A 72089-nucleotide genomic window follows, 5' to 3' on the forward strand; every position below is an offset into this window, starting at 1 on the left:
CTGGACCCTCATAATATCTGGGACATTACAGTCTGGCTAAACTTATTAAAAGCGCTATCTGGAGGACAGTAACATTCTCGGGTTGTTCCTTTCCTTTAGTGAGATATAGCCTGGACCTTTAAACACAGTTAAGAGTCTTTAGGATTCAGCTACCTCAAACTTCAGTTGAAAGTGAACATCTGAGAAATACGCCTGATCCAGGAGAGCCACAAAGGGGCTAGGACTAGTAACTATCCCTTCAATCTGACTGTGAAATGAAAAAGATGCCAGATGTGTTCCAATCATTTGCTTAGTAATATTAATGCTTTTTTCTCTTAAATGTGCAGGGAGCTGCAGGAATGGCAGCCCCAAAAACTAAGGCTGCACCCAGGTTCAATTAAAACTCTCTCCATGCTCTTGTTGAGGGAGTTAAAGGATGTCAGGAGCTCCTCTTCACTGGAAACGGAAGGAGGAGGCCTCCTCAGCAAACCAAGGCAGCTTGGCTGCAAATTGCTGAGGAGTGAGATCGAGGTCTGCCTGCAGATGCACATGGGTGTAGTGTCAAAAAAAGGTTTAATGATCTGCTGAGATCACCTAAAGTGTGGCCTTTGTGTTCTGGGAAATGGAAGTTCAAAAGTGAGGGATCGGGATGATTTCCATGTAGAATGATGGTGGTGATACTGAGTTCAAGCCACCGTTTATTGGACAGATGATATCTGGGGTTTGAGAATGTCAGACTTATATTCATCTCCATGTGCCAGCCACCTGTGGTTGAAGCGTTAGCTTATGCAAATCTGGTATGGATGTGTGCATCCCTTGCCTGACGGCCATTAATGTGGTTGCCTGCTACTGGATTGGCCACATCCGATCCTGCAAGGCTTCACTCCCCGTCCTCCTCCTCATCCTCCTCCTCATCCTCTTCCTTGTCCTCTTCATCTTCCTCCAAGGAGGCTGTGTGCTGAGCCACTTTTTTATCCGGCAGCACTAAGCCACGCTGCTCTTCCTCCGAATCTGACAACCAGGATTAGAGGATGTAAATGGTTCCCATCCCGTTGTTCTAGATCTCAGTTGAGGCAAGAAGCTTGCAAGTGCACACACAAAGTGGCCTGAAATTATTCCAATTATTTCACACAGCAGATGGGTGTCAGCTTGACCAGTCACTAGGTCAGTAGATTTGCAAAATCTTATCCCAAACCTCCAACAACAAAGTTGTTGCATTTGAATGCCAGCCATGTTACAGGAGCGCTTTTAAAGTTCTGCACCAATAATGACTACAAATCATGTCCTCCACCAACTCGTCTCCTTGCAGCTGGCTTGTTTCTGACAAGATGGGAAACAGGAGCCAGAGGCACACAAATGGGAAACCTCTGTCAAAATAGGATTATCAAGGCAGTTAAAAGGCTCCTAACTGCCTTAACTACCTGTCCCACCGGTTACCGTTGGATCAGTTTGGGAGCAACTGAAAAGACACTCACGAAAATCGGGTGGGGGCGGGATGGAGGCGGGTTGGGTGTCTGAAGCCAGTTTTTCCGATTTTCGTAGCTGACCCACCTCCAAACCCAGCTCCTCGAGTCTATTAAAATTGAGCCCCCAGAGTCTGCAAAGGGATATAGTTAGGTTAAGTGAATGGGCAAAAATTTGGCAGATGGAGTATAATGTGGGAAAATGTGAGATTATCCACTTTGATATGAAGAATAAAAAAGCAAAATATTATTTAAATGGAGAGAGACTACAGAATGCTGCAGTACAGAGGGATCTGGGGGTCCTCGTACATGAAACACAAAAAGTTAGCATGCAGGTACAGCAAGTAATTAGGAAGGCAAATGGAATGTTGGCCTTTATTGCGAAGCCCGGTATCCTGGCAAAGCCACGTGCACACTCCTCCTGCTTCTCTCTAGTCAGAGAGAAGACAATGAACTCCCCTCTCCTGGCATAAATAGCGTCTGTCACCTCTCTTATGCAGCAGTGGACGGTGAACTGGGAGATGTTACAGATGTTGCCTGCTCCAGCCTGGAAGGATCCCAGTGCGAGGAAATTCAGGGCACAGTCACTTTCATAGCCACTGGCAGCACAATCCTTGCCCTGGTGTGAGGCTGCAGGTCTGGTTGCAAGACGTGGCAGAGTTCTGTTAGCAGCTACGTCCTAAAGCGCAGACACCTCACTCACTGCTCCTGACTCAGGCTGAGGCAAGAGAATTGCTCTTGGAAGACCCTAGGTGGGTAAGACCTCCTACTGAGAGCCCTTCTCCCCCTCCTCCTCTCTCTGTGAGCAGCTTGTCCTCTTCTTTGATGCCTCTGCGCCATCTCCCTGTCATGCTGCAGGCCAAAGGGGATTTGTAGTGTCCGTGTGTAGATAAAGACACTGAAGACAGGAGTTGGTTCATAGGTATTTACTAAGCAAGTCTGGGGGGGGGGGGTTCTAAAGGATATACACAATACACAGGCTTATATAGCCCAAGTGGCAATTACCGGCATTACACACACCTGGGGCTCTTAAAGGCACATACACCACAATTGCTCTTAAAGGCACATACACCACAATTCCTCCCCTTCTAGCCAACTAGTACATCATATTTTAAGTAATTATTAATTACATGTTATATGCAAAATAATATACATTGCTGTATTAATTAATTATAAGTTAGTCTCTCAGGAGGCTTCCTGACTCGGTCCGGATAACGCCTCGGGGGTGTAGTAGTTTCTGGTGGTGTAGTAGGTTCTTCTGGAAAGGCTGATTCAGCTTGAATGCCAGTGTCGAGTTCATCGGGTTCCAGTCTCATCGGATCGGAGGTAGATATGGGTATCTCTACTTCATCGTTAGATGTATAGAGTGGTGGTGTAGGTTGTCCCTTTTCGGATGACTTGATGATTTGGTCAGCATGGCGCCTTATTATGCTTTCTCCGATGTCCATGGTATACATCAGTGGTCCTAGTCGTGTGCAGATAGTTCCAGGCTGCCATTTCTCGGTACGGTAGTCCCGGGCCAAAACCGGTTGGCCTATCTGGAAGGTCCTAGTTGGCCTTTCATTCATACCTTGAAACTGCCGGTTCTCTACGTCCCTTCGGTTGTTGGGCTTGACCAAGTCCAGCCGGCATCTTAGGTTTCTATTGTAGAACATCATGGCGGGAGTTTGGTTGGTAACCATATGTGTTGCATTCCTATATGCAAATAAGAAGTTATCCACCTTGTGCTGAAGTTTTATGTCTTCATTACCCATGGCCTTTATGGCCTTCTTGAAGGTCTGGACAAACCTTTCAGCCAATCCATTGGTGGCGGGATGGTATGGGGCGGACGTGTAGTGCTTTACCCCATTGTTCTTTAAGAACTTTCTGAATTCTTCGGACACAAATTGCGGTCCATTATCAGAACATATCTGCTCCGGCAGCCCATTCCTGGCAAATATGGTCCTTAATACTGTGATGGTTTTTTCCGTGGTGGTGAAGGACATCTTTATTACCTCCGGCCACTTGGAGTGTGCATCAACTGCGATTAAGAACATTGAGTCCATAAATGGACCAGCAAAGTCGATGTGCACCCTTTGCCAGGGAGATGAGGGCCACTCCCATGGATGTAGAGGGGCCTGTGGCGGAGCATTTTGGACCTTCTGGCATCCTAGGCAGCTCTTGGTCATGTCTTCGATGTCTCCATCGATACCTGGCCACCATACAAACGCCCTAGCTAGGTTCTTCATTTTCACTCCACCCAAATGCCCCTCGTGAAGCTCCTTTAGCACTTTATCCTGGAGTTTGGGTGGAATCACCACTCTGGATCCACACATCAAGGTTCCTCGGCACACTGACAGCTGTTCTCTTCTTTGCGAGAATGCTGGCAACAGTGGTTCGCCATGTGCTGGCCATCCCTTCACTGTTAAATCGTAGACCTGTGAGAGAGTAGGGTCATTTCTTGTCTCCCTTTCAATGGCAGAATTTGTCACCGGTAGACATTCCACTATGGTAGAGTGGAATATCTCTACTGGGTCTACTGTAGGTGCCTCTTCTATCGTTGGCAACGGTAGGCACGATAAACCGTCAGCATTTCCATGCTGTTTTGACCCTTTGTATTCAATATTGTATTGGTGTGCCCCTAGAAAAAGGGACCACCTCTGTAGTCTTTGTGCCGTCATAATGGGGACACCTTTTTTAGGGTTGAATATGGAGATGAGGGGTTGATGGTCAGTCAGCAAGGTAAATTTTTGTCCGTGTAGGTAATGGTTGAATTTCTTCACTCCCCATACCAGGCTGAGTGCTTCCCTGTCTATTTGGGCATAGTTACGCTCAGCTGAGTTTAATGAGCGTGACACAAAAGCTATCGGCCGTTCTGAGCCATCAGGGAATTTATGGGATAATACTGCTCCTATGCCATAAGGGGATGCATCGCATGCCAGTCTGATTGGTAGTGATGTGTTGTAATGAGCCAAAACTTTCTCGGATGTGATTAAGTCTTTACATTTATGGAAGGCACGTTTACAGTCTTCGTTCCATTTCCAAATCACTCCTGTCTGTAGAAGATCATTAAGAGGGTGTAGAATAGTTGATAAGTTCGGTAAAAATTTATGATAGTAATTTATTAATCCCAGGAATGACCTTAATTGTGAAACATTTTCAGGTGCTGGGGCTTTTATAACTGCTTCAATTTTTTCAGGTGACTTATGCAACCCTTCCTTATTAATTATGTGACCACAATATGATATCTGATTTTGGAAAAATTCGCACTTGGGGCGATTTGCTCATAGGCCCCGTCCTTTCAGCCTAGTGAGCACCTGCTCCAAATTGGCAAGGTGTTCGTTGTCATTTTCTCCTGTTATAAGGATGTCGTCTAGGTAGCATTGAGTCCCCGGAATCCCTTGCAGGACTTGCTCCATAGCTCTTTGCCAGATAGCTGGAGCTGATGCTACTCCAAAAACCAGTCGATTGTACTGGTACAGGCCTTTGTGTGTGTTTATTGTGAGATACTTTTTAGAGGTCTCCTCAACCTCCATCTGTAGATATGCCTGTGCCAAGTCAATTTTTGTGAAACGTTTCCCTCCGGATAGTGAGGCGAAAATATCTTCTATCCTCGGAAGAGGATACTGTACCGTGTCAAGGACCGGGTTTACAGTCAGCTTAAAGTCCCCACAGGTGCGAATTTTTCTCTGTTCCTCAGAGTTATTTTTCAATGCTTTTTTTATGACTGGAACGATGGGTGTTGCCCATTCGCTCCAATCTATTTTGGATAATACGCCTGCCTTTTCCAAATTCTCCAGCTCTGCCTCGACTGCCGGACGTATTGCGTATGGCACCGGTCTTGCCTTAAAAAATTTGGGAATTGCTGCATCGTCCACTTTTATTGAGGCGGTGATGCCTTTCAAGGTTCCTAGTTTCTCTTGAAACACTTCTTTGGCGTTGGCCAAGATGTCTTTTAATCGTTCAGGTATGATGTCATCATTGTTTTTTTCCTTACTGGTCACCGTCAGTGCCTGAATGGAGTGCCAGTCTAAACGTATCTTCCTTATCCATTCACGTCCCAACAACGGTGGACCACCATCTTGTAGAATGTATAAATACAACTTTTGTATTTCTTTGCCGTTGTATACCACAGGCACCTTTATTTTTCCTTTGGGGTAGACTTTCTGCCCCGTATATGTTTTTAAGATAATGGATGTGTCTTTTAGAGGTATATGCGAAAATAGCCTCTCGTAATCTCGTCGATTTATTACGGTTAGAGCTGATCCTGTATCTAGCTCCATTTTAACTGGGGACCCTGCTATTGTGAGGGTAACCCAAATGGTTTGGTACTCCTCTTTGGCAAGTACATTATGTAATTTGAGACAGCTTAGTCTCTTGTTTCCGGAGTCGCTATCGCTATTCTGGTCTTCGGAGCTATTGTCCGTCATCATTTGTACCTTCCTGTACTTTTCTTTATTGATTCTTTGTTTTCTGTCAGTGGATTTATTTTGTCCAGATTGACATACCCGTGCAATGTGTCCAATCTTACCGCATTGCCTGCATGCTTTGCCCTTGAACCAGCAGTCCCTCTGGTTATGGGTGGATCTGCCGCAGCGATAACATCTTCCGAACTCCTGTGTCATTTCATGGGTGCCGAAGTCCTGTGTCTCTCATTGTATCTCTGCAGCTCCTTATGCTGCTGCTTCGTATGATACAGCCATACTGAAAGCTTTGTCCAATGTTAAATCTTTTCCAGAAAGCAGTCTTATTTGTGTTCCTTCACTTAAGAGACCGCAAACAAATTTGTCTCGAAGATAATCCGATAGTCCTGCTCCGAATTGGCAGTACTTTGATAGCTTTCTTAATTCGGTTAGGTAATCAGCGTTACTTTCATTCTTGTGTTGATTTCTCTTGAAGAACTTGAATCGTTCCGCTATCAGCAGCAGTGTTGGGCTTAAATGCTCCTGCAGGGTATCAACAATTTCTTTAAAATTCTTGTCCTTTGGTTTGGCTGGAGTGATTAAGTTTCGTAACAGCCCGTATGTCTTTGCGCCCATTAAGTTCAGAAGTACTGAAGCTTTTTTTTCATCTGCTATTCCATTTGCAGTGCAATAAACCTCTACTCTTTCCACGTATGTGGTCCACTCTTCTATTTCGCCATCAAAAGCCTCAATATTACCAGATTTAGGCATTTCAGAAAAGATATGGCGCTTCCCGCGCTTTCTTTTTCTCTGTAGCAACGATATGGCGCTTCCGCGCTTTCCCGCCGCTGCTACCGATAACAACGCTGTTTTACTGTGGTTTCCGTTTATTCACTGTTGTAGGCTCATTCCTGACGGAGGTCTAAACGCTGACCTGCTTGCCGCGCCGGCCATCTCCCGAGTGCACCCTCCCAGTCCGTTATTGCTTGCCTCCGATTTCGCTGCCTGTCTCAGCTGTAGAGCCCGCCGCTGGAGCTCCAGCCTGACGCCCAGGAAGGATTAGCGCAGTACCTGCCACCAGCTTGGCCAGCTGGTGAAACCACAGTTTCTCTTACTTTCTTGAGTCTTCTGGACGCTGGAGGAATCGATGTCCTTGAGGTGCTGCCGAATTGCAGGTAAGTCCGTTTCCATCCTCATCGCCACTGTAGTGTCCGTGTGTAGATAAAGACACTGAAGACAGGAGTTGGTTCATAGGTATTTACTAAGCAAGTCTGGGGGGGGGGGGTTCTAAAGGATATACACAATACACAGGCTTATATAGCCCAAGTGGCAATTACCGGCATTACGCACACCTGGGGCTCTTAAAGGCACATACACCACAATTGCTCTTAAAGGCACATACACCACAGGATTGACAACTAAAGTCCCCATGACTGGGAGCAAGTGATCTGACCAGAAACCTTGAAGTCAGAACCAAGGCCTTCTCAAACTTGCAGCATCACTCCCTGTCACCTCACCAACTTTAAACAACTCTAGGAAGCACCAAACACTTCCACAAACTTACACAGAGCCAGTAGAAATTAGTCAGCAACTAACCAAGAGAGTGGTTGCTGATCCCTTTAAATATCACTGGTGGGGGGTCCTTGCTGCTGCTGAACACATGTTCAACTGTGCGAGGCTAAGTCAGGGCATTAGCTCCAGCATTGAGGACGAAAGTCGCAGCGCTGGCGTCAAAGCAGTGTTGCATGCGGTTTGACTTCACGATCAGCCGCCTCTGCATACTTCAAGTGCATGCTCCCAGTGCCAATGTTAACGCCCTCACCAAGATAGCATCTGGTGCAGCACGCACCAGAAATGTGTGCGTGTGGGTGCGAAAGCCATTTTTGTCATAAAACGGCACCCGTAGTGCCAAAAAATCAGCTGTACGGAGCCGAATTTTTTGCCCCCATAAGTCTTTAAAGGTTTTCAGCATTATTTTAAACAACTTACGCTTTTGTTAGACAAAAACAAATTCAGGTGTCCTTTGTTTGCCTCCACCCATGCAGCAGTACAGTAAAGAAAACATTCTGGAAAGAATCTCCTAGAAATCTGTCTCAAGCCACACACTGCGAGCAGCCGAGGAGGAGCGGACCTAGCTGGGAACTGAAGCAGAGAGGAAAATAATCCAGGAGTCCAAAAAAGGGTGTGACATCACAGGGCAGCAGGTGATTGGTTGGTAAGTACTAAGGTTGTTTTTCTTTCTAACCTAGGACAGTGGTTTAAACTAGGATTGGGAAACTATAACATACAGTGTTAAATTTATAGCTTAACTAGTTAAACTAATTAATATAATTACAAATAATCGTTGATTAAAGACTTTAACTAATTAAATAAATAAAGTAAGTTTAAACTTATTTGGGAGGAGGCAGCGGACCTGGGCGAGACCAGAGCGGGAGCGGGAGCAGAGCGACAGAGGCAGCAACTCAACAGAGGCAGAATCCGAAAGTGTGACATCAGAGTATAAAAAGTGATGTCGGCACAAGGGAAGGAGCTGATGGTGAGTGTTTTTTTTTAAGTTTTAAGTTTATTTCTGCTAAGTTAGATCTTACTCTATTAAATAAAGGCATGGCAGGGTAGCTCAGTCCCGTGGAGTGCACATCCTGTGCCATGTGGGAAGTCCTGGATCTCCGCATAGCCTGGACAACCACATGTGTGGGTGTGAAGGAATAAGCAATAAGCCAGATTCAGAAAAATACACCATTCTATGAAAGAATTTTGACTTTATTAAAACATGACATACTAGGTTTGAAAATCTGGAAGCCTCAACAATCTAAAGCTGTGAACAGCATACAGGCCGTTGAGATAAGATAAGTTGTTGACACTGAATCAATAGCCGTATTGAAGTAGAAGGTTGGAGGTTCCTAAAAGTCTGAAGCCTTGGAAAGAACACAATACCATACCCTGTGTAGGCGTCTTAAAGCAACACTTCGGAAAGAATCACATAAAATTAAAGAAACATATGCCTTCGTAGAAATGACATCAAATGAAACACAGAGACACGATTATGTGTTGCAACCAACTGGGGTAATTAAGAAGACAATGGTGCAACTGGTTGAGGTGTTCTAAATGCAAAAGATACAAACAGAAGACCTTCGTAAGAATGACAGCAAATAGATGTACCAGCTTCACACCATTTGTTATGATAAGCTTTGAACACCTAAAGGTAGAGACACAAGTCTGCTTGCTACAAGCTGATCTAACTGTAAAAATAGCAGGGGTCAGCAGAAAAAAGACTAGGGATAATTAGCTTACATCAGCAGAAAACTCAAAGGCTATACCACTGAGAAAGGGTATAAAAATTGAACTTTCAAATGGGAAGACAGATGCGCTTGAAGGGGCAAAGTGATTCTCAGGCTTCAGAGGCAAGCTCTGTAAGTCTTCAACTCTTTGAGTCTCGGGGATCAAAAAGGTACTTTTATTTGATTTTGGTGGATATCCTGGAATAAGACTAAGAAATGTAAAAATGTAACACAGTTAAGATTTGAGAATAAGGATCTCTGATAATAAGATTGTAAAAGCTTTTTGTATTTGGAACTGTTAATGTTGTGATTGAAATACCTACTGTAATTACATGTCGGATCTTTAATAAATCTATATATTTTTTAGAATTGTCTCACATAGTACTTCTGTATCAAACTCGCAAACTCAATCTCTGTACACTCTTTGGTGAGGAGTAGCAGAATTCTAGGGGAGTTTTCCGGACCCTCATAATATTAGAAAGAAAGGCTACAGTCTAGTTAAACTCATTAAAACTGCTATCTGGAGGATGGTAACATCTTCAGGTCATTCCTTTCCTTTAGGGAGAGATAGTCTGGACCTTTAGACCCAATTAAGCGTCTTTTTAGGATTCGGCTACCTCTAACTTTAGTTGAAGGTGAACATCTGGGGAATACACCTGATCTGGGGTAGCCCGAAAGGGGCTAGGACTAGTAATAATTCTTTCAGTTGGCGCCCAACGTGTGTGTTAATGAGTTGATACAGAACCTATACTTATATTTATATCTATATCCATCTTGTAGATTGTTAAGTATAGAAGGAGTGTTTTACTGACAGTGGTACTAAGACCCAGATTTAAGTCTCTAGAGATGACAAGTCCTTGATCAGGCCTTGTAGAACTTTAATCAGAACTCCCTCAATATACCATTGAGGTCTAGAAATGTCTTATAAAGTTCATATTAAACCCTAACCGAGGTTAGGCCCTGACGAAATGGCATACCCTGTCGGAATTGGCCAAGTCTTTTTATTAGGTAATTCAAACGATTGCTTTATTAGGGGAAATCATCCTATCCCTGTACCTCCACAAAACCAAGTGATAATTTTTGAAATAGAAGGCTTTGATGCCGAAGGAGCTGTTAGAACTCATGGCATGGTTGATGTTGATCCCCAGAACCAGGGGATACAGAATATCCAGTGGGATAATCATACAAATACTCCAAATCCACTAAATTCCTTAATGATAAGGTGCACACCTGCACAATTGGGAGGCCTAATGAACGGTGCCCAACAAGGTGATGGCAACCATGGCTGAATAGCAGGACCCAGAGCAGCCTTCCGGCTAAGGTGGCAAGCTCATGATGAAATAAATGATCAGTATCTTCGAGAAAACTATAGACAGCTTAGAATCCATTATAATCAATGCCGACAGGCACTAGCTCAATCTTATCTAAATGCTGGTGGCGCAATGATTACTGTTCCGGTAAGCCAACCCCAGCTACCACACATTGCGCCCCTAGGTCAAGTAAACCTGAGCTCTATCTACACAATGTGTGGTAGACCGGGAAACACCAGCTAGGAAAAAACCTGCTGGATTCTAACTAACCATGATACATTGGAAATCTGTTGCCAAGAGTGGAATGCCCAACACCTGAGGCAACTACTACAAATGATACTAAGCTCAGACTTAATTCCCCCATTAAACCAGTGCAACAACTGGGTTCAAATATACGCTTATGTTCTCATGGCAACTCAGGGAGGGCATGTAATGGGTTCCATCAAGGAAATACTCATTAATAAAGCCACAACTAAAGGGCTGGTAGCTGCCTACAGATTAGGCAAAGTACTTACACAGGATAACTGGGACATTGTCCATGGTTGCCTGGCCAATCAATACCAAAATACAGCCCTCAAACTTGCCTGTGAGGGTGCTCTAAACGATTATTGAGATAACCAACAAAGATGGGATAATGTCAATCGCATTATCCAATTAAATCATGACCTCTTATGTCTACCCCAAACTAAACCTATAATGAGATCAGAAGCTAGGGATAACAAAACCGGAGAAGGTACCTTTGGTACTCAGGAACAAGGAGTGTATAGAACCAAGTCTCAAGTCCACCCTGCCCAGAAACAAACTCGTGGCTCAGAACCCCCAAGAGGGTATTCCAGAAGGTTTACACCCCCAACTCGTCCACAATACGAGAAAGATTTCTCCCCGGAAAGATGGGATAGACGAGGGGCTGGACCTCGAAAGGAAAGCAAAGGACAGTGGACTCCCTATGGGGACAGCTTTTACACTGGCCAAAACTATCAGAGAGCCATGGGAGTATAGCAGGAAAACCGAAATGAGGATCAAAATGATTCCCGGCAGAACCAACGTCCACCCCAACAGGAGGATCGTCAAGATAATAAATGGTCCGACAAACCCCCTAAGGGATCTGGAAAACATGATACCCACAAGAGGGAGGATCAAGAATTAGTTAAAATAATTAAAGACAAAGCAGCAAATGAAACTCAGGATCCTGAGGATGAACAATCCCAGGATTGAAGGCCTGGCACCCAGCCAGGGCCTCTTGAATTCCCCTATGCCCTGGCAACCTTGGCCACAAACACACAAGTGAAGGCCCTGTTTGATACGGGAGCTGATTACACTGTAATAGATCCTGCAATTATAAAAACTAAGTGGACAGATTTGGGGAGCCCATTTTGTAAAAGACCATTAGGGGGATTCACACAAGACAAAATCCAAAAAATTAATTTTTACAAAATACCTATTACTATATATGGAATCACGGTGACCCTAGATATAGGACTGCTACCACAATTGGCCTGTTCTCTCATTATAGGACAACCAGACATGAAACATTACCTTAAAATCTAAACCAGACCTGTAGAAGCATCCACAGACCAGGATGACAGGGAAAAACATGTTCGGACACAGCTTGATTGAACTTGCCTAGGGTGGGGGGGGGGGCAAAGACCTCCTTGAGCAACTCATTAATAGATACTACCCTTATCTACAATGCCATCCAAATCAATGTGGAAAGATAGACATCAAACCCCACCCACTTGATGCTGGCTGGAACAAACCTAAAAAACAGTGGCCTATTCAAGACCACAAAGGAAAAATAGATCTCCTACCAATGCTCAAAGAACTAACAGAACAGGGTGTCTTAATCAAAATGGCATCTAGAACTAATTCACCATTGTTTGGTGTTGCTAAACCAGATGGGAGGTGAAGATTAGTGGTTGGTTATACAGCCTTAAATAAGGTAACGGCCACACATACTGCACAACAGCAAAACTCCACAGCCCTTCTCTCTGGAATCATGAGGGGAAAATATAAATCTTGTATTGATCTAGCAAACAGCTTCTGGTCACATCCAATCGATAAAGCTGATTGGCCAAAAACAGCGATGACTGGACCTGATGGTTATCAGTATTGCTGGACCAGATTGCCCCAGGGATTTCAAAACAGTCCCGTTCTCTTTTCAGCCCACATCATTGACCTTTTAAAAGACCTACCTAACGTCAATTCTTATGTGGACGATATATATCTGTCACATGACAATCTCCAAGAGCAATTGAAAGCCATTGATAGTGTTTTATCCAGAATTACAACTGCTGGGTACTTAACCCCTCTACCGTGGTTGACACGGCCCTCGACCATGTCCATTCTATCTCCCGCACTTCTGCCCTCACCCCTGCCCCTCCCTCCCGGAACAACTATAGGGTTCTCCTTGTCCTCACCTTTCACCTCACCAGCCTCCACATTCAACGGATCATCCTCTGCCATTTCCACTACCTCCAAAGTGATCCCACCACCAAACGCATCTTCCCCTCCCCTCCCCTTTCAGCATTCCGTAGGGACCGCTCCCTCCGAGACACCCTAGTCCACTCCTCTATCACCCCAAACAGCCCTTCCCCTTTGCATGACACCTTCCCATGCAAGCGCAGGAGATGTAACACCTGCCCCTATACCTCCCACCTTCCCACTGTCCAGGGCCCCAAACACCCCTTCCAGGTGAAACAGCGATTTACTTGTACTTCTTGCAATCTAGTATACTGTATTTGCTGCTCACGATGCGGTCTCCTCTACATTGGGGAGACCAAACGCAGATTGGGTGACCGCTTTGCGGAACACCTCTGTTCAGTCCGTAAGGGTGACCCCGAGCTTCTGGTCACCTATCATTTTAATTCACTGCTCCATTCCCACTCGGACCTCACCGTCCTTGGCCTCTTGTATTATTCCACGGAAGCTCAACGTAAACTCGAGGAACAGCACCTCATCTTTCGATTAGGCACTTTGCAGCCTTCCAGACTTAATATCGAGTTCAACAATTTCAGATCATAACCTCGGCCCCTATTACTTTTTTACTTATAATTTTTTCCACCCCTCTGTTTTGGGTCTTCCTTCCCCCGCCCCCCCCCTTTCCTTTTGTTTCTCTCTCCCACCTGGCAGCTGTCTCCTATCCTGCCAGCACACTTCACACCTAATCTCAGCTGTCTTTTGTCTCCACTGGCCTATTACCATCTCGTCTGGTTTCGAATACCTTTTATTGTCTCCTTTACTTCTTTTGTTCGATCGCAGCCTTGCCTTTGATCTATTTTATTTTCTTTCCAGTTTTGAAGAAGGGTTTCGACCCGAAACGTCAACTCAAATTTCTCTCCAGGGATGTTGCCTGACCTGCTGAGTTTTTCCAGCAATTTCTGTTGTTATTTAGATTTCCAGCATCTGCAGTATTTTGCTATCATAAAAAAGAGTAAACTAGTTAGGGAAGAGGTAAATTTTCTAGGCCTGCGAATTGTAAGGTTCACAAAATTTCGGCAGCCCCCAAAGATTATTTGATTAAAGAAAACCTGGTTGGAATGTACTTTAAAAACCCAGGACATCAAAGATGGCTGTAGCCGGCCCCGTGGCAAAAGAGAAAGACAGCCTGTATGAATATGAAAGGGAGGATCTCCCAGCACTGGCTGATGAAAGGATTGGGAAAAAAAACAGCTTCTGATTACTTAAGTACTTGAAGCTATCAATCAACTGCGGTTAGGAAGTTTCAACATGGAACAAAGGACTCTGTTTACACAAGCCCTCAGCAGTGTTGACTCAAGGGCTTAAGTGGTTGCTGTCAAACAAGTTGCGGTTGGGCGGTAACCACAGGACAAAGGATTGTTTACCTAGCACTCAAGAAACCAGCAGGACATTTCAAACTGGGACAGCTCCTTTCACAAACCAGTTAAACGAATGGGAAACGCATTATAGCCGCATTCAAACCCATTACGGTCAATGGGGCCAGATCAGTCCCTTTTGTGTAACCCAGATACGTCCAGATTTGGGTGCGAAGATAAGGGCTCCCAATGGGGTATAAAGGTAGCCCCTCAGGAAGCCATTCTCTCTCTCTCCAGTGCCCTGCCTTCAAGAGGGTCGTCACAGCCCACCCAAAGAAGTGGAATACCCACAGTTACTTTTGAATTACTGGGGTATCTCTACTTCGGGCAGTGAAAAATCCAAGGCAGACCGCAGGGCACGGAGCAGGCGTTTCAACATCGTAGACTGGTGAGCATAAACTTTCTGGCCCATTACAAGGCAACCTAGATAGGGATAAGGGGTGGGAACTAAAGGGGAATTTTGTTAAATTGTCATTTTAGTCAATTTTCCCTCGATGTGTCCGTCTTTTCTCCTCCCCATTAAGTAAAAGTGTGCTGTATTCATAATTATTTTCACTGAATAGCAATTCATTCTTTATTTCAATAAAACATTGGTTTTCTTTGCACCAAACCACTGGTCTCATTTTGTCTATATCGCTACTGAAATAAGTCCGGCGGTCAGAACCAAAGGGGAAGCGATTCGAACCGCACGGGGCTGGAACAGCTCAGACACACAGCTGACTGACCAAGCAAAAACCCCAAACCAAAACCCCTTACAGAATAACTGGAAACGGTAGAGGATTAACGCAATCCTATAAAGAAAAATTAGCCAACATTCAATATCCTAAAACTCTGAAAAAATCTGCAAGCAAGTTTAGGGCTCCTGAATTTTGCTCGATCCTTTACACCAACCTTTGCCGAGCTCCCAGCACCCCTGCATGCTAGAGTGGGCGAAGCAGCAAAAGGAACATTCATATTTTCACCAGACGATTACTCAAAATTGCAACAATTATGCCGAGAGGTACAAAAAGCTATAGACCTGGAACAGAGGGAACTACAAGTTCCCTTCAATATTCATCTCAGGTCATCACCTAAAGTGGCAGTTGCAGTTTTTTATAATGAAAAGAGCATAGTGCCCATTCAGTACCATTCTTATAACTTTTCCAATGTCGAAAGGAGGTACATTAAAAAAGAAAGGGTCATGACTATGGTATTCCAATGCCTCATCAAGGCGCGAACTCTTTAAGGGAAATACCCCATTACCACCTATACTGAGATTTCTGATTTAAGATCAGTATTGAGGATGGCCTCCGATGAAAAAAGAGCCACCCAGGTTCGATATGATAAATGGGCATCATTCTTGAATGGTCCTACACTCATTTTTAAATTCCTCTCCCCGGAAATGGACTTACAGCATCTCCCCATCATGGAGGATGATGATACGGAGGAGGGAATCAGGCAAATACCTATGAGACCACTTACAGAATACCATCAAGTCATTTACTGTGATGGATCTTCGATGACGATTAACAAAGGGACATCCCAACAATCCTCAGCTGGGATGGGGATAGTAGTAGGGACTTTTCAAGATTCCTATTCTTTTTATCCAGAAGAATTACTGTCTATATCCTTTGGCCATAAGACAGTGCAACATGCTGAAGCCGCAGCATTACGGTATGCTTTAGAAAAGGCAGACCCTATTAAACCCACACTAATCTGTACGGATAGTGACTACTGTAAAAGAGGATATAACCAAGATCTAGTTTTCTGAGAACAAACAAATTTTACCAATCGTAAGGGTAAACCCATAAAACATAAGTCATTGTGGGAAGACATTCTCCGTTCGAGAATGGAGAAACAGAATTGTCAGGGATTCATGTAAACGGAAATACCATTGGAACAGTACACTCAAAAGGAAGCAGCCCTGCAGACGAACAAGCAAAACGTTTGGTCTGCATGACACCCCCTCGAGAGGGGCCTGCCAATGTTAGTGTAATCACTAGGACAGAACGGGCAGCTAATCAGGATGAGGAACTAATTCAGCTATTAGACCCAACAAAAGAGAATCCACCAGGATATCCACCAAAGTACTTTTACTCGGAAACCCCTACGGGTATTGTGCTAGTTAAGTTGCCCAAGGGAAAGCGAGAAGTGCCCCCGAGATGCAAACTGTTGAGTCTGTGCTTTCAAATGTAGTTATGCTGAATAACTGGACACAGACAACAGAATACTTAAACAGGTCTTTAGTAACTGAGGGTCAGGGCTGAACTGAAATACACTTTGCTCCACAGGGTTTATATACCGGTGTGGTCACCACCGGTACTACAATATACAGGAGCCATCAGAAAGTAGCCCATCACCTTAAGGTAGTCTCTTAAGGTGGTACAGGTTACATACACTACAATTCCTCCCCTTTTAGCTTAACAGTGTACACCCCAATTTAAACATAACATGGATAACATATATACAACTTTCATACAAAACTGTTCAAAGATTCAGTCTCTGAGGAGGCCTCCTGATCCGGGCCGGATAACGCCTTTCAGGGGTCTCTGGTTCTCGTTGCTGGGATGACTCATCCATTTGATCTCTTATGGATTGAACATCATCATGTACGTTCGAGCCTGAGGTAGATGCTACAGGCTCAATAACTTCTTCAACTGGTGTCTCTGCCGTAGACATGGGGTCGACCCTTGTTCTCGATTCCACAAGTTGGTCAGCATGACGTCGTATTACGTTCCCACCAACGTCTACCGTGTATATCAAGGGTCCTTGTCGGGCACGAATTGTTCCGGATTGCCATTTATCATTCCTGTAGTCCCTGGCCAACACTGGTTGTCCTATTTCGAAACTCCGAGTGGCCTTGTTATTTATGTGCTGGAATTGTTTGTTTTCGACTTCCCTACGCACATTGGGTTTTAACAAATCCAACCGGGACCGCAACCTCCTGTTATAGAACATTATGGCAGGGCTTTGATTTGTCACTGCATGCGTGGCGTTTCGATATGCCATCAGGAAATTGTCCACCTTGTGTTGTAGTGGAATATGGTCTTCGCTCATGGCCTTTATCGCCTTTTTGAAGGTTTGTACAAATCTCTCGGCCAACCCATTGGTAGCCGGATGATATGGGGCAGATGTATAGTGTTTCACCCCATTCTTTTTCATGAATTTCTGGAATTCTTCTGACACGAACTGTGGTCCGTTGTCTGAACATATTTGTTCCGGCAACCCATTCCTTGCAAATATGGTTCTTAGAACTGCGATCGTCTTTTCAGAGGTAGTGGTCGACATCTTAATCACTTCTGGCCATTTAGAATGTGCGTCTACCGCTATCAAAAACATGGAATCCATGAATGGACCTGCAAAGTCGATATGCACACATTGCCATGGGGTTGAAGGCCATTCCCACGGATGCAGCGGTGCAATTGGAGGTGCGTTTTGAACTTTTTGGCACCCTGAGCAGCTTTTAGTCAGATCCTCTATTTGTTTGTCGATACCTGGCCACCACACATAAGCCCTAGCAAGGCCTTTCATCTTGACTCCCCCCAGATGACCTTCATGCAGTTCCTTCAGAACTCTCTCCCTTAATTTAGGAGGAATAATCACCCTTGTTCCATACATCAATGTTCCTTGACAGACGGACAGCTGTTCTCGTCTGGCTGAGAATGCAGGTAACAGTGGTTCGCCATGTGCTGGCCATCCCTTCACTGTCAAATCGTAGACCCGAGACAGTGTCGGGTCGTTTCGTGTCTCTCTCTCAATACTCGCATTGGTGACTGGTAAGCATTCGATGATGGTCGAGTGAAATATCTCGACAGGGTCAACTGCCGGTGCCTCTTGCACTGTAGGTAGTGGCAGGCGCGACAGCCCATCAGCATTACCATGTTGCTTTGTACCTTTGAATTCGATATCATATTGATGTGCCCCTAGGAAAAGGGACAATCTCTGAAGCCTCTGCGCCGTCATAACCGGAACACCCTTCTTAGGTTTAAAAATGGAAACCAACGGCTGGTGATCTGTCAGCAGCGTAAACTTTTGGCCTTGCAGGTAATGGTTAAATTTCTTAACTCCCCACACGAGGCTGAGGGCCTCCCTATCTATCTGAGCATAGTTGCGCTCTGCGGAGGTCAATGATCTGGATGCGAACGCGACTGGCCTTTCCAAGCCATTTGGCAACTTATGTGAGAGCACTGCCCCGATACCATATGGAGAAGCATCACAAGCTAAACGAATAGGCAGCGTTGGGTTAAAGTGAGCCAACACTTCCTTAGAGGTGATCAGTGCCTTGCCTTTTTGAAAAGCCCGCTTACAGTCCTCGCTCCACTTCCATGGTACTCCCATTTGCAAAAGAGTGTTCAGCGGGTGTAACACCGTGGATAAATTTGGAAGAAACTTGTGGTAATAGTTAATCAACCCAAGGAACGACCTCAACTGGGATACATTTTCCGGAGCGGGAGCTTTCACCACAGCTTCGATCTTGTCAGGTGACTTATGAAGCCCCTCCTGGTCAATGACATGGCCGCAGTACGAGATTCGCTTCTGAAAGAACTCACATTTCTGGCGATTAACTCTGAGTCCATATTCTTTCAATCTGGTGAGCACCTGCTCCAAATTCGCGAGGTGTTCCTTATCATCATCTCCTGTAATCAGAATATCGTCCAGGTAGCATTGTGTGCCTGGAATTCCCTGTAATACCTGCTCCATGGCCCTTTGCCAAATCGCTGGAGCCGATGCCACTCCAAAAACCAGTCTATTATACCGATATAAGCCCTTATGTGTGTTGATCGTGAGATACTGGCGTGACGCTTCATCAACTTCCATCTGTAGGTACGCCTGCGCCAGGACTATCTTGGTGAAGTGTTTCCCACCAGACAGCGAAGCGAAGATATCCTCAATCCGCAGAAGCGGATATTGCACCGTGTGAAGAACCGGATTAACAGTGATCTTGAAATCGCCACAGATGCGAACCTTCCCAGGTTCCCCCGGCTTGTTGCTCAACGAACGCTTCATGACGGGAACAATGGGTGTGGCCCATTCGCTCCAGTCCACCTTTGACAGTACTCCTGAACGTTCTAGCCCTTCCAGTTCTGCTTCCACAGCAGGTCGTATCGCATAAGGTACCGGTCTGGCTTTGAAAAATTTTGGGTTTGCATGTTCTTCAACCTTGATGTTTGCCGTAATTCCTTTCAGTGTTCCCAGTTCCTGTTGGAACACCTCCTTAGCATCGTCCAATATTTTGGACAGTCGTTGAGGTTTGACGTCGTCCTCTTTACAGGAATCTACAGTTAGTGCTTGTAAGGAATGCCAGTCCACATTTATTCTCCGAATCCATTCCCGTCCCAGTAGTGGCGGACCTCCCTCAGGTAACACATACAAGTCCATTCCCTGACTTTCTTTATCATTGTAGACCACCTTTACCTTTATCTTTCCGATGGGGTATACTCTTTGCCCCGTGTATGTTTTCAATACAATCTCCGTATCCCTCAGGGGAATGTGTGAGAATAACCTTTTGTAATCTTGCTTATTCATGACCTTCAATGCCGATCCAGTGTCCAATTCCATCTTCACTTGGACTCCTGCTATCCGAAGCATGACCCAGATAGTTTGGTGGTCTGCTGTGTTACCCACATTATGTATTTTTAGACAACCCAGTTCCTTACTGCTGGAGTCTGAATCCGTCTTCTGTTCATCCGAACTGTTCTCTGTCACCTTGTGTACTTTTTTGTACTTCTCCTGCGGCGACTTTTTGTTGCTGGTCTTCTTTCCTGACCAGCATACTCTCGCTATGTGACCAAGTTTGCCACATTGCCTGCATTCTTTATCTTTGAACCAGCACTGATTCTGGTCATGCGTTGTCCTTCCGCAACTATAGCACTTTACTGCGCCCAATGCCATTTCATTGGTGCTGAATTCCGATGGCCTTTGCTGCATTTCTGCAGTGCCTCGTGCTGCTGCCTCGTGTGATGCTGCAATGCTGAAAGCTTTGTCCAGCGTAAGATCCTTTTCCTCTAGCAGTCGCTTCTGGGTTCCTTCCTTTAGTAGCCCACACACAAACTTATCTCTCAGGGCGTCTGCTAGTCCTGTACCGAACTGACAGTACTTTGATAACTTGCGCAGTTCGATTAAGAATTTCCTCTTTAAGCTGAATTCTTTTGTATAATTTAAATCGTTCCGCTATCAGCAGCGGCGTGGGGTTTAAATGCTCTTGCAGGATAGTAACAATATCCGCGAAACTCTTTCCTATCGGTTTATCTGGTGTTACAAGGTGCCTTAATAACCCGTACGTCTTCGCACCCATCGAGTTTAATAGGGTTAGTGCTTTCTTATCCACCGGTACCTCATTCGCTGTACAGTAAACTTCAACGTGTTCCACATAAGTGGCCCAATCTTCTACATCGCTATCAAAAGCAGTGATGTTACCCGTTTTTGGCATCCTTGTTGAGTTTCCTTTATCTTATTTTATTTTTCAAAATGGCGGCTTCCCGCGCTTGGCGGCTTTTCCCGCGCTTGTCTTCTTCCCCCGCCGACTAAAATGGCGATTACCGCGCTGTTGCCGTTCTCGCCTCCCAGCGGTCCTTTATTTCCCCCGACGCTGCTGCTCTTGTTCCCCCGCCGCTCCCGCGGTCCTCGTGGACATCAACGCTTTTCTGGCTGCTGCGCATCTCTGCCCCGATTGCAGTCCGGCCCCGACACTGGCTGCGGTCGTGTTCTCCGCCCTTTTCTTCGTTTTCCCTCCCATTCTCCCACTGACAACTCGGCCGACTTCCCCTCCGTGCCGCTCGATCGGGCTTACCCGCCGCTGTCGTAGAAGGGATGATCACTGCCTGTTGCTGATGGTGGACTTCGTGGCCAGCAAACCAACCCGGGTTCCCGATGGCCTCCCGTGCGATGCAGTGCTCAGCAGGATGTTGAGGGCGGATGCCACTTTTCGACGCCCGTTCTGAGGACGAAGCTTCCTTGGATGCAAAACTGCCGCTAGGTACGATCAGACTCGTCGCCACTGTTGAGTCTGTGCTTTCAAATGTAGTTATGCTGAATAACTGGACACAGACAACAGAATACTTAAACAGGTCTTTAGTAACTGAGGGTCAGGGCTGAACTGAAATACACTTTGCTCCACAGGGTTTATATACCGGTGTGGTCACCACTGGTACTGCAATATACAGGAGCCATCAGAAAGTAGTCCATCACCTTAAGGTAGTCTCTTAAGGTGGTACAGGTTACATACACTACACAAACGAGAACAGCTTGTAAAAGAAGCTCACAAGGGCATAGGTCAAGCACACTATGGTGCCAGAACAACATTCTGCAAATTGACCCCCTTATATTGGTGGCCAGGCATGCTTAAGGCCTGTAAAACATATGTGGCAAATTGTGAGCCATGCTATTTAATCAATAAGTCATCACTAATTAAGCCACCACCATTGGCTCCTGTGAAAGCTGATGGGCCAATGGGAAAATTCTTTATTGACTTTATTGGACCACCTCCCCCATATTTGGGATACAGACATGTTCTCGTTTGTGTAGATGGATGTACTTCCTTCTGCTGGCTGGTCCCCACAAAAACTGTTTCGGAAAACGCACTCACCAGGGCTATTTCTGACATAATTACTGTAGCTGGTGCACCCAAAATCTTACACTCCGATCAAGGCGGAGCCTTTGCCTCCAAGGTCTTCAAAGACTACTGCGAACAAAGGGGGATTGGGTTAGAGCACAGCACGCCACGTCATCCACAATCAGCGGGGCTGGTGGAACGTAAAAACCAGGAAGTAAAAAAGCTATTTGTCAAACTGTTGAGAATCAGGGGGAATAAGTGGACCACCATCATTTCGGAGTTGCAGCTATCACTCAATAATGTGCTCACATCTGCATCAGGGACAGTGTCCCCTAAAACTGCATATTATCTGATGTATGGAGTTGAGATAAATACACCGCTTTCTGCCTCTACACTCTGAGTCCTTGACCCGACTGCGACAGTTAGATTTAAAAAAAGAAGTAACAGAGGAGATTCATCAAATTGATCAGAGGATAAGGGAGACAAATAGGCAGAAAAAATTGACAAACAAAGCATGGCAACCCATAGTAGGAGAATGGGTACGGGAAAAGAAGTTCGAGCAAAAACCTGGTTTAAGACTGAAGTTGACAAAACCTGTTCAAATACATTGTTATTAATGAAAGAACAGTTTAAATACATATTAATCAGTGTTTAGGGAGCTAGGAAAGAGATTAAAAAGCAGGACATCAAAGGTAGTAATCTCCGGATTACTCCTGGTGCCATGTGCTAGTGAGGACAGGAATAGAAGGATAGACAAGATGAATGCACGGCCAGAAAGATGGTGCAGAAGGGAGGGCTTCCTGAGGTATCGGGATCGTTTCTGGGAAGGTGGGACCTCAACAGAGCCGGGTCCAATATACTCGTGGGGAGGTGTGCTAGTGATATTGGGGAGGATTTAAACTAGCTTGGTAGGGGGATGGGCACCAGCATATAGTACCATATTAGATAGGAGCAGACTAAGAAAGACTATGAAAAATTCAAAAATGGGTTTAGAATGCATGTACGTAAACATACAAAGTGCGGTGAAAAATGTTGGTGAGCTACAAGCACAATTAATCGTGTGGCAATATGATGTTGTGGCAATAACGGAAACGTGGCTTAAAAACGGTAAGGACTGGGCCCTTAATATTCAAGGGTACAAGGTGTTCAGAAAATATAGGGAAGGAAAAAAGGGAAGTGGGTTGTCAGTGCTGATTAAGAAAGACATTGTAGTGTTGGAAAGGGAGGATGTTCTTGCAGGGACAAGAACAGAATCCATTTGGTTAGAGTTGAGGAGCAAAAGGGTATGATCACACTACTAGGGGTATTCTATAGGCCTCCAAATAGTGAGAGGGAGGTAAAGAAGCAAATCTGCAGGGAAATCACCGAGATATGAACCCTGTGGGGGAGCTGCAGAGTAGGCCGGCGACGGCAACGGGGGCAGGTGCTGGCAAGCGGCCAGCAACAAAAATGGCCACCCGGCACCTTCCCTTTAATTAGCATTGCCCCAGCCACAAGTAGGCCCCCCAACACCGTCGGACATAGTGTCCGGCGGTAAGTCAGAGGATGCTACCAAAGATCGCAGCCGGGGCGTGAGCGGGGCGCTGCGCTCAGTGATGATGTCATTGCTGGTAGCGCAGCGCCATGGGGCACTAATGGTTACCGCCACCGCTAACCTCCTTCTTAAGGCACTAATGGGAGGCGCAAAGCAACCGAATTTTTAGGCCTATGACTCTAAGGGCTGGGTTTTGTGAATGGAGACGAGTTGGAGGCGGGACTGCTGCTTGTCGTGTCAAGGTCCCGCCTCCATCCTCGTCTGACCAACCAGAGGGATTTTCCCCTGATTGACCTTGTTAAGCCTACCCTGTGGGCTCAGCTGGCCAATTAGGGAGGAAGTCAGTGACAGAGCACGTCAACGTCAGACGTGCTATCTGTCAAGACTTCTTGAAAGAAGAAATGTCAGTGTTTGACGGCTCTGTGAAGCTGTCAAACACTGACATTCTCTGTAGTTTGATGAGGCCTTGTGTTCAGGACTCATCAAACATTTCAACTTTGTAAATTTCACATGGCTGTTGGAAAGGAGGATCCAACAGCCAGTCTGTGAAATTGACAAGGAGTATGTCGGGTCTCTCGATCCAGCGAGCCTGAAGGCTGTAGGAAAAAAAAAAAGTGAACATTTTTTTAAACTTATCATCCACCTTACATACTTACCACTCCACACTTGCACCCATCACTCACCTCTGCATCTTACTTCCAGGTGCCTCCGACCACTGCAGACCTCCTTCATGTCTCCTCCAACACGGCGGGGTTCTCCGAGGTCAGGAAGTCTTCACCTGTGAAGGTAAAATGGCACTAATCCTTTTTTCTGCCTGTTAACTACCTGTTAACAGGCAGTTAAAAGGATTACGACAGCAAAATACTGCGGATGCTGGAAATCCAAAATAACAACAGAAGACGCTGGAAAAACTCAACAGGCCAGGTAACATCCGTGGAGAGAGAAATAGAGTCAACGTTTCTGGTCAAAACCCTTCTTCAGAACTGAGAAAAAAAGACAGGAAATGAAACAGATTAAAAGGCAGTTTGGAGGCTGGGAAATGAGGGAGGGGATGAAAGAAGAGACATTAAGAGATATTCAAGGTGAGATGAGATGGTAATAGGACAGGTAAAGAAACAAACAATGGCTCTAGATGAAGTGTGAATTGCACTGGCAGAGTGAAAGACAGCTGCCATGTGGGAGAGAGGAAAAAAAGGAAAAGGCACAAACCAAAAGTGTGGATAAAAAATATGAAAATATAATAGGGGCCGAGGTTATGATCTGAAATTGTTGAACTCGATAGTGAGTCCGGAAGGCTGTAAAGTGCCTAATCGAAAGATGAGGCGCTGTTCCTCGAGTTTACGGTGAGCTTCTATGGAACAATGCAAGAGGCCAAGGGCGGTGAGGTCTGAGTGGGAATGGAACGGTGAATTGAAATGACAGGCGACCGGAAGCTCGGAGTCACCCTTACAGACTGAATGGAGGCGTTCCACAAAGCGGTCACACAATCTGCGTTTGGTCTCCCCAATGTAGAGGAGACCACATTGTGAGCAGCGAATGCAGTATACTAGATTGCAAGAAGTACAAGTAAATTGCTGTTTCACCTGGAAGGGGTGTTTGGGGCCCTGGACAGTGGGAACGGGGGAGGTATAATATACAGGTGTTGCATCTCCTGCGCTTGCATGGGAAGGTGCCAGGTGAAGGGGAAGGGGTGATAGAGGAGTGGACAAGTGTGTCTCGGAGGGAGCGGTCCCTATGGAATGCTGAAAGGGGAGGGGAGGGGAAGATGCATTTGGTGGTGGGATCATGTTGGAGGTGGAGGAAATGGCAGAGGATGATCCATTGAATGTGGAGGCTGGTGGGGTGAAAGGTGAGGACAAGGGGAACCCTATCGTGGTTCCGGGAGGGAGGGGCAGGGTTGAGGGCAGAAGTGCGGGAGATAGAACAGACCCAGTCGAGGGCCGTGTCAACCACAGTAGAGGGGAATTCTCGGTTGAGGAAAAAGGAATACATGTCGGAAGCATTGGTGTGGAAGGTGGCAGCATCGGAGCAGATGCAGCGGAGACGGAGAAACTGGGAGAATGGAATAGAGTCCTTACAGGAGGCGGGGTGGGAGGAAGTGTAGTCCAGGTAGCTGTGGGAGTCATTGGGCTTGTAGTGAATGTCGGTCAATAACCTATCCTCAGAGATGGAGACGGAAAAGTCGAGAAAGGGAAGGGAAGAGTCGGAGATGGACCATGTGATGGTGAGGGAAGGTTGCAAATTGGAGGCAAAGTGAATGAAATTGTCTAGTTCAGGGCAAGAGCAGGAAACGGCACTGATACAGTCATCAATGTACCGGAAAAAGAGGTGAGGGAGGGGACCCGAGTAGGACTGAAACAAAGAGTGTTCCACGTATCCCACGAAAAGGCAGGCATAACTAGGACCCATGTGGGTACCCATAGCGACACCTTTAATTTGGAGGAAATGAGTGGAGTCAATGGGGAATTTGTTCAATGTGAGAACAAGTTCAGCCAGGCGGAGGAGGGTGGTGGTGGATGGGGACAGGTTGGGCCTCTGTTCAAGGAAGAAGAGTAGCGCCCTCAGGCCATCCTGGTGGGGGATGGAGGTGTAGAGGGATTGTACATCCATGGTGAAAAGGAGGCGGTTGGGGACAGGAAACTGGAAACTGTTAAAGTGGCGGAGGGCGTCAGAAGAGTCGCTGATGTAGGTGGGAAGAGACTGGACAAGGGGAGAAAAGATAGAGTCGAGATAGGATGAGATAGGTTCCGTGGGGCAAGAACAGGCTGAAACGATGGGTCTACCAGGGCAATCCAGTTTGTGGATCTTGGGAAGGAGGTAGAAGCAGGCTGTGCGGGGTTGGGGAACTATGAGGTTGGTGGCCGCAGGGGGAAGATCTCCAGAGGAGATGAGGTCAGTGACAGTCTTGGAAATGGTGGTTTGATGTTCGGTAGTGGGGTCATGGTCCAGATGGAGGTAGGAGGAGGTGTCAGAGAGTTGGCATTCTGCTTCCGCACGGTAGAAGTCGGTTCACCAAACAACAGCACCACCCTTGTCAGCAGGTTTAATGACAATGTCGGGGTTGGATCAGAGAGAATGGAGTGCTGCGAGTTCAGAGGAGGTACGTTGGAGTGAGTGAGGGGAGCAGAGAAATGGAGACAGCCGATGTCACGGTGGCAGTTAGCAATGAAAATATCTAGAGAGGGGAAGAGGCCAGAGGGAGGGGTCCAGGTAGAACGAAAATTCTGAAAGCGGGAGAAAGGGCCAGCCATGCGGGGGGAAGACTCCTGGCCAAAGAAGTGGGCATGGAGACAAAGGCGGTGGAAAAAGAGCTCAGCATTGTGCCGAGCTCGACATTCATTGAGTTAAAAGGATTAAATGCCTTTCCCACCACCGGGAGATGGGACCCGAAGCAGCACATCTTCCCGCCTCCTGGCAAAGGGCACGGAGGTGGGATGGGGGCGGGTTTGTAATCCGCCCCCACTTTCTGCTACTTTACCGGCAGTCCCGCCTCCATGCCCGCCTCCTCAGGGCTTGGAAAATCTAGCCCTAAAATTCTGGAATAAAAAGCTACTATCAGTAGCACGGGCCCCCAAAAAATTACAGGTAACATTGTTGGAAGGCATTCCAGCCATACTGTGCATGCTCGCAGAGAGATTGGAGGAGTCCAGCTCAAGCATGAGTGCCATGATGTTGCAGGATTTTGCGATGATGTCTTTGTCCATGGAAAGAGTGGCCACTTTCATGGAGCACCAAACATGGCAATCACACAAGTGCTTGCAGGTCTGCACCAATGGCTTACACACTGTGAATGCCACCTTAAATAGGATGAATGACATCCTCACCTTGGCTGTTCATCGCCCCACTGATCTGCAGCAAAGTGTTGTCCAGCTCTCGAAGCCGGCGTCCAGTCCCGGGGAAACACATCGGGAGATCATCGACCATCCAAGGTAGACTAGAGCGAGTGGGCTACACCCATCGTCCCTGTGATGAAAAAGTCGTTGAGCAGCACGCCTGGGGAACCAAGGAAGATTCGCATCTGTGGGGACTTTAAGGTAACAGTCAACCCGGTCCTTCACACCGTACAATATCCACTTCCGCGGAATGAAGATATTTTCGCCTCGCTAGCTGGAGGGAAACGCTTCACTAAGATTGATCTGGCCCAGGCGTATCTGCAAATGGAGGTAGAAGAAGCATCAAAAAAATACCTCACAATCAACACCCATCAAGGTCTCTACCAATACAACCGGCTGGTATTCGGGGTAGCATCAGCTCCGGCTATTTGGCAGAGGGCAATGGAACAAGTCTTGCAAGGGATCCCAGGGACCCAGTGTTATTTCGACGACATCCTGGTCACGGGCGAAAATGACAGTGATCACCTTGCCAACCTGGAGCAGGTGCTCACTAGATTGCAGGAATATGGGCTCCGAGCTAACCGCCCCAAAAGCGAGTTTTTTAGAAAACAGATCTCGTATTGTGGCCACGTTATCGATAAAGAGGGGTTACATAAGTCCCCAGAGAAGATTAAGGCAGTAGTCAAGGCTCCAGCACCTGAAAATGTATCACAACTGAGGTCGTTCCTCAGGCTGGTAAACTACTACCATAAGTTCTTGCCAAATTTGTCTACAATACTACACCCACTGAACACCCTACTGCAAACTGGGGTGCCATGGAAGTGGAGTGACGAATGTAAATGAGCTTTGCAGAAGAGCAAAACACTAATCACATCGAAAGAGGTATTGGCCCATTACAACCCGGCATTATCAATTCGGTTGGCATGTGATGCGTCACCCTACTGCATTGGAGCGGTGCTGTCGCACAAATTCTCGGACGGCTCAGAGAGGCCAATAGCCTTTGCGTCACGATCACTAACCTCAGCCGAGCGTAACTACGCCCAGATTGACAGGGAGGCCCTCAGCCTAGTGTGGGGAGTGAAAAAGTTCAATCACTATCTGCACGGGCAGAAATTCACCTTGCTGACTGATCACCAGCCTCTTGTCTCCATGTTTAATCCGAAGATGGGCGTTCCGGTGATGACTGCGCAACGACTACAAAGATGGTCACTTTTTCTAGGGGCGCACCACTATGCGATTGAATATAAGGGCACGAAACAGCATGGAAATGCTGATGGGCTATCACACCTGCCACTGCCTACTGCGGAGGAAGCACCAGCAGTGGATCCTGTCGAAATATTCCATTCGACTATAATTGAATACCTACCGGTAGCTAACGCTTGTATCGAAAAGGAAACCCGAAATGACCCGACACTGTCTCGGGTATATGATTTGACGGTGAAGGGATGGCCAGCAAATGGCGACTCACTGTTGCCAGCATTCTCGACAAGGAGAGAACAGCTGTCAGTGTGCCGGGGGACCTTGATGTGTGGATCCCGAGTGGTGATTGCACCCAAGTTAAGGGATAGAGTGCTCAATGAGCTTCATCAGGGTCATCTGGGAGGGGTAAAAATGAAAAGCCTAGCCAGGGCTTATGTGTGGTGGCCGGGAATCGATAAACAAATGAAGGGCCTGATCAAGAGCTGCTCAGGAAGCCAGAAAATCCAAAATGCACCACCACAGGCCCCTCTACACCCATGGGAGTGGCCCTCATCTCCATGGCAACGGGTGCATATTGATTTTGCTGGTCCATTCATGGACTCAATGTTTTTAATAGCCGTGGCTGCGCACTCGAAATGGCCTGAGGTGATCAAAATGTCCTCCACCACCACGGAGAAAACTATTGCAGTCCTACGGACCATTTTTGCCAGGAATGGCTTGCCAGAACAGATTTGCTCCGACAACGGACCACAGTTTGTGTCCGAAGAGTTCCGGAGGTTCTTGAAAAAGAATGGGGTAAGGCATTACACATCCGCCCCGTATCATCCAGCCACAAATGGATTGGCTGAGAGGTTCGTACAAACCTTTAAGAAGGCAATAAAGGCTATGTACAATGACAACATTCCGCTGCAGCACAAGGTGGACAATTTCCTGTTTGCCTACCGGCATGTGACACATGCAGTCACCAACCAGGCCCCAGCCATGATGTTCTTTAACCGAAGGTTAAGATCTCACCTGGATTTGCTCAGACCAAACGTATGAAAAGATGTTGAGAGTAAGCAATTCCAGCACATCCATGAGAAGCCAACAAGGAGCTTTAATGTAGGGCAACCAGTCTTGGCCCGCGACTACCGAACAGAAAAATGGCAGCCAGGAATGATATGCACACGGCAGGGCCCACTAATGTACACAGTGGACGTTGCGGAGAGCATCGTGAGACGCCATGCTGACCAGATCCTAGAGTCACAGGAATAATTCAACCCCATGCCTCGCCCATACGTACCTGGTGATGAACCCGATGTACAGGTTGCATCTACCCCAGAAACAGTAGCATCGGAAGCTGATAAACCAACCGATGACAGGGGGGCCAGAATCGCCTCCGCACCAAGAGCAAGACACTCTGGAAAGGCGCTATCCAGAAAGGATCAGGAAGCCTCCCCAAAGACTGAATATATAAATAGACTATTTTCAGCTAATGTTGCATGTTAAAAGTGTTAATTGTAATTAGTTTGATATTTAATTGTTAAATGAGTGTTATGGTACTGTTAATCTAAAAGGGGAGGAATTGTAATGTATATACCTTTAAGGAGGGAACTATCTTTTACAGCTCATGTATACTGCAGTACCGGCAGTGACCACACCTGTATATAGCACTGAGTAGTAATCTGTACAGATCAGTTCCACTGTGAGCCACGTTGAGTAAACACCTGTTATACCGTTTCTCCTGCAGTCTGTGTCTTATTATACACGGACACAACACTACCGACATCCAAGCCCGCCGGTGCCCAGCCGCCCCCAACCCCCACCTCAGGAGAGAGGTGTGGCGCAGCTCGCAGGGGCTCAATGATCCACGTGGAGACGAAACGCCTGAAAGGACCAAACACAGACTCGATTTCAAAACCTTGCACTTCCTAGTGGGATTGGTGAGCATGTTTCTGGCCTTTCACAATCAGATCTCGATAGGTTTAATAAGGGTTGGATTTAAGGGTACAATTAATATGAATTGTTGTCCCTCGATGTTCCGTGTGTTTCCTTATTTCATGATGATCTTTGTAGAGTATAAGTTGCCTGTATTTGCCTTAGTTAGTACTGTGTCATTATGATTTGTTTTGTGTTTTTCCCTCCCATGTACTCTCTTATCTGCTTGCATTTGATTTGATATTTTTCCTTATGCAATAAAATTTCATTTTGTTTCATCAAACTTGGTCTACAAGAGTTTCCTCTACATTGTAGTTCCTGCCCCTAAGTCCAGAGTATAGAATCTAAGGGGCGAGTGGGTCGAACCACTCCAGGTTTTACTGCGCAAGAGAGAGAGGCCTCTAGAGAGAGAAACCTCAGGGAAATTTCTCAGGAAAACCCCTTGCAGAAAATGGCGACCGCGGCAGGACTCTGGCAGCAGGATTGCAATGTAGTAGATCCGAGTTTGAATGGTCGAAATGCAATGGATGAGAGGATAGCGGATTATGTCTTTGGCAAGGTAAATCTCACTAAACAGTGGATTTCCGATCTCTTGCTGGATGGGCATCCGGTGGATGCAGCCATCAGGTGGACAGAGAGCAAAGAGCATAAGAAGTCAGTGGAAAAGGCAGTGTGGCTGATGTGTTACAAGAAGCAGCTCCAGATCTTGGACCAGGTCGTTGCAGCACAGGCAGCCAAGATCACAACCCAGGCAGCAGAGATAGAGGAAAAGGCCATGGGAGGGGGAAAAACTCATCACAGTACTTCAAGCGCTGAATCAGGAACACCAAGTGGTAGCTAGAAAAACACCCGCCTCGCACAACAGCTAAGAGTGCAGGAGGAGAGAGTAGTGGAGGTTAAGGCAGCTTACAAGCTAGCCCTCGAGTACGGGTTTGAGAGCACAGACCACGGCCCCTGCCAAAAGACCATAGAGGACTTTTTAAAGGAATCAAAACAGTCGATTCCAGCTGAGGTAATTGTGGTACCAGCCACCGAGCCCTCAGCACCACCGAGCTATAGTGAGACTTGGCCGGAAAAAGAGAGGTAGCCGAGGTGGAGTGTGAGGAAGAACCACTGGTCGCAAAGCCGGGACCGGCACCAATGTGTCCCACTCGGCACCAGAGGTTTGGTCCCAACGCTGCCGATGGCAGTATCGGACCCCACCAGAACCAGCTCGTGGTGCCCTACGCTGGCCCGCAATTAAGGTCCATGGTGAACCACCTCGCACGACTCACCGTAAAGGGAGATCCCTCGATTCATTTCAGGGAGATAGAGGAAACAGCAGCCATTAATGACTGTGATGATCAGGAACAGGTCAAACTGTTGCTTTTCTCCCTGGATTCCACAATCCTTCAGTGCCTCTCAGAGGACGGTAAGAGGGGACGGAAAGGGTATGCGGATCTCAGGGAGGAAGTTTTAGAAGTAATGGGAGTGAACGATGGTAGTCCATTCGACCGGGTAGAAGGGACCGTGCAGTTATCTGGAGAACCCCCACAGGTTTTCGCAGAAAGACTGTGGCCAGTATATTGACGCAGCTGTCCGGGTATGTCTGAACGGGCTCGAATGAGCAACGAACAGTGGGTTCATTGGCTCTGTTGTTTGGTTACCAACAGTTTGCCGCAGATACGGGCCCTAGCCAGATCTTGGTTCAATCCCCAAGGTCCCGGCGTCACGGAGGAGACGGTACTCCGTCAGCTTAATGTAGCGTACAAGAATTATAGAGGTCAGGAAACACCTCCCCAGAAGGGAAAGGTGCATGAGGCAAAACCCGCAGCCCCAAGCAAGAAGGAGTGGTGTCAGGAGGGGAATCTCCCTGTCCAAGCCAAGCTCAATTGCTACGGGTGTGGGAAGGATGGGTATTGGCGCAAGCACTGTAGAAATCCGTGGAAGGATAGTAAAGGGAGATATCCCGCAGCCCAAGCCCAAGCCCAGACCGCCGCCCCAGCACCAGCCCAAACTCAAGCCGTAGCTCCTGTCCCAGCAGAAGGAGCTGGTGCAGTTATGAATCCCTCTGCGATTGAATCAATCATAGAGACAATGCGGTCTCTGATGATTTCGCAGGGGAAAATAGCCGTCACCACTGGTCTTGTCGCTCCCGAGACTCCGACCATTGTACCCAAGTGACTAGAGTCGGCGCAGCCAATCTACCTGTGTGCGCTGCGATATGAGAGACGACCCCTCATGGAGATGGAGGTGGAGGAGGTGAAGGGAACCTATCTGCTGGATACGGGAGCATCGTGCACCGTAATCCCCGCAGATAAACCCACCGCCTCGCCTCTGTCCACCGGGGTCCCATATCTTCTGTCGGGCGTCACGGGCGAAGAACAGGCTGGCGCACATTCCCTTCCCCTCTCCATTCGTTTAGGACCACTCTGCACCACGTGGAAGTGTACCCTGATGAAGTGGGAGGTGGGAAGTGGAAAGGAAGTCCTGGGGTCTGATTTCTTGGTGGCCCACGGGATCCACGTGGACCTGAGAAATCATTGTCTCTGGGGAGTGGGTACGAGTGTGAAGGAGACAGATAGTGTTAAGGAAAACCCTACGAAGGCGCAGGTTGGCCGGCGAGAAGTAAAATTCTTGGGTCTAACCCTATGCGCTGGCGAGAGAGCCGTAGACCAGGAGGACAGACTGGAATCGGTGGAGAATCCACCGGTCTACGCCACTCGCACAGTGGAGGTGTCCCAACGCAACAAGTGGTTTTGCATGAAGCGGTGCAAACTGTTTAAACCGGGTGCAAGAACATCAGCAACCGAAGCCAGGTCTGAGGGTAAAGATCCTCAGCCTGAGGCGTGCGATGAGTCACAGACCACACAAGCTGGAACAGCAGCCTGCTTGGAAGGAGAAGCTGCCCCGCCCACCTGGGGGGAGGCTTCCCCGAAGGCCTGGGACTCAGACGAGGAGGGGCCCGAACAACAAGGTCCCGCCCTCGACACGATTCTGGAGGAGGTGGAGTCGGAGGACGGAGATCCCGCCCTCGACTCGAGCGTGGGGGAGGTAGAAATTGGGGGCAGAGATTCTCCACCTGTAGGGACAGGTGAGGAGGAGCCGTCTGCCACAGGCCCAAATCCCGAAGGGGCGGAGCCTGAGGGGAGGGAGCCGAAGCCCGCAGTCATGGAAGAGCCACGGGCTGTGAGAGCTGAAGTCCCACCCGAAGGTCCACTCGCCAAGGGAGCCTGCCCGAATCCCAAAGGGGCGGAGCCTGAGGGAAGGGAGCCGAAGCCCACAGTCGTGGAAGAGCCACGGGCTGTGAGAGCTAAGGTCCCACCCGAAGGTCCACTCGCTAAGGGAGCCACGCACAAAGTACCTTTTTGCAGGTCGACTCGAACGCCTCAGCCTGTAAAACCTTGGCCCGATTCGCCCGCTCCCAGTAGACGGCGACTTCAGAAATCCTTGAAAAAACACAGTCCCCGATTAACAGCAAAAGGCTGCAGGAACCCGAGCCACAGGTCACTGCAGCCCCGCCACAGGGAGCGGCAATCTGCAGTCCAATCAGGGATTAGGCAAGCCGCCCGGGGACGGGCGGCGCTGTACATAAGTTAAGTTTAGGTTTAAGTTTAAGGTGTGTAATATATTAAGGGGATTAGAGTTTAAGTAGTTTTAAATCTGCCCAGTATGTGTGTAGTTTTGGATCGAGGTCGAAAGACCCGATCATGCCATCACCTAAGCCAGAATCTCTCAGGAGCCTGGCTATGTCATTTGATTTGTTGCAGGAACCAGGAGAAAGATGAGAGGGATCCTCGTCACGTTCATGACGATCGGGTGGAGCTGGGCCTATCGGGGCCGCACTAAGGACTCTACCATCTATGGGTGCTCTGGAAATAGAGGCCCCATCGTGACTGACGGAACCGGTTCACGGGACTCTGAAGAGAATGCTGCCTACTTCCAGGGTCAAATGGCAGAAGAGGCCATGATTTTTAAAGAGTGTTTTAAAAGAAGCCCAGAAAAAGGGGCATACAAAATGGCCACCGTACCATGTGACCAGCTTATTGGGACACTTCAAAATGGTTCCTGCGCAACCTCAGACAGCTTTGTGGATTCAACCCACAGTAAGTTCTGAAAGCCGTTTCTGAGAGAACGAAACCAGACCCACACATATACATATGGATTAGATGCAGATCCAGTCAAGATCGGCCTGGAGACAGAGGCCATCTAAATGTTGACCCAGACAAAAGGGGACAATTTCATATTCATGAGAACAGCACCCAGGACTAGATAATGAGATCAGCAGGACATTAAAACAATGAAGGTAATTCCAGACCAGAGATGGGCCTTTACCGGCCGTTTAAGACATTTTAAAATATAATAACTACCCCGCTGTGCTCCCAGCCCGCCAAAAGTAAAACAAAGACTAACCTGATTTTGGGCGGGAGACGGAAGTTTCTGGAAGAAAGGTATAGCTGGAAGACTTTTCGGCAGTTGGGGAGAGCTGGACGGAGAGCTGGAGAGTTTGAATCCGGACACCCAGAAGAAGAAGCAGGCACTCGCAGGAGGAAGAACCAAGCCAACATCGAGAAGGCCGTCTCGAAGCCGGCGACCCACCCGGGGGAAACACATCGGGAGATCATCGACCATCCCCGGGCCGCTGCCGGAACAAGAGGCCATCGACCCAACTTGGGAGAAGAAACAACAACAAAAAGCCCCAAGAGAAGAAACCTTCCAGCCACTCCGGCTCGAAAGGAGACAGTAACGAACCAAGGAAATCTATGGGAGCCAGCCCAAGGCTCCTCTGACCAGGGTCGAGCCGACGATCCTCGACCCCGCCGACATCCAGGCCCGCCGGTACCCAGCCGCCCCCGACCCCCACCTCAGGAGAGAGGTGTGGCGCAGCTCGCAGGGGCTCCACGATCCATGTGGAGACGAAACGCCTGATAGGACCAAACACAGACTCGATTTCAAAACCTTGTGATGTAATAAAAGTCTCACACATCAAGGAACTTTAAAGTAAGCTTTAAGCAACTTATAATTATACTATATACAAGAGCGGTCTTCACCATGCCTCTAGGAGAAGCCCTTTTACATACTGAGCAGTTCAGTATTTATACTAGTCCAAACACAGGAAGTGATGTATGCACAGGAAGTGAGGTATGCACAGAGTTCACAGTTCACAGGAAATGATGTGCACATAACTTCAACCGGAAGTTATTTATTATTATTACATTCTTCCCTCCTGCGAGATTAGAAGGCTGTGGTCTTCCTTTTATTCTGCAGCCGCCGAACGAGGAAGAGTCGCACCCATTTGGGTTCCCGTCGTAGAGGGTCACTGGTCCGCTTACATGCTGTTGGCCATTGGTCGGAGTCTGTGTGGCCTGGATTACCCTGTGAAGGGTCGGGGAGATCATGGCTTCGTGTACGAGCCCCAATAGGTGCAGAGTCGGTCTGTCTCTTTTCAGAGGGAGGTGCAGAGCTGGTCTGTGGCGGATCAGTACTTTGGTGCGCGGTACTGGGAGGGTCGCAACTTTGTGTACGGGGTTCTACCGGCACCAAGCTAGTTGGTGTCAGATCAGGATCCTGGAGAGGGGTACCCGGTAGGTTCCAAGAGGCTCCTGGTAAAATACCATCACTCGATGTCCCACTAGGTCCTGGTGGGCAGGGAGCCAGATCCCGTAATGATACGGTAGATTCTCGGCCGTCGGGATATCGTATGTATGCATAGGTGGGGTTGGCATCGGTTAGTTCGACCTCGTCTACGAGAGGGTCATTTTTAGACGTTCGAACGTATCTTCGGAGTAGTACAGGTCCAGGATTAGTCAGCCATGATGGGAGGGATGTCGCATAAGATGAGCGACGCTGGAATCCAAAGAACCGCTCATGAGGTGTAGTATTTGTGGCTGTAGAAAGAAGGGACCGTATAGAGTGCAATGCATCCGGAAGCACTGCTTCCCATTGCTGGTTTGGTAGGCCCCGAGATCTTAAAGCAAGATGTACGGAATTCCAGATGATACCGTTATACCTCTCTACCTGCCCATTTCCGATGGGATGATATGGCGTCGTTTTGCTTGTAGCAATTCCCCGTTCTGAGAGGTAGTCCTTGAGTTCCCTTGACATAAAGGATGGACCCAGATCGGAGTGAATGTAAGCCGCCATGCCACAGAGAGAAAATACCTGCTCAAGGCAGCAGATTACTGTGGACGCCAGCATATTGGAGCAGGGGAAGGCAAACGGAAAATGTGAATATTCATCAATCATGGTGAGCAAATATGTGTTCCGAGTTGAAGAGGGCACTGGGCCCTTAAAATTGATGCTAAGTCGTTGCATCGGTTGGGTTGCGTGTATGAGCATACCATCTGAGGGGCGGAAGAACTGAGGTTTTAATTCTGCACAAAGCCGGCATTCTGAGCACATTTTCTTTACATCTCCAGTGGAAAAAGGGAGATTCCGTGATCGTACGAAATGTAGCATGCGAGTAACGCCAGGATGACACAATCCATTATGGACATCTATGAGAGTAGAGGACGACATAGTGGAGCAGAATGCTCGTGTGAGGGTATCCGGGGCCACAATCTCCTTGCCAGGTCGATAGTGAATGGTGCAACCAAAAGAGGCCAGTTCCATCCTCCAAAGCTGTATTTTATTATTCTTAATTTTGGTTCGTTTTCGATTATCGAGCATGAAGGCGACTGATTGCTGGTCCGTGATTAATGTAAAGTGCTGGCGAGCTAGGAAATGGTTCCACTTCCGTACCGCCTCTATGATGGCTGTGACTTCCTTCTCAACCGGAGGATAATGTAGCTCGGCACCTTGTAAGGTCCTGGACATAAATGCTACAGGACGACCTTCCTGATTTAGAGTAGCCGAGACCGCCACCTCCGAGGCATCACATTCGACTATGAAAGGGAGATTCTCATCGATGGAGTGAAGAGCCGCTTTCTCCAACTGTTTTTTGAGAAGGTTAAAGGCTGCAACAGCCGCTGTTTCCAATGGAAATGATCTAGCATGCAGCAAGGGTTGGATTTTGTCTGAAAAATGAGGAATCCATTTAGCGTAGTATGCAAACAGACCGAGAGCCCGACGTAAAGAAGCCGGATTCTTAGGTGACGGGAGCTCTTGGAGCAGGCGAAGTCTTTCTGGGTCTGGCTTAATGATACCATTGCCTACGCAGTAGCCAAGGATGTTGATGGTCGGTTGCGACTCAACAGATTTAGATTCATTCAAAGTTAAGTTACGGTGATGGAGAGCATCCCGAAATTTTTGGAGGTTGGCGTCGTGTTCCTGTTGATCGTGACCTGCAATAGTAATGTTATCAAGATAGGGAAAAGTGTCCCTTAAGTTTTCCTGCTTAACCAGGCCATCCATTGCCCGTTGGAAGACAGCCACTCCATTAGTAACCCCGAATGGGAGGCGACGAAATTGGTACAGCCGTCCATTAGCCTCAAAGGCCGTGTACTGCTTATCTGAGACCTTCAAGGGTACCTGATGATAGGCACTTTTAAAATCGTAAGTTGAGAACACTTTGTATTCGGCCAGTTTATTAACCATATCATCAATGCGTGGCAATGGGTAGGCATCCAAGTCAGTATATTGATTGATGGTTTGCAAATAATCAATGCATAGTCATTGTTTGTGAGGTTTTAGAGGGTTCTTGACGATGACGATTTGAGCCCGCCAGGGCGACAAACAAGGTTCGATGATATCCTCTGCTAAAAGTCGAGAGATTTCAGTCTCAATAAAAGATTGATCTTCCAGACTAAAGCGCCGCGATTTCATTATTATTGGTTTGCATCGAGGAGGAATACTGGCAAATAATGAGGGTTCATCAAGTGAAGCTGCTGATAATGCACAAAACGGTAATTTAGACAGTATATTAGAAATAGTAAGTCCAGGTTTGGATCCGCCGAACTCAATGGTGAGTTTCTTATGCTGTTTTTGAAAATCCAGCCCTAAGATGAGATCACGACATAAGTCCTTGAGCACCGAAAGTCAGGTGGAGGGATACATGCGACCATTAAGTGTCATATCAATAATACAAAAGCCGGAGATTCTGGTATTAAGTGATGACTGAGCCATCGCAATTGCCTGGTCCGATGGGAAGATATGTAGTTTCAATTTCGCAACAATCTGTTCTCTAATGAAACTATCAGTACTTCCTGAGTCAATTAAGGCATCTAAGGTATGCCCATTAATTGAAACTTTTGTAGCTGCATGAAACAGGTTCTGTGGGCAAGCAGCTGTAATTGGTGTGGTTGCACAGAGAGTGGCTGAAACTCTAGGTGTGCTTCTTCGGGAGAGAGCTCGAGAGGAAGCTTGATAGGTCCTAGCCGGAGCATCTTGATAGGCCCTAATTGGGGCAGTTCGGTAGGCCTTAGCTGGATAGGCCCTCGTAGAGGCTCTTGATTGGCAAACTTTTGCAAAGTGTCCCTTTTTATCGCAATGACTGCAGATTACATTGCGAGCAGGGCAGAATTTCCTAGGGTGAAAAGAATCTCCACAAAAGAAGCATTCCTTCCTAGATTGCCAAGAGGCTGCTAAAGTGGGGTCATCCTCCTCTTCTTCATCAGAATTATCATCAGGATTAGATTCCTCCATGATAGGGTTCACCTGAGGCCACTTGAATCGTCTGGTTGCAGTTACAGCAGCAGATCGAGATCTGGGCAGCTGATAGAGGTCTGCATTTTTCTTTGCCAAATCCAGAGAACAAGCCAGGTCAAAAGCCTTTTGTAGCTCAAGTGTTTTACTTTCTAGTAGACGCTGGCGTATAAATGGAGAGGCAATCCCGCAGATGAAAGCATAACGAATCATTTCTTCGCGGTACAGCTCAGCCGAGGCTGCCTGAAAGTTACAATCTATGCTGAGCCTGCAAAGTTCTTGAAGGAATTCGTTAATCGATTCCCCTGGCCCTTGTCGGGCTGTGGCCAGTAGATGTCTAGCATAGACCTCATTTGCGGTCTTGGCATATAGTTTTTTAAGTGCCCGGATCACCTCATCGTAATTATCCCATTCATCAACATATTCAAACACTGTTGGGGTCACATAGTTGATAAGTATCCTCAGTTTAGTAGAAGCATTCGCTTTACATTCATCAAGAAAATTCTCAAAAGTACGGTACCAATGCTTCCATACCCTGCCAGCTGCTGGTGCGTTTGGGTCCAAGTCCAGACGAGTAGGTTTAAGGATGTTTTCCATGATGGGTGGTTCCCTGGATCCTTAACTCCGAGTTTGTCCAAAGGTCTAGTATTTGTGAGTGTAAATACTAAGTTGCTTAAATTGATGTAATAAAAGTCTCACACATCAAGGAACTTTAAAGTGAGCTTTAAGCAACTTATAATTATACTATATACAAGAGCGGTCTTCACCATGCCTCTAGGAGAAGCCCTTTTACATACTGAGCAGTTCAGTATTTATACTAGTCCAAACACAGGAAGTGACGTATGCACAGGAAGTGAGGTATGCACAGAGTTCACAGTTCACAGTTCACAGGAAATGATGTGCACACAACTTCAACCGGAAGTTATTTATTATTATTACACCTTGCACTTCCTAGTGGGATTGGTGAGCATGTTTCTGGCCTTTCACAATCAGATCTAGATAGGTTTAATAAGGGGGTGGATTTAAGGGTACAATTAACATGAGTTGTTGTCCCTCGATGTTCTGTGTGTTTCCTTATTTCATGATGATCTTTGTAGAGTATAAGATGCCTGTATTTGCCTTAGTTAGTACTGTGTCGTTATGATTTGTTTTGTGTTTTTCCCTCCCATGTACTCTCTTATCTGCTTGCATTTGATTTGATATTTTTCCTTATGCAATAAAATTTCATTTTGTTTCATCAAACTTGGTCTACAAGAGTTTTCTCTACATTGTAGTTCCTGCCCCTAAGTCCAGAGTATAGAATCTAAGGGGCGAGTGGGTCGAACCACTCAAGGTTTTACTGTGCAAGAGAGAGGCCTCTAGAGAGAGAAACCTCAGGGAAATCTCTCAGGAAAACCCCTTACAGAGGGATGATGGTGAAAGGGGACATGGAAGTGGGGACTCCACTCAAAGCACTTTCATTTCTCACCCATTGCTCTCCCACCTCAGTCAGTACCCCACATGCTGCCTCGTGTCCCAATGGCAGAGTCTGCCCCTGCACAGGTGCAGATGGAGCTGTCTTTGGCGGGGCCCTCACGGGCTCCAAAACCCAGAAGACATCGGCCAAGAGCCTCTCAGCAGTTAGAGCAGGGATCTGAGCAGGCTGCCTCTACCTTTGCTGAAGCCACAGGGGTTGCACCTCGTAGAAGTAAAGATTTGTAGTTACACATTGTTCGAGTGTTTAGTTTCTGTTTTATATAATGAGAAACATTAATATATTAATGACTTGAACTTGGGTGTACAGGGCACAATTTCAAAATTTGCAGATGACACAAAACTTGGAAGTAGAGTGAACAGTGAGGAGGATAATGATGGATTTCAAGAAGACATAGACAGACTGGAGAAATGGTTAGGCACGTGGCAGATGAAAATTAACACAGAAAAGTGCAAAGTGATACATTTTGGTAGGAAGAACGAAGAGAGGCAATATAAACTAAAGGGTACAATTCTAAAGGGGGTGCAGGAACAAAGAGACCTGGGGATATATGTGCACATATCAGGAACGGTAGCATAGTGGTAATGTTACTGGGCTAGTAATCCAGAAGCATGGACTAATGATCTCAGAGATGTGAGTTCATATCCCACCATGGTAGCTGGGGAATTTAAGTGAAGTTAATTAAATAAATCTGGAATAAAAAGCTACTATCAGTAATGGTGACCCCTATCGGATTGTTGTAAAATCCCATCTGGTTCACTAATGTCCTTTAGTGGAAAGAAATCTGCTGGTCTGGCCTATATGTGCCTCCAAACCCACAGCAATGTGGTTGACTCTTAACTGCCCTGTGAAATGGCCTAGCAAGCCACTCAGTTGTAACAAACTGCTACAAGAAACAATAATAAGATTAAAACCGGACGGACCACTCGGCACTGGCTATGGACACGACAACAGCACTCCCAGCCCAGTTGACCTTGCAAAGTCCTCCTCACGAACATCTGGGGACTTGTACCAAAACTGGGAGATTATGGGAGCTAGTCAAGCGACAGCCTGTCATACTCACAGAATCATGCCAATGTCCCAAACTCCTCCATCACCATCCCTGGGTAGATCCTGTCCCACCAGCAGGACAGATTGTAAGGGGGGTTATCTTACACCCAGGTAGTCCTGGGTACCTCAGGCTGATGTACAGTCCCTGAGGAGTTTGGGGCTTTTGACTGTTTATAGCAAAGTCACAGTCCTCAGAGAATTTCTCTGAGTAAGTGTTTCTTGGTTGTTTATACCAGATACAACCCCAGGCAGAGTTTCAGCCTGTCCCACTTAATCTAACTGCTCATTCCCAATTGCAGCTCATCCCCCAAATTACTGGCATGAGGTTTCGAATCCCACTTCCCCCACTACTGTTCTACAACGCGAATTACAGCTTGGACATTTGTGACAGATTCAAATTGCAGTAACCAGAAGCAGACACCGGATAAAAGATACAACTCACTTTATTTGGACACGTGAAACACAAGCAAGGCACTAATCTCAGTACCGAACTCCACACAGCACTTCCCACTGAAAGTTCCTTGATGTCTTTAAACCTGAACAAGTTCTTAAAACAGCACCTTAAACATAGAACTTTAAACTTAACCAATCGTTCTGGGAAGGGAAAACATAGGGTGAAACCGAACTAAAATGACCTTAAACCCTATTTCTATTACCACAAGCCTCCCATCCTCCTATCACTAAGTGGGGTGATCCTCATTGAGGAAAGCTCATACTCACAATCCCCTTTCGTACGGTTTTGAAAACGCTTTCGGTCCGGAACAGCGCGCTTTTCTCCCCCCTCGCTCTCCGGTCTCTGGTTCCGATGCCTCCGTGGTCCGCGGGCTTCTTCTTCCTTCCTTCTCGTCGGGCGTTCCTTCGACTCTGCCTCCACACGCACATGCTGTCTGTGAGATTCTCACCCCAGTTATACTGTATCTGGGCTTGAGAGTCCTTTGTCTTTAGATACCAATAATGGTCCGGTGATGGCTGTCCCTTTGTGTCCGGTCCGGTGCTCGAAGTGTGAGTAGGTGCGAAGTGTAGACTAGATTGTCCGTTAATCCTTTTCCTTTGTCTTGTTTGGCTTTGGAAGCTCCTGGCTCTGACCAGTCTGTTCCCTCTTTGTGAGGTTTGTTTTGGGTTGAGCTCTTGCCCTGTAGAGGTGTTGCATCTGGTGTTTTGGGTTGGGGTGACCAGGGCCTTTAGATGCTAATGGCCCCCAGTTCACCCTTCCTTCTGGAATGTTCTGTCGGTTGAGAATGATGTGTTGCCTTTTTAAAGAAAATGTTTTTCATGGGATCCAAAAATTCCTCCTTTCCGGGGTCCGGGGACCCCTTCCAACTCTGGGTAGAGGTTCTCGTATGGCCTCTCCCCAACTGGGAGACCCCCACCTTCCCCTCAGCTTAAACTAGAAATTACCACGCACACACATTTCAAAATCACACAGTTTAAACAGGTTTCTGGGGAAATGCCCCCTTCTTAGCTCGGGCGATCCGCAGCTTTCTGGGACCCTGCTGTGTCCTTGGGACCCTTGTGACCCTTACAAGATCCACCAGTGGACTACAGTTGGGAAGGAGTGGCCCTGGGAGTCCTCAACATTGACTCTGGACCCCATGAAGTCTCATGGCTCCAGGTCAAACATGGGCAAGGAAACCTCCTGCTGATTATCACCTACTGCCCTCCCTCAGCTGATGAATCAGTACTCCTCCATGTTGAACACCACTTGGAAAAAAAGCACAGAATGTACTCTGGGTGGGGATTTCAAGGTCCATTACCAAGAGTGGCTTGGTAGCACCACTACTGACTGAGCTGGCCGAATCTTGAAGGACATAGCTGCCAGTCTGGGCCTGCAACAGTCTATGACAGCATTGCTAGCAGTGACCACCGCACAGTCTTTGTGGAGATGAAGTATCGTCTTCACACTAAGGACATCGTGTTGAGTGGCACTACCACTGTGCTAAATGGGACAGATTCAGAACAGATCTAGCAGCTCAAAACTGGGCATCCATGAGGCACTGTGAGGCAGCAGCAGAATTGTATTCCACCACAATCTGTAACCTCATGGCCTGGCATATCCCTCACTCTACCATTACCATCAAGCCAGGGGTCCAAACCTGGTTCACAGAAATCACAGAAACCTCACAGTACAGATAGAGGCCATTTCAGCCCATCGAGCCTGCACCGACACATATCTCACCCGATCCCCGTAACCCCTACACCAACACATATCCCACCCTATCCCCGTAACCCCACGTATTTAATCCCCCTAACACTAAGGGTCAATTTTTATCATGGCCAATCAACCTAACCCCGCACATCTTTGGACTGTGGGAGGAAACCGGAGCACCCGGAGGAAACCCACGCAAACACGGGGAGAATGTGCAAACTCCACACAGACAGTCACCCGAGGCCAGATTCGAACCTGGGTCCCTGGCGCTGTGAGGCAACAGTGCTAACCACTATGCCACCGTGTCCAGGAGCAGCACCAGGCGTACCTAAAAATGAGGGGAAGCTGCAACACAGGACTCCATAAATGCTAAAAAGTGGAAGCAGCATGCTATAGATAGGACTAAGCAATCCCACAATCAACAGATCAGATCAAAGCTCTGCAGTCCTGCCACATCCAATTGTGAATGATGGTGGACAACTAATGGGAGGAGGAGGCTCCATCAATATCCCCATCCTCAATGATGGTGGAGTCCAGTTCCTGAGTGCAAAAGACAAGGCTGAAGCATTTTCAACCATCTTCAGCAAGAAGTGCCGAGTGGATGATCCATATCAGCCTACTCCTGAGGTCCCCACCATTACAGAAGCCAATCTTCAGCCAATTCGATTCACTCCACGTGATATCAAGAGACGGCTGAGCGCACTGGATACAGCAAAGGCTATGGGCCCCGATAACATCCCAGCTGTTGTACTGGAGACTTGTGCTTCAGAACTAGCCACGCCTCTGGCAAAGCTTTTCCAGTACAGCTGCAACACTGGCATCTATCCGACAAAGTGGAAAACTGCCCAGGTATGTCCTGTCCACAAAAAGCGGGACAAATCCAACCCAGCCAATTTCTGCCCCATCAGTCTACTCTCAATCATCAGCAAAGTGATGGAAGGTATCATCAACAGTGCTATCAAGCGGCACTTACTCACCAATAACCTGCTCACTGATGCCCAGTTTGGGTTCTGCCAGGACCACTCGGCTCCAGACCTCATTACAGTCTTCGTTCAAACATGGACAAAGGAGCTGAATTCCAGAAGGTGAGAGTGAATGCCCTTGACATCAAGGCAGCATTTGGCCGAGTCTGGCATCAAGGAGCCCTAGTAAAACTGAAGTCAATGGGAATCAGGGGGAAAACTTTCCACTGGCTGGAGTCATAACTAGCACAAAGGAAGATGGTTGCAGTGGTTGGAGGTCAATCATCTCAGCCCCAGGACATCGCTGCAGGAGTTCCTCAGGGCAGTGTCCTAGGCTCAGCTGCTTCAGCAATGACCTTCCCTCCAACATAAGCTCAGAAATTGGGATGTTCGCTGGTGACTGCACAGTGTTCAGTGCCATTTGCAACTCCTCAGATAATAAAGCAGTCTATGCCCGCATGCAACAAGGTCTGGACGACATTCAGGCTTGGGCTGATAAGTGGCAGGTAACATTCATGCCAGGCAATGGCTATCTCCAACAAACGAGAGTCTAACCACCACCCCTTGACATTCAATGGCATTACCATTGCCGAATTCCCCACCATCAACATCCTGGGGGTCACCATTGACCAGAAACTTAACTGGACCAGCCATTTAAATACTGTGGCAACAAGAGCAGGTCAGAGGCTGGGTATTCTGTGGCGAGTGTCTCACCTCCTGACTCCCCAAAGCCTTTCCACCATCTACAAGGCACAAGAAGGAGTGTGATGGAATACTCTCCACTTGCCTAGATGAGTGCAGCTTCAACAACACTCAAGAAGCTTGACACCATCCAGGGCAAAGCAGCCCACTTGATTGGGACCCCATCCACCACCTTAAACAGTCACTCCCTCCACCACCGGCGTACTGTGGCTGCAGTGTGTACCATCTACAAGATGCACTGCAGCAACTCGCCAAGGCTTCTTTGGCAGCACCTCCCAAACCCGCGACATCATCCACCTAGAAGGACAAGGGCAGCAGGAGCATGGGAACACCATTACCTCCAAGTTCCCCTCCAAGTCTCACACCATCCTGACTTGGAAAAATATCACCATTCCTTCATTGTCGCTGGGTCAAAATCCTGGAACTCCCTACCTAACAGCATTGTGGGAGTACCCTCACCATACGGACTGCAAAGGTTCAAGAAGGTGGCTCACCACCACCTTCTCAAGGGCAATTAGAGATGGGCAATAAATGCTGGCCTTGCCAGCAACACCTACATCCCATGAATGAATTTTTAAAAAATCGTTGAAGGTGGCAGGGCAGGTTAAGAAAGCGATTGAAAATGCATACGGGATCCTGGGCTTTATAAATAGAGGCATAGAGTAAAAAAGCAAAGAAGTTATGATGAACCTTTATAAAACACTGGTTCGGCCTCAACTGTAGTATTGTGTCCAATTTTGGGCACTGCACTTTAGGAAGGATGTGACGGCTTTAGAGAGGGTTGTAAGACGTGCAGAATTACCCCTCGCCCCGTCCATCAAATTATAGAGTTCGGACTTGAGACTTATGAGAAATTACACCAGACACATGGGTTCTGTCTTTAACCTTTTATTGTTCCTAAGACAGATTCAAAACCCCAACCACTATTTGAGCCATTCACCAATAATATTACAGGGAATCATACATACAACCAGTCGCCGATGATCCATCCAGCGTTGATTGTAGATCCTCGTAAGCGAAAAGGCTGACCAGGCCCCTCCTTCCTCTGACTGCAGCTTGATCCTCCTAGGTGAGATGACTGGCCAAGCCACCTTCTTCTGACTGTAGTGCTGATTTTCTTTAGCCACCGTGTTTTGATACAATAGCAAAATACGGCAGATGCTGGAAATCTGAAATAACAACAGAAAACGCTGGAAAAACTCAGTAGGCCAGGGCAGCATCCGTGGAGAGAGAAACAGAGTTAACGTTTCAGGTCGAAGACCCTTCGTCAGAACCGGAGAAAAAGCAGGAAAAGGGATAGATTTTAAAGCAAGTGGGGGCTGGGAATAGGGGGAGGGGATGAAAGAACAAAAGGGAAGGTCAGAGATAGGATAGAAAGCAGGAGAGATTATATACTTTCTACAGGGTGCAGAAAAGATTTACAAAAGATTTACAATCTCTCCCAAAAAAAGGAGAGATATCCTGTATCCTCAGGATGCCCTCCAGATATATGCTCAAGAGGCAGTGGGAACAAGTAGTGGCAGAGGTCAATGCCAGGAGTGTTTCTCGAAGAACATGGATACAGTGCAGGAAGAAGTTTAACGATCTGGCATGAGCTGTCAAGTTAAGTGAGCTCATCTTCAAATGGCATATCCTACCAACTGCACCACTCAATTCACTATACCTCCATCATCCACCTACCAATATTTTCTATCAATCAGTACTCAACCCTAAAATTCATATGCTTTACCTCACTCTCACACACTTAGCACTGTTGCAAGCTTTGCACCCACAACTCACAGCTCATACAATGGCTCGCTCACACTGGCAGCTATTCAACCATGAAAGCCACATCTAATGCTGTCCTTGCCCTGCTTTGGTGTTGCAGTTGTGGCTGCAGCAGTTGGCAGATTTTGGTCACAACCTCTTTTGTGAAGCGAAGATATCTCATGCATTGGTCTTCACTCCTCACTGAAGTTGAGGTAAGAGAATTGCTTCCTAAAGACCCTGGGCAGATATGGCCTCCTCCTTATCCCCCTCCTCCTCCTCTCACCTCTAGCAGCTTGTCCTGCTCTGCATGGCCTCTCTTCATTCTCCCAGTCATGCTCAATTCCCAGAGGAAGGTCTACCAGGCCACCCATGTCTGGAAGCAATTTGTTTCAGCACAAGCTTTTAAATGAACAGAAAATTACTTCAGCACCAGCCAGACCACTCCCTGTAGACTATTCAAACTTTAGCCAAGTATAGAAAAGCTGCAAAAACAGATACAATTGCACGAGCAGCCAGAAGAAATAATGCAGCAACTAATCTGTAAGTAGTTCATGATCCATTTAAATAACGCTAGTGGGCATCCTTCATATCATATTCAGTTGTGCGAGGTTAAGACAGGGCGTTGGCTGGAGTGTGGAGTTCAAAAATGCTCAAGCTGGCGTCAAATCAGTGTTGTTAGGTGTGCAGGCACGCCCCTTTACCAAGATGGTGTCCAGCGCACATCCCGTCGGAAGTGTGCACACGCATTTTGTACCCCATTTTCGAGCGTTAGGTTGCTGCATAGCGCCTAAAAATGGGCACTACACAGCCCAATTTAGCCGCACAGTATCTCAGCACAACTCAGCATCTTCAGAAAACAAATCTATATATATGCCAAAGAGAGTGAAGAAACACCACACTGCATCAGCGAACTGATGCAGTGGATCAAGAAGTGATAAAAACAATCATTTCACCAAATGAGCACAGATTGTACCTGTAAATAAATAATATTAACTGTAGAAATGAAAAACGTCATTGCATTAAAATAAATGCACAAAATAAGAAATCAGTAATTAAGATTTTTTAAACCTGTGAAATAAAGCAAAAATGATGCTTACTAGTATATCATTTATGCAAAAATAAAGCTAAAACAAATTAATAAGATCTTTTCGGAAAATGAACTTACATTTTAACAGCATATTTTTCAAAAGCATACAGTCAAAAGCCCAGTTACAATATTTGCAAAAACTGCCGCCAAGTTTGTAAGAATTAATCCCTTAAAGTTCCTTCCATAGTGTGATCCTGACAGTTGGTAGCTCAACAAAACTGGAGCCTGTCCTCACAATCCTACAGACAGGCCTTCAGAAGACTCGAGGATAGAGAAATTCAACCTTATTTTCCCTGTTTTTTTGGGTGAAAAATTGAGGTGGGTGCGACAAATTTCAGGTCACAATCTCTCGCGTGCAATTTGCCCCAGAAGTGCGGCAGCAACCAAACTGGAAGCCGATGCCTTCCAGGTGTGCAGAGAACCTGCCTGAAACAGGCGTTAGATGTCCTGCATATGCAAATTGGGGTCCTAATCTAAGTTGTAGGGCCCCAATCGAAATTGGTCACCAGCTGGGTGGACTTTGCAACATGTCTGCTCCACCCAGTTGTTCTGTGTCTTCAGTAGCCTGACCAGTGGTCTTTAAAGAGACCGCTGGAGGCTGCCCACAAAAAGGTAGGAAAAACATTTTGCAGATTAATACTTGTGGAGCCAGGAGGAGAAGGAAGGATTCACCAGTTGAGCTTCCTTATGCAGCTCAGGCAGATGAGATTCAATTCCAATTGGGCCTTGGGACGACATATTCAGACATGAATTCACGTTGCGTCATCCATTTTGTGTCAGAAATCAGCACTACTCAAATTTCTCCCCCAAGGCCACATTGGAGCTGTGAGGATTGCGAGTTTCTGACCATATGTTAAGCAGGTTAACTATGGAGCCATTCTGCTGTGCCAACTATGCCAAGCCAAACTGCATTATGTGATACAATATTCTCATGTTACTGTGCATCTGGATGAAAATAATTCAGAAATAGGAATCACAGGGTCTATCACAGTTTCCTTTAAAATACTTCTCACCAGATAAAGGGATCTACGCATTTATAAAACCTTATGTATTTGTATTTCTAAGTTGGTAAAATGAAAGGCATCACTTTGCTTGACTTATCAGTGTAACATCTGCATACACATGATGAATCCTATGCTACTCAACTTTCATCAGTGTAATGGGGTTAGGGGTGGAGTGGTTGTAGTGGAAATCATGCCTAGGAATGGATTTTCATCCCCCTTCCAATGATTGGCTTCATGACCACATAAACAAGTTTGGTGATTACACAGTTCGAAGGCACATTGGGGGCGATTTTCCCAATGGAGGCAGGTTGGAGGCGGGTTTCGGTTTGGGTGGGTTCCAAACCCGCCTCCACTGTCAGGTGGGAAAAATTTGTGATTTTCCCCTGATTGGCCAGTTAATTTCAGAGGTGTGGATTCCCCTGGGCCAATTAGTCTTTTGGGACTGAAACTCGCCTCTGCTGACGTCACTTATCCAGCTTCATTTAAGGGATGCTTGCTGCCTTGGCTCATTCTACTGGTTTTTGGTCGATGGTGCACCACCTCCAAACTTTTATCTCCTTGAAGAATGGCCAGCTCCAAGGCAAGGGCCTCCCCGAGGTTCTCAGATGAGATGCTGGGTATCCTGGTTGAAGGGGCGAGAGCTAGCAGGGAGGTGCTCCTCCCCTCATCTGGGAGGAAGAGGCCTCCCAAAGAAACCAAGGCAGTGTGGGTCCAGCTGGCAAGGGATATAACCTCCAGATCTGTGTGCAGATTGGGTGATTGTTTCTGTTTATTGATGAAATGCCATCCCTGTGTGAATGTATCAAAATTAGGTGATGACAAACTGTTGGCGTGATGGCATATGTTATTTCAGCTTAGGCAGCTCCACATTGCGGGCTCTGCGATACTTGCGTGGTCAGGTTGGTGGTCAGAGTGAAAGGAGGCCAGAGAGTCATGTCCATTGTCTATCATGTGTTAAGAAGGAACCAAGCACATGTGCCACAATGAGCAACCTATGCAAATCTGGCCAGGATGAGTGCATCCCTTGCATCACGGGCAGCCATGTGCTTGCATGCTGTCGCTGCTGCTGGTAGATATGCCGCCACTCGGTCTCCTGCTCCTCCTCCTCCTCCTCCTCCTCATCTGAGGAGGTTATGAACTGTGCCACTTGCTCATCAGGAAGCTGCAAGCCACGAAGCTGTGCCATGTTGTGCAGTGCACAGCAGAGATCGACCATTCTGGAGACCCTGGCTGCTGAATACTTCAGGGCTCCTCCTGATCTGTCAAGGCATCGGAATCGCATCTTCAGCAAGCTCGATGATGGACCTGGTCGAAATGTGGTTGGCGTTGTAGCGCTCTGCAACCTCGTTAGCTGGCCTCCTGATCGGCATCATTAACCACTTCTTCAGGGGTAGCCCTTGTCACCAAGGAGCCATCCGTTAAGTTGGTTTGGCGAATTGAAGAGTGGAGGAACACTAGAGTTCCGCAGGATGAATGAGTCATGGCAACTACCACAGAACTTGGCGCAAACATGCAAAATCTCCTTGTGGTTACACACCAGCTGTACGTTGAGGGAGTGGAAGCCCTTGTGGTTGACAAAGATAGCTGGGTTGTGCTGGGGTGCCTTAAGGGCCACATCTGTGCAGTCTATGGCACCCTGAACCATTGGCAAGCCTGCCATATTTGCAAAGCCAACCGAATGCGTGGATACACTTGCTTGATCCCTTGAGAAGTGGATGTAATTGTGTGCCTTTGCGAAAAGGGCATCGGTAACCTGCATGATGCAACTGTGGGCGGCAGACTGGGAGATGCCGCTGATGTCTGCTGATGGTCCCTGGAAGGAGCCTGAGGCAAAAAAGTTGAGTGCGGTGTTGACTTTGACAGCCACTGGTAAGGAGTGTCCACCCGCTCCTCTGGGCTCCCGATTTGGGTGCAGCAGTGCGCAGATGTCTCCGACACCCTCTAGCGAAGGTCTCAGCCTCCTTTGGCACTGCTGCTCACTCATGTTGAGGTAGCTCATCCTCTGTCTGTAAACCCTGAGAGGGGGGTATCTCCTACGGCGATGTGCTTCTATGCGCTGGTGCCTTCTGCCCTGTGCAGCATCAGGTGGGTGAGCAGGAGGTTGGCGTTCCTGCTGCTGTTGCTGCTGAGCTGCCTGGTTCTGCTGCTGCCGTGGCTGCTCCTCATCCGAATCTGAGGTCCATGATGAAAGGAAATAAATGGTTCCCATGCTGCTGGCAGATACCTCCGTTGGGGAAGCGCTCAGACCAAGCGGGGAGAGGGTCTTCCAAGGAGGTCCCACAGTTGAGAGATAGAAGCTGCAACACCTCTGACTTCTGTAGGCCTGCTAAAAGTGCTGAAAGACCTTTGGAACAAAAGTTCTGCCATCTGCAACTGCTCCTTGATGAAAGCTGCGTTTTAATGGTGGAGCTGCAGCTGTGAGGAGGCCACCCACTTGTCAACCTGCCAGGACCAGGCAAAATGCACAAAATGTGGCAAAATAACAAAGGTCTGTCAAAATAGGATTATAGAGGCCCTTAACCACTATTTAAGGATCTTAACTACCTCTCCCGACTGATGGAGGCGGGACCGAATTGCACCCATCAAACCCGCCTCCGGCAAAATTGTGCAGAGGCGGGTTGGAGGCGGGTTCCGAATCTGCCCTCACTTTTTGCGATTTTGCCAACTGTCCCACCTCCAAACCTGCCTTCTCGGGGCTGGGAAAATCGCCCCCAGTCTTTACGAATACACCACCCCCTGCTCAGAAATCTTTATTCTGCTTATGTCACATGCATTTTGAATGCAAGTACAAAGCAAAATATATTTTTCTTTTTTTCTTGTACTTTTGACCCCAAGTGATCCAATAAATCAAGGATTTCCAAACTCCGATCCATGGGTCATTTGTAGGCCACAAGCCCTGGCTATCTGACCTATAAAGCCATGGCAATATGCCCAATGTTTCAGTCTCCTACACCACCTTTGTCTGCTCTATTTCCTGGTTTAGCCCAGCTTATCTTCCTGTTACATGAATATATGAAAAGGATGAGGAAAGAACATCAGATGGTACCATCTCATCACCACCATCCCCAACTGCTCGTAATACTAACTGTTGTGGAATGCAAAGCGCCAGAGTAAAAAACTTGGCAGAACAATCAGTAATCAAGGGAAGACCAAGGGAAGTTGTTTTACAATTTTAGCTCATTCGTATTATTCTCCCAAATGTTTCCTTTGCCTTTTCCCTGCAGACTTTGATAAACTATTATCCTTTTTTAAATTTCCATTTTAATTGCTCTACTCATCCATTTTGGGGTCTACTTATTGAACTCATTTTTCTTTCATATATACTTTTGTATAATATTATAGTTTTAAGTATGCTCAATTTTTCTTCAATTGAGCTATCTTTAAGTAATGCATCCCAGTGCGTCCCACATTTCAGATATTTGTCTTTTAGAAATCATAAATTTCTGTCTTGGTCCCGATAGGTGCTGATTGCTAAATAACGTTAAGTATCGTTACCACCGAAGAGGAAAAAAAATCTCACATATATCCTGAGTCACATAAACCAATCAAGTCTGATGGTTGACTCCTAGTTTGTGCTGAGGTCGCTGATCTTAATCAGAACAGCAACTGGCACAGTAAAATTGGCCTCAGTGCTTCAAGGCAAGGAGGGGAAAGGTTAGCGAGGGTTCCTGCACCTGATTGCCATCCACTGACCAAGGCTGGACCATGCACTTGTGTGAATATTGAATGAAGACAAGATTAGGCTTGGTTGTGATGCTCCCCATGATTGCTAACACATGAGGAATGACCAGTGGGGTGTGGCACCGGAGATCAGCTGCTCATTGTTCAACCATACCAGCATGATTCAGAAAAAAGCTACTAAACAAATTCCAGAAGAAGAATCACTTGCAAGTAATCCTTTAGTCATCATAAGGGTTGAGCCATATAAATTCAGCTATGAAATGAGGAAGATTTTGAGAGACATGGCTAAAATATTTTAACCTCTCCCAACTTTGGGCAGGAAGAACATTGTTAATTTCCTTAATGAAGCCACCTGGAGCAATATGTCCCAGAACCAACAAGAGGGCAGGCCATGCCAGATTTAGTAATGAGAAATGAGCCAGATGTAGTTAATAATTTAACAGTGAGGGAGCATTTATCTAATAGTGAACATAATATGATAGAATTCACTGTTACATTTGAAAAGGAGAAACTTAACACAGTAACTAAAATCCTAGATTTTGGTAAGGCTAACTTTAACGGGATGAGACAGAGACTGACGACAGCAAACTGGTCAAAACTGTAATCGGGTAAAACTACAGATGAACAGTGGGAGGTGTTCAAAAAAGAATTTAGCTTAATACAGGACCAGTATACACCCCTAATGGGCAAGAGCTCTCCCTATCTAATAAAACAGCCATGGTCAACAAAACAGTTGAGAGATAACATAAAACTAAAGGAACGAGCATGCTAAAGTGCAAAGAATAGTGTAGATCCAGGGGACTGGGAGAGATATAAAGAACAGCAAAGGAAGGCAAAAAAGATAGTAAGGGCTGCAAAAAGGAATACAAAAATAAACTTGCGAGGGATATCATGATTAACACAAAAAGTTTTATAATTAAATTAGAATTAAAGGGGTAGTCAAGGGTAATGTGATCCCTTTAAAAACAGATGAGGGTAATATTGCAAATGAAAATAAGGAAATGGCAGACTTGTTGAATAATTACTTGTGTCAGTCTTCACAGTAGAGGAAGGGGATAATATACCTGACATTCCAGGGAACTCACGAAAGTTAAAGTAAGCAAGAGAACAGTATTAGAAAAAATAATGACACTAAAGACTGGCAAATCCCCAAGACCTGATAGTGTCCACCTCAGGGTTTTAATGGAAGAAAGTGAGGAAATTGCAGATGCTTTAGCCATATTCTTCCAAAGCTCTCTCAATTCAGGAATTGTTCCTTTAAATTGGAAAATTGCTAATGTAACTCCATATTTAAGAAAGATGAGAGAGAAACCAAGAAATTATAGACCTGTTAGTCTAACATCTGTTGTGGGAAGTTATTGGAATCTATAATTAAGGACAGAGTGACTGAGCACTTAGAGAAATTTGAGCTGATTAGAGAGCACCAACATGGATTTGTAAAGGGTAGGTCATGTCTAAGGAATCTAATTGAATTTTTTGAGGAAGTAACTAAAGTAGTAAAGAAAGAAAGACTTGCATTTATATAGCACCTTTCATGACCACCGGACGTCTCAAAGCGCTTTATAGCCAGTGAAGTAATTTTGAAGTGTAGTCACTGTTGTAATGTAGGAAACGCACCAGCCAATTTGTGCTCAGCAAGCTCCCACAAACAGCAATGTGATAATGACCAGATAATCTGTTTTTGTTATGTTGATTGAGGGATAAATATTGGGCCAGGGCACCAGGGATAACTCCCCTGCTCTTCTTCAAAATAGTGTCTTGGGATCTTTTGCGTCCACCTTTGAGAGAGCAGACAGGGCCTCAGTTTAACGTCTCATCCGAAAGACGGCACCTCGGACAATGCAGCACTCCTTCAGCACTGCACTGGAGTGTCAGCTTAGATTTTTGTGCTCAAGTCTCTGGAGCGGCACTTGAGCCCACTACCTTCTGACTCAGAGGCAAGAGTGCTACACAACTGAGCCACTGGCTGACGGGGAAGGTAGATGGGGAACGTCTATGGTTGTAGTTTATATAGACTTCCAGAAGGCATTCGATAAAGTTCCTCATAAGAGACTGTTAAAATTAAAGTTTATGGAATTGAAGGCAAATTATTGACCTGCATAGAAGATTGGTTAGGTGGTAGAAGACAGAGAGTAGGGATAATGGAATTGGAAGGAAGTGACAAGTGGCCTAGAAATTTGCTAAAGCCCATAAAAGGAGTGCAGGCAACAGCGGTATTTTGATGCTGCCTGCTGATTTAAATGAGCACAGCGCAGAACCTCCCGTGCAACATGCTCTTTCAGGCAATAAGGTCAGCAGGAGGCCGAAGGTCGGGTCTAAAGTATTTGTGTGGCATTCTCAGGAAATCGCGATTTATGAAAGTGAAGTGCAATATTTCCGGTTATGTTTCTTGTGTTTTTGTAGGTTGACAGAGAAGGTATACAAGATAAATCAAAGCCTAAAAATTAAACACTAATCTGTCAGATTTTAAAGAATGCAACCTGCAGTTTAGCTGAAATCTATGTTTAATTCAACTGCTGACACTCTCAAATTTTTAGCCGGCTAATTTGTTGATATACCTATCAATTCATCCAATGAAAAGCGACGAGTTAAGAAAGTAACTATAGGTTTTTATTGGATAATAACAGAGCCCACCCTCGTGGGTGATCGGATACAACAAGGAGGAATGCCAGCCAGTCGACTACCTTTATACCTGGGCAGGTAGGTGGAGTCATGGGCGGAGTCAGCAGTGGTCAGCCCAGGTATAGCAGCGTGACAAGAGGCGACCTCGTATAGTGATACAACAGTGTGAACAGTGATAACCATAGAGTAACGATATAACAGTGATAACTATAGTGTAACGATAGTGAACGATAAAAGTGGTTTACCACATTTGTCAAGTACAATTATTAATCAAAAAAAGTCATAATTAACAGATTAAGTGACTGCAATTTGGGTGGAATCATTCTAGCAGTTTGAGGTTCCAAATACTTGAAGTTATCAAAACTATTGCTACATGTTTCATAAAATTTCTGATTACACCATCTAGTGCAAACAATGACAAAATTATTTGAAACAGTGATCAGTGAGGAATGCAAACTCTCACAGAGCCTGGGTTCAGTGGGGCCGCACATTCTCTGCATAGTTATTGAAGATTTCTCCGAGATCTATAGATCACCGACGCTTTCTCCCGGGTCTACACACTGGCAATGGCTGCATGCACGGGCGTGCTTTGGAGGGCAGTAAAAGGAGCGACGACATCCAAAATTGCTCAGCATGTGTCAATTCAGCGATGCACGCCAATTGATGTCATGGTCTTGATCATTAAAATATTTGAAGTGACTGCTGGCAACGGCAGCGCTGCTGACCTGCCCAATATGGCAGCCACCGTGTTCCGTGCCGGAAGTGGACGAAAGCAATGTGGCCACCTTTTTTTTCAAAACAGGCCTTAATGGCTGGCCCTAAAGGTTCCAATTTCTAGGCTGTGGTGTCCCACAAGGATCTGTGCTGGTGCCTCAACAATTCACTATATTTATTAATGATTTAGATAATTCAATAAAGAACCAAAGATCTAAGTTTGTCGTTGACTCAAAGATTGGTGGCATAGTAAGGAGTGTAGATGGGTTCATAAAATTACAACGAGATATGGATAGATTAATTGAGTGGACAAAACTGTCGTAGGTAGATTTCAATGAAGGTCATCCAATTTGGACAAAAAAAGGATAGATCCGAGTATTTTTAAATGGTGAAAAGCTAGGAACAGTGGAGGTCCAAAGAGATTCAGGGGTTCATGTACACAGATCACTAAAATATAGCAGTCAGGTACAAAAAATAATCAAAAAGGGTAATGGAATGTTAGCTGTTATATCTAGAGGGCAAGAATATAAAGGGGAGGAAGATTTGCAACAGCTATACAAAGCCCTGGTTAGAACACATCTGACATACTGTGTACAGTTCCAGGCACTGCACCTTAGAAAGGATATATTGGCCTTGGAAGGAGCACAGCGCAGATTCAGTAGAATGTTACCAGCACTCCTAAGGTTAAATTTTGAGGAGAGATTATATAAACTAGGTTTGTATTCCATGGAACATAGACAGTTAAGGGGTGATTTGATTGAGGTTGTTAGGATTTTGAAAGGAATTGATAGGGTAGATAAAAAAAAACATTTTCTGCTGGTGGAAGTGTCTAGGACAATGGGACATAAACTTAAAATCAGAGCCAGGTCATTCGGGAGAGAAGGGTGGTAGAAGTGTGGAACTCTCTCACACTTCTTCTTATCGTGTCCACGGACAGTCTGTACATAGCCCAGCCAGAACTGGACACATTTTTGCGCCTTGTTGTTGAATTCGGCAAGATCTGCAACAGTGCAGGGTTCCTCTAACGATGGGCATTGCAGGAGATGTTGCATAGTCTGTGCCTCAGTTCCACATTCATAAGTTGTCGGGCTGGTTGAATATCCCCATTTGCTTAGTGACACCTTTGAGCAACCTACACCGGTCCTAAATCTGTTAAGGCACTTCCAGGTTGCCCAGTTGCAATTAGCTCCTGGGGGAAGGCTTTCATCAAGTAAAATTTCCATCGCTGGGGGTTGTTCAAGACTCGTGAGCCGGTCTTTCCACAAGGCGATGCGGGCTTCAGATGAGGTTGATTGTAATGGAACAACACTGTTCATGAAGCTCTTTCTTGACTTTAGGCGGCTGGGTGTAGGTGTATGACAATGCAGAGGGTGTCTCTCATCTGATGTTTGACAGAGTCGCTCTTTCTTGCTGGCTACCGTTCTTCTTATGTCAGAGGGAGCGATACCCGCCAGGATATATAGGCTGTTGGTGTTTGTTGGTTTTAAGCAACCTGTGATAAATCGGCAGCTTGCATTCAGAACGGCATCCATCTTCTTGGCATGAGTAGACCTTTCCCATGCAGGGCAGGCGTATTCGGCAGTGGAATAGCAAAGAGCAAGTGCACTGGTTCGCAATGTTTTCGGGCTTGTTCCCCATCTTGTGTTAGTGAGCTTATTCAGGATGTTGTTTCGTATGCTCACTTTTGTCTTTGTCTTCTCGATGTGGTTTTTGAAGGTGAGGCATCGGTCAAGGGTGACTCCTAAGTAGATAGGGTGCTCGCAATGCGTCAGTGTTGCTCCACACCAGGTTACTTTCAGCTGGCGTTTGGCTTCACGGTTTCTGAGGTGGAATGCACAAACTTGCGTCTTTGATGGGTTTGCGCGAAGGTGGTTTTCTTCATAGTAGGATTTTAGTCCCTCCAAGGCCTCAGAAAGCGTTTTCTCCACGGTGTTAAAATCAGTGCTTTGGGCAGTGACACATAAGTCATCAGCATATATAAAACGGCATGTAACACCGTCTATAGGTTGGTCATTCGTGTAGATGTTGTACAGCAGCGGTGCAAGCACGCTTCCCTGAGGAAGACCATTCTTCTGAATACGCCACCTGCTGCGCTTCCCACCTAGTTCAACATAGAACCGGCGATTCTGAAGCATGCTTTCTAACAGCTCTGTTAAGTGAATCTCTTTTGTCATCTCTAGAATCTTGCAGAGGAGACGTCTATGGTTCACTGTATCGTATGCTGCTGACAGATCTACAAAAACAGCACCTGTTACCATCCCTTGCTCAAAACCATCTTCGATGTGTTGTGTGAGGTTGAGCAGTTGGCTTGTTGTTGATTTTGCCAGGGCGGAAACCTGCTTGCTCTGGAATGATCTTCTCATCTACAGTTGGTGCTATCCTATTGAGTATCAGGCATTCAAACAGCTTATAGGTGTGGCAAAGCAGTGAAATTGGCCGAAAACTCTTAGGATCTGAGGGATCTTTTCCAGGCTTTAATAGTGCTATTACATGTGCCTTCTGCCAGATATTAGGTAGCTTGTGTGTTGCCAGACAGTGGTTGAACAATTATAGGAGCCATTTCTTTGCTTTCTGTCCAAAATGCTTTATCTGCTCCGTTGCTATGTTGTCAAGACCAATTGCTTTCCCGTGTTTTAGACTAGATATACCAGTTTCCAGCTCTTCCATGGTGAATGGTCCAGTGAAGCCAGGGTCATCACTGTACTTCTTCCTATCTAGTTGTGCTCTTGGTTGTTTCTTGTTGATTTTTCCATTTAGGAGCAACTGGTGTGCAACTTGGTTAGCAGACACATTTGGATGTTGGGCAGCTTTCTTGGGATCACCTCCAAGTTTGCGTATGAGAGACCATGCCTTCTTGCTGTTTTTTGTAAGATCTGTTGTCTCTATCAAGGTGTTCCAGGTGTTTTGACGTTCTTGAGAGATACTTAACATCACCCTCTCACTGGTAGATATTGTTTCCTCTGAGAAGGGGTCAGATTCAAACATTGAAACATACTCCCAGTAGAGTTCAGCATTCTCCTTGGTGAGACCAGGGATGTAGTGTACTCTGCAACCTCGGGGGATCTTCCTTCTAGCTGTTTTTTGGACAGCTTTTGCAAAGAGGTTGTAGTGCTCAGGTAGTAGTTTAATGCGTTTAACCTTGCGGTCAAGTGCTCGTGTAAAACCGTTCCAATCGGCCTTCTTGAAGTTGAAGCGCCTTTTGAATGGTATGACGGTTGGTAACACTGCTGCATTTACCTGGATGCCAATAGGACGGTGTTGTGTCTGTGGTATTGGGTCTGTGACAAGCTTCTTGCAGAGGCCAACGATGTCGTTGCTGGCAATGGCAAGATCTGGATTATATCTACACTTCCAGCAGGCACTGTGGAAGGAGGCTGGCAATTTAGGATCGTGGATGAGACTAAGCTGGTTAGCGTCCATCCATTCTTCGACTGCTTCTCCATCGTTGTTCGTCTCCTTGTACCCCCATTGGGTACTGTGGCTATTAAAGTCTCCAATGATGATCTGTGGTTTATTGTGCAGGTTGGGTACAGGGTTAGAGAAGCTGAAATCTGTGCCAGGTGGCTTGTACACTGAGGTCACTACTACTTTGCTCAGCTCTACGGTTAGAATTTCGGTGTTGTCCTACTCTGTTTTAGAAGTGGCTTCTACAACTGAACCAGCTCTAACAAATACAGCACTGCCATATTGTCGATGAGGTCTTTCAATAGCCAAGACCATTCCTGGTATTTTTGGGCGGTTGTTCTCACTTCCTCTATGTGTCTCCTGCAGGCAGACGACATCACACTCCAACTCATTGCATAATGTAGCGAGGATGTTTTGTTTAGCTAAAGAGAACCCTTCAACATTAGCAGATATAACAGTCAATGCCGGTCTTGAAAAAGACCCGTGTTTCTGACATCGACGACTACTTCCGTCTTCAGACATGCTGTGCATGGTGGTGGTAGAATTGGTTGAAACAGGGCCACTAAAAGCAGTAGATCCTAGCTCAATTAATAATTTAAAATCTGAGGTTGTTAGATTTTTGCTAGACAAGGGTATTAAAGGATATGAAGCCAAGGTGGATGGATGGAGCTAGGATACACATCAGACATGATCTCATTGAATGCAGAATAGGCTCAAGGGGCTGAATGGCCTACTTCTGTTCCTATGTTCCACTGTATGCTTTATTGTTTTGCTACAATCTCCACACTGCGGAACTCCCAGTAGAACTAGTTGCAGGGCTTGATAAAGTTAATTTTGAAGGTTACTGACTACAAGAGGATTTATTACTGAGGTTTCACCACATGGGAGTACCAAGGTTAAAGAGGGTCTTTGAACAATGCAGCCAGTTTCATAAACCTTCATACTGATATATCTGTAATACTGATATTTAGGTTGAACAAGTCTGAGTTGTTAAGTCATGTTTCAAGAAATAGGATACATCCAAAGAAAGCATAAACAATGCCATGTTTATAGCATATAAATGGCATTATTCCAGAAACATATACAGCATATGACATCATGCTAATCTGACATCTGCCTCGCACATGAGGTTTTCCATATTTGTTCTTTGCAACAGGGGACAAGAGTTTGCATTCGAACCTATGGCTAAGAATTAGCACCAAATTGAAGTAGCTGTTTCATGTTTAAGAATAGTTGCAAATAGAAAGCAGTATTGTAATATTCTTGGCTGCCAGTGCCGTGGGATTTGATCGCTTCCATAGCAGGTCAGGTTACATGACAGCAGCACAATAGCTAAACAACTCATATTTGTATTGAAAGTCACAAATTGTAACTTATTTTTGACCGTCAGATTTCATTGATTACTAAGGAAAGTCTTGATGAAAATCATATTGTTGAGATGTTTATACCTTTGACATTTTGAAGTGTGATGTCTGGAAATTGGCTTCCAGAATTTGATATTTGGACTGTTGACATCTGGAATGTGATGTCTATATGTACTGATATAACATTTTTAATACATTACTAGCGGATCACACAATAAGTCAAAGGAAGATGGGAAGCTTATATCATGTAAGAGACAAGATGGCAAACAATTCTTGGGCTTGTTCCACTAAACAGAAAAATAACAGAGCTGGAATTTTAATCGGGGGCAGGATACAGGCCTGAGTCCTCAGGTGGGCCCCAACTGTATCGCGAAGCAGACCTGTGTGCTGGATGCATTCTGGCATCCAAGTCGCTTAGCTGTAGGGAGACCAGGGCCAAGGAGATGTTCTCTCCTAGGTCCCATCCGTTTTGATATCAAGGGGCATATTTGGGTGGGACAGCCTGCCCTCAGCTTCTGTGCAAATTTCCAGCAGGCAGATTCTGCATGGAAACATGGGTCCCACCAGAATTTCTGCCTCCACCTGGCCTCCTGTGCTAGAGGAATTTCGGTCCCAATGTATTATTTTGCTGCTAAAGTATAGGTGTGTGCCCCTTTAAGGCTAGCAAGAGTAATTGCTCTGCAATCATAAAATAAATGCTTGAGTTAATTACAGGCCAGATTGCGATTGTTTCTCTTCTTTTATTCAGGTTGCAGCTTAGAGGCACCCAACTTTTAAAAAATGTTTAGAAGTGTCACATCAGAAGTGCTGACATATCTTTTTTAATATATAACCAGAAAATCTCCTGCAGGCTGCTCACGGTAAGTTGGAAGCTACATAGTTTTATGTTATGTACCATGCAATATATTATCATGTAACACTGATGTATGGCGATTGATAATTGGAATTCCATTATTTTTAGAAAGCATTATTAGCGATATTTTGGGTTCAAATTATGTTGATATTGTCATAGGGATAAGTATCCTTGATGATTATTATGTTTAATTATGAGTCATAGGGGGAAACATTCAGTTGATTAGCGCCTCCCATTAGTGCCCTAAGAGGGCGCTAATGGGGCGCAAAGCAACTGGCGCCCGAGTGCGGCGATGTTTGCGCCGCTCGCGAAATTGACCAGACATTTTGCAGAGGCGTTAAAGACTACCACCACAATCTCCTGCGACTGCAGATCGTGATGTCAGTCAAGCGTGCAATGCCCCGGTAGCGCCCCGGACTGGATATTGAGTCACGCCCCCTACCTTTCCGCCTGCCGCTAGCAACGTCAAGTAGAGGGGAATGTTTTGCAGTCAGGAAGGGGCTGGGGGAGCGCTATTTAAAGACGGCCGCTTCCTGCCTTTTCTTGCCAGCAGAATTTTTGGTACGCAGGTTGAGAGGGAGAGAGACGTCTGGAAAGATTTAACACTGTCCTAAGGAGTTTTGTCCCTCAGCACCACTTTTGAGGTTCCTAAGCGCCGAGCTCTTTCCCTCAGCCTATCCATTAGTGCATCCAACACAATTGCTTTAGAGGTCTCTCCAGGCCGAGATTCAAGGCTGCAATGAGCAGGGTGTGGCTGGCCAGAAAGATGGCCCCTCCTCTTTAAGAACTGGAAGGCGCCAGTCTGTCTGTGTTCTATTGCTAACTGACATCACCTGAGCTTCGCCAGCACTCTGAGGTAGAGCCTCGCTCCTCGACGTTAGCGCCTTAAGACAGGTGTGTGGTGCCTGATTTAGCGCTCAAATCGTCTCCAGGAGCGATAGAGGCCAAGTTTGCAGTCGGAGGTGATAATTAGCACCGGGCACTAAACTTTGCGCCTGGCCGATATTAGCGCCCCAAACGGGGCGATACCGAATTTCTCCCCCACAGAATCATAGAGTCATAGGGCTGGGTTTTCCATGCCCCGAGGAGGTGGGCATGGAGGCGAGACAGCCGGTAAACTTGGAGAAAGTGGGCACAGATGGCAAAGCCTCCCCCATCCCGCCTCTGTGTCCCTTTGCCAGGAGGCGGGAAAATGTGCAGCTTCGGGTCCCATCTCCTGGAGGCGGGAAAGACATTTAATCCTTTTAACTGCCTGTTAACAGGTAGTTAACAGGCAGAAAAAAGGATTAGTGCCATTTTACCTTCACAGGTGAAGGCTTCCCGACCTCGGAGAACCCCGTCGGGTTGGAGGAGACGTGGAGGAGGTCTGCGGTGGTTGAAGGCACCTGGAAGTAAGGTGCAGAGATGAGTGATGGGTGCAAGTGTGGAGTGGTATGTATCCAAGGTGAGTGACAAGTTTAAAAAAGTGTTCACTTACCTTGTTTTCTTCCTACAGCCTTTAGCTGCAGTGGATCAGGAGAGCCGACATCCTGCTTGTCAATTTCACAGATTGGCTGTTGGAACCTCCTTTCCAACAGCCATCAGAAATTTACAAATTTGAAAGGTTTGATGAGTCCTGAACACAAGGCCTCATCAAACTAAAGAGAATGTCAGTGTTTGACAGCTTCACAGAGCTGTCAAACGCTGACAATTCTTCTTTCAAGAAGTCTTGACAGATAGCACGTCTGACGTTGACGTGCTCTGTCAGTGACTTCCTCCCTAATTGGCCTGCTGTGCCCGCAGGATGGGCTTAACAAGCTCAATCAGGGGAAAATCCCTCTGGTTGGTCAGGCAAGGATGGAGGCGTGACATTGACATGAAAAGCAGCTGTCCCGCCTGCAACTCGTCGCCATTCACAAAATCCAGCCCATAGAGTCATAATGGCACTGAAGGAGGCCATTCGGCCCATCGAGTCCGTGCTGGCTCTCTGTAGAGCAATCCAGTCAGTCCCATTCCCCCGCTCTATCCCCGTAGCTCTGTAAACTTATTTCCCTCAAGTGCCTATCCAGTCTCCCCTTGAAAATATTGAGTGTCTCCGCTTCCACCACTTCCGTCGGCAGCGAGTTCCAAGTCCTCACCACTCGCTGCGCAAAAAGATTTTTCCTCACATCCCCGCTGTATCTCTTGTCCAAAACATTAAATCTGTGTCCCCTAGTTCTTGTACCATCAATTAGTGGGAACAGCCTTTCCCCGCCTCGCCTATCCAAACCCATCATAATCTTGTACACCTCTATCAAATCACCTCTCAATGTTCTTTGCTCTAATGAAAACAAATCCAGCTTCTCCAACTTGTCCTTGTAGCTAAGATACCCCATCCCCAGAACCATTCTGGTAAATCTCCTCTGCACCCTCTCAAGGGCCTTCACATCCTTCCTAAAGTGTGGTGACCAGAACTGGACACAATACTCCAGTTGTGGCCTAACCAGTGCTTTTTAAAGGTTCAGCATAACTTCTCTACATTTGTACTCAATACCTCTATTTATGAAGCCCAAGATCCCATATGATTTGCTAACCACTCTCTCAATATGTCCCGCCACCTTCAGGGACCTATGCACATTAACTCCCAGGTCCCTCTGTCCCAGCACACTCTTTAAAACTATGCCATTAAGTGTATATTGCCTCTTCCTGTTCCTTCTGCCAAAATGCATCACCTCACACTTCTCTGTATTAAATTCCATCTGCCACTTGTCTGCCCATTCTGCTAGCCTTTCTATGTCCTGTTGCAGTTGATTGGTATCATCCTCATTGTTTGCCACACCCCCAAGTTTGGTGTCATCGGCAAATTTAGAAATTCTACTCTGTATTCCAATATCCAGGTCATTTATATATATCAAAAAAGCAGTGGCCCCAGCACTGACCCTTGTGGAACGCTACTGTCTACCATCCTCTAGTCTGAAAAACAGCCATTTATCACAACTCGCTGTTTTCTGTCCTTAAGCTAATTCCTTATTCAAGCTGCCACTGACCCACCTATTCCATGAGCCTCAATTTTGTTAACCAGTCTTCTATGTGGTACTTTGTCAAACGCCTTCCTAAAATCCATGTAGACAACATCCATTGCATTCTCTTCATCAATCCTCCCTGCTACTTCATCAAAAAATTCAATGAGATTAGCCAAGCATGATCTGCCTTTTACAAATCCATGTTGGCTCTCCTTAATTAGCTTAAACCTCTTCAAGTGCCAGTTAATTTTTTCCTTGATTATTGTTTCTAAAACTTTACCCACCACTGATGTTAAACTGACCAGCCTGTAGTTACTAGGATTGTCCTTACACACTTTCTTGAGCAATGGTGTCACATTTGCCACTTTCCAATCCTCAGGCACCTCCCCCGCATCTAGGAAAGATTGGAAAATTATGGAAAGCCCTTCTGCTATCTCCTCCCCCAATTCCCTTAGCAACCTGGGATGCAAGCCATCTGGACCAGGCGACTTGTCCACTCTAAGCATACCCAGCCTTTCTAGTGCATCCTGTATATCAATTTTCACCCCTTCCATTGCTTCTACCTTTTCCACTTCTACCGATATTTTGTCAGCATCCACCTCCTTAGTAATGTAAGCATTTTTTGATCCTAGCCCAATTGCTAGATGGACGGTTCGAATCATCCCCGCCTTACAAAAGTTCTATACCCGGGAATTATTATTCAGAGTGCAAATGAAATAAGTCATGGACAGGAATGCTTCGGTGAAAAATCAAACTTATATTTATTTGGTCTAACATACACTGGCTAAAACATGCACTAATAAACAAAATCACTGTCCCTGTGGAGAATAAAATCCAGATTACAATCAACATACACACTGTACAAAACTGGGGACTATAACAAGCAGGAATTCCTTTGTTGCTATGGTGGATTCTAATTCCAACCCTACCAACGAATTACCCAGTCACATAAACCCCTTTGCCTGGCTGAACCAAACGAAGCTCCCACCCTCGGAATAGCCCAAAAGCTTCACTTCTGAGAGACTATGCTTACCCCCACACGCGGTCGGTTTCGATTGCCCTGCTCGTCAGCTTCTCTAGTACTTCTTGTTAGTTTGATCTTGTTGGAGCAGGGAGCGAGAGAGAGAGAAAGAATGGTGGAAAAGAATCTATCTTTATAGTAGTCCCTATCTTTTCCCGCTAATCTTTAAAATCCTTTTGCTTCTGAGCACTCCGGAGCTTAATCAGTGATGAGGCATCATCGGACCCATGTGTATTGGATTAATGGCCCTAAGTCTGGGACATATCTTTTGGTCTTTGTGTTGGGAAAAAAACTGGCTCCCTTTCGGCTGGCTGAGGTCAGTGGGTTCATTGTTCTGCTTCTCTTCTGAGATGGAGGTGAGAAGTGCTTTTGCATATTAGAGTGGCCTTTTAATCAAGTTCAATGGCTCCCTTCCTTTTTCCAGGACTGTCGGGCGAACCCATACATTCTGGATGACTGACAGTTCTTTTGTCACAGCCAACTGCCATGCGTTCTCTGGAGTTTTAACAAACCAGTCTTTCACGTATCTGCACAGGGCGATCCCATAACAGGGAAAATTCCCTCAGAAAAAATCTCATAAAGTCCACAAAATATTCCCGACTGAGTCCATTCTTCAGAGACTTTGCGATCTCTTCAGTAAACACCGATACAAGGTACTCATTGAGTATTCTAGCCTTGCCCTGCGCTTCTAAGCATATATCACCTTCTTTGTCCCTAATAAGCCCCACCCCGCCTCTTACTACCCGCTTACTGTTTACATGAAGATTTTTGGGTTCCCTTTTATGTTAACCGCCATTCTGCTCTCCTATTCTCTCTTTGCCAATCTTGTTTTCATCTTCAGATCACCTCTCAACTTATTGTATTTGGCCTGGTTCTCCCTTGAAGAATTCACCTGACATACATCATACACCCTCTTTTTTTTTCATCATCTTCTCTATTTCCCTCATCATCCAAGGAGCTCCCTGCCTTGGTTCCCTTACTCTTCCCTCTTGTTGGAATGTACCTAGCCTGTACTTGGGACATCTCCTCCTTAAAGATCACCCATTGTTCTGTTACAGTTTTTCCTGTCAGTCTTGAATTAAATTTTATGTCATACTATTCTAAAGAACAGGATACAGGAGATAATGGTAGGAAGATGCTTAAGGTTGCAAGTAGGTAGGAGACGTGTAGCACAATGGTAGTGTTGGGAAGGTGGCCTAGGGTTATGGACAATAGAAAGGTGTCATTGGGTCTGCGAGGAGTGGAAGGCTGTTGGAGTCTGGAAGTATAGAGTAGGGAAGTCCTTAAGTTTCCAGAGTGATTCCAGGGTCTGGGAGTACTGTGTTGTGAATGTGGAAATTGTGAGAGGGGGTTTCTGGCGTGTGACAGTTATGCAAAGTTGGTCTTGGGGTGAGGGAGATTTGAAATGGTGGTAAAATGGTCTTGGATTATTGGGGAAGGGGCTGCTATGTGTGGGAGTGCTGAAAGGGGTATCCCAGGTGGCAGGTATAATGAAGGGTTTGTGGTCTGTTATACTGGTAGTGGTCTGCTGGGAGTCTGGTAGGAATGGAAGATGGATGTTGTAGTCTGGGAGCAACGGATTTGGTGCTAGGCCCTGGGAGCATTCAGGAAATGGTATGTAGGGCGTTGGACTGCTGGGAGAGGATGCTGCAGTCTGAGAGATTAAAGGGCATTCGCGGGAAGTGTGGCAGGGGTAGATAGCACACTTGAGTGGGTACCTGGGAGGCAGTTGTGTTGAGCCTGGGGACTGGTTGTACTTTTGAGCAGAGCATGAAGGGTGAAGGAAAATGAAGGCTGTAAGTCTTCATGAATTGCTCCCTCACCCATCAGAAGTTTTATAAGGTGTATTCCCAGCACTGAACTGAGAAGCTTGTTGACTTCACCTGACCACAGACCTTCAGAATTCTAATTTGGACTGTTTCATATTGTCTCCTTTCTGTTTTCCTGTATGAACATTATCTATCTTGGCTAATCTCTGCCGTGCCCATGTAATCCGGAATTCCCTTTGTGTCTATTTGCAGGCATATTTTGGTTGCTGCTCCAGACCCCAGCCTATTACTTCTATCTCCCTTTTTATTGGTCACTGTCGGGCCCTGCTCTACTGTCTCTTATTCCTGTCACCCAGCTATGCCACCTTTCATTTCTTACATCTCAGGAATTTTGTCCCCTGATCCCAACCCTTTCTTCCTTTTCCCCTGCTGCTGTCCCAGGATTGACTCCCCCTTGAACAACAACAACAACTTGTATTTATAGTGCCTTAAAAGTAGTAAAATGTCCCAAGTCCCTTCACAGGGGTGTTATAAGACAAAAAATTTGAAACCGAGCCATATAAGGATAAATTAGGGCAGGTGACCAAAAGCTTAGTCAAAGAGGTAGGTTTTACGGAGCAACTTAAAGGAGGAAAGAGAGGTAGAGAGGTTTAGGGAGGTAGTTCCAGAGCTTAGGGCCTAGGCAGCTGAAGGCACGGCCACCAATGGTTGAGCGATTATAATCAGGAATGCTGAAGAAGGCAGAATTTGAGGAGCACAGATATCTCGGGGGGTTGTGGGGCTGAAGGAGATTACAGAGATAGGGAGGAGCGAGGCCATGGAGGGATTTGAAAACAAGGATGAGAATTTTGAAACTGAGGCGCTGCTTAACCAGGAGCCAATGGAGATCAGCGAGCACAGGGGTGATTGGTGAACGGTACTTGGTGCGAGTTAGGACATGGGAAGCCGTGTTTTGGATTACCTCAGATTTACGTAGGGTAGAATGTGGGAGGCCAGCCAGGAGGGCATTGGAATAGTCAAGTCTAGAGGTAACAAGGGCATGGATGAGGGTTTCAGGAGCAGATGAGCTGAAGTAGGGGCAGAGACGGGCGGTGTTACGGAGGTGGAAAGAGGCAGTCTTAGTTATGCTACAGATATGTGATTGGAAGCTCATTTCAGGGTCAAATATGACACTAAGTTTGCGAACAGTCTGGTTCAGCCTCAGACAGATGCTAGGGAGAAGGATGCAGTCGGTGGCTAGGAAACGGAGTTTGTGGCGGGGGTCGAAGACAATGGCTTCGGCCTTCCCAATATTTCTGCTCATTCAGTACTGGATGTTGGACAAGCAGTCTGACAATTAGAGACCGTGGAGGGGTCGAGAGACGTGGTGGTGAGGTAGAGCTGGGTGTCATCAGTGTATATGTGGAAACTGATGCCTTGTTTTCAGATGATGTCGCATGTAGATGAGAAATAGGATCCTTGGGGGACCCCAAAGGTAACGATGCAGGGGCGGGAAGAGAAGCCATTGCAGGTGATTTTCTGGCTATGATTAGATAGATAAGAATGGAACCAGGCAAGTGCAGTCCCACCCAGCTGGATGATGGTGGAGAGGCATTGGAGGAGGATGGAGTGGTCAACCATGTCAAAAGCTGCAGACAGGTCGAGAAGGACGAGGAAGGATACATTACCTTTGTCAAAGTCACAAAGGATGTCATTTGTGAATTTGATGAGAGCCGTTTCAGTACTGTGGCGGGGCGGATTCAAACATGGAGTTGCAGGAAAGATGGGCATGGATTTGGGAGGCGAAAACACGTTCAAGGACTTTGGCGAGGAAAGGAAGGTTGGAGATGGTGGTGGCAGTTTGTAAGGACAGAGGTATCAAGGGATGGCTTTTTGAGAGGAGGTGTGATGACAGCAGATTTGAAGGAGGGGAACAGTACCTGAGGAGAGAGAACTGTTAACAATGTCAGACAGAAAAGGAAGTTGTGTAGTCAACAGTTTAGTGGGAATAGGGTCGAGGTAGCAGGAAGTGGGTCTCGTGCTCAAGATAAGCGTGGATAGGTTAAGATGGGAGATCGGAGAGAAACTGGATAAAGATGAGAGTTCAGGGCTAGGGTGGGGGGAACCTTAGAGGAAGTTTGGCCTGGTGGGCTAGGCGTAGGAAGGGAAGTGACAGAGACAGCTGATCGGATGGTCTCAATCTTAAAGACAAAGAAGTCTATGAGCTCCTCGCACTTGTTGTTGGAGGTGAGTGTGGAGGAGACAGGGGAGAGGGGTTTAAGAAGATAGTTAGCATTAGAGAATAGAAGCCGGAGTTATCTTTGCATTCTGGAATGATCCTGGAATAGTGAGCAGTTTTGGCAGACAAGAGCAGGAGCCAATAATGCTTTATATGGTCCAGTCAGATCTGGCGGCGAATGGCTAAAGCAGTTGTCCACCATATCCGTTCAAGTCTGCGTCCCTTGGACTTAAGGGAGCGAAGCTGAGGGTTGTACCAGGGGGAACGGCCAGGGTGAGAGAGAGTAATGGTTTTAGTAGGGACTCGGGCATCAAAGGTGGTGGTGAGGGTGTGGTTGAGCAGATCGGTAGCTGCAGAAATGTTGTGCTGAATGGAGGGCCAAAGGCCGGACAGTTGGGATTTCATAAGTACAGTTATAAGAGAGTTGGGAGAGAATTTTTTCCAGGGGCAGACAGAGAAGGAAGTAGCAAAATACTGCGGTTGCTGGAAATCTGAAATAACAACAGAAAATGCTGGAAATACTCAGCAGGCCAGGCAGCATCCGTGGAGAGAGAAAGAGAGATAACGTCTCAGGTCTGGGACCCTTCATCAGAACTGGAAAAAGCTGGAAATGTAACAGATTTTAAGCAGGTGCAGAGACAGCGGGGGAGGGGTTTAGGAGGGGAGGAAGGAATTGAAAGAACATGTTGTGAAAATGTTGCAAATGGGAATGGCAAAATCATACTGCATGATAATGATCCCTGCCCCCATTTTTCATGCAGTATGATTTTGCCATTCCCATTTGCAACATTTTCACAGCATGTTCTTTCAATTCCTTCCTCCCCTCCTAAACCCCTCCTCCCCGTCTCTGCACCTGCATAATATCTGTTACATCTCCAGCTTTTTCCATTTCTGATGAAGGGTCCCAGACCTGAAATGTTAACTCTGTTTCTCTCTCCACGGATGCTGCCTGGCCTGCTGAGTATTTCCTGTATTTTCTGATGTTATTTCAGAGAAGGAAGTAGGGTTGGGTGGGGGAAGGGGGATGTGGGTGGAGAGCGATACAAGGAAGTGGTCAGAGATGGACTTATCTGTGATTGACACGGTGGGAGTAGTGAGGCTGTTAAATCCGTGAATCTTGAGGTATGGTGTTCTTCAATAAATAGACGGAGACTGCAGATGAACAATCAACAGGTGTTTACTGGATGAGGGTATTCTAAAACTAACAGCACAGATCCCTACTCAGGGTTTATATACAGGTGTGGTCATTGCCGGTACTACAGTATACAGGAGCTGTAAAAGTAGTTCTCCTCTTAAAGGTACATACAATACAATTCCTCCCCTTTTAGATTAACAGTACCATAACATTAATTTAACAGTTAACACTTTTAACATGCACATTAACTGAAATAATCCATTTATAAATTTAGTCTTTGGGGCGGCTTCCTGATCCTTTCTGGATAGCGCCTTTCCTGAGTGTCTTGCTCTTGGTGCGGAGGCGATTCTGGCCCCCTGTCGTCGGTTAGTTCGTCAGCTTCCGATGCTACTGTTTCTGGGGTAGATGCTACCGGTATGTTGGGTTCATCACCAGGTACGCAAGACATGGGGTTGACTCGTTCCTGTGACGCTAGGATCTGGTCGAAATGGCGTCTCACAATGTTCTCCCCAACATCCACTGTGTACATTTGTGGCCCCTGCCGTGTGCATATCGTTCCTGGTTGCCATTTCTCTGTTCGGTAGTCGCGGGCCAAGACTGGTTGTCCTACATTGAAGCTCCTTGTCGGCTTCTCATTGATGTGCTGGAATTGCTTATTCTCAATATTTCTTCGTACATTTGGTCTGAACAAATCCAGACGAGATCTCAACCTTCGGTTAAAGAACATCATGGCCGGGGTCTGGTTGGTAACTGCATGTGTCGCATTTCTGTAGGCTAACAGGAAATTGTCCACCTTATGCTGCAGTGGAATGTCGTCATCGCACATGGCACTTACTGCCTTTTTAAAAGTTTGTACGAACCTCTCAGCCAATCCATTTGTGGCTGGATGATACGGGGCGGATGTGTAATGCCTTACCCCATTCCTTCTCATAAATTTCCGAAACTCTTCGGACACAAACTGTGGTCCGTTATCAGAGCAAATCTGCTCTGGCAAGCCGTTCCTGGCAAATATGGTCTGTAGGACTGCAATCGTTTTCTCCGTAGTGGTGGAGGACATTTTGATCACCTCAGGCCATTTCGACTGCGCATCCACTGCTATTAAGAACATTGAGTCCATGAATGGACCAGCAAAATCAATATGCACCCGTTGCCATGGAGAGGAGGGCCACTCCCATGGGTGTAGAGGGGCATGTGGTGGTGCATTTTGGACCTTCTGGCATCCTGAGCAGCTCTTTGTTAGGTCCTCGATTTGTTGATCGATCCCCGGCCACCACACATAAGCCCTAGCAAGGCTTTTCATTTTCACCCCTCCCAGATGGCCTTTGTGAAG

This window comes from Somniosus microcephalus, chromosome 1 (assembly GCF_052327205.1).
Source record: "Somniosus microcephalus isolate GS21.2 chromosome 1, FLI_Smic_1.0, whole genome shotgun sequence".
Lineage (NCBI taxonomy): Eukaryota > Metazoa > Chordata > Chondrichthyes > Squaliformes > Somniosidae > Somniosus > Somniosus microcephalus.